Here is a 72,089-nt window from a genome sequence, read left to right as displayed (position 1 = left end):
AGGTTGGAGCTCCTCCCCCGTGTCCAGTCCTGGGAGCACGAAGTTGAAACCAATAGCTGCCCCAGGGAACTATCTGCTGGTATTTTGACAGGTCACGCAATCTTCATGGGCGCCGTGCCACTGCTGTCCTCGGGATGGGGGGGGGGCGGTGCTCAACCGGTCTCTCCTCCCTGGGCGGGCGTGGGGTGAGGGGGTGAGCAGCGAATGAGAGCATGCGGGGGCGGCGGGGACGCGGCAGAGGTGAGGCCAGGCCGTGGGGGAAGGGAGGAGAGCAGGCAAGAGGCGGACAGGGGCTGCGGGACTAGACGAGGCCTCCCACACGCCCAGCCAAGCCCCACTTGGTTGGCTGCCCTGGGCGGGCTGCGGGTGGGCTCCATCGCCCTGTACCGCCCCGACCTTGTCAGGGTCTCTCTAGGGCCGAGGACCAAGGGCAGGCCTCGGTGGTGCAGCGGCCAAGCCCGAATTCCCATGAACCTCTTTAGATGATGGTCTCCCTGGACAACCGTGGCGCGGCCATTCTCGGCACCCACGCGCCACCTAGAGGCCAGTCCTGGTCCACGGCAAGGTGGAAGATTAATTCTAAAAACTTGCCTTCAGGTGGGAAATAGGAAAAGAAATGGCTTTGAATAAAAAAAGATAAAATGGTAAAAAAAAAAAAAAAAAAAAGGCGAGACCCTTATTTTTTAAAGTGTTTATTTATTTGAAAAGCAGTTACACAGACAGGTGGAAAGATACAGATCGTCCATCCTCTTGGTTCACTCCCCAAATGGTCCCAACAGCTGGAGCTGGGCTAGTCTGAAGCCAGAAGCCAGGAGCTGGGAGCTTCATCTGAGTGTACCACGTAGATACAGGGGCCCAAGTAATTGGACCATCCTTCCCCGCTTTCCCAGGTGATCTAACAGAAGGCTGGATCGGAAGTGAAAACCGCACCCACACGGGATGCTGGAGGCTAGCCAGCTAGCCAGCTGAGCCACGGGCAGACACCATCATTCTCTTTCCCAGCCCTCCCGTGGTTTACTGATGAGATATCCAGGGGCTGAATGTCTCAGTTTCCCAGCGGCATGGATCCTCTGTGACTTGGGACCAGTGTGCTCATATATTCTAAGAAAGATCTAGATTTGGGGCTGGCAGTGTTCCTGGCTTCAGCCTGACCCAGCCCCAACTATCATTACCATTTAGGAATTAAACCAGCAGATGGAAGCTCTCCCCCTACCTCTCTGTCACTCTTTCAAATAAAATGAACTTTAAAAGACAAAGAAATTTCTCAATTTGGAGAGCAAAGACGCCAAGGGAAGCCCTGCATTCATTCCTCTCCCACCCAGGAATTGAGACACCTTCCCCCACCCTCCAGTAGCAGAGGGTGCGGCGAGGAGGGGGTAGGGAAGGTTTCTTCTTAGCAGTCTGTGGATTCTGCTAGCACTGGACTTGCCTGCTTGGCCCTGGGCCTGGATGCACATGTATCCTGGGCCATGTGTTGGCAAGTGGCTGCATGAGCCTACCAAGGCATCAAAGATAAACTGATGGTTGGAAAGGAGCTCCTAATTACGTTAGCCTGCAGAAAATCCCAGTGGCATCAGCATGGCCCCAGCCTCTCCAGGGTCCTGGCTCGAGGAGTGAGCAGGAACAGCAGCCGAGTGTCTAGAACAGTAAGCCAGGCTCTGGAGCAAGCATGCAGTTTGGTTTAGAAACCCCTTCTGCACCTGTTTCCAGTTTTTCTGTATATTCCATTGCCAGCCTGGCAGTACAGCTGCCTGCCACTCAGTTCACTGCATTCATAAATATAATGAAAAAGAAATAAGATGTGTGACATGCTCAGACTCTTGCCTAGCAAAATCCTGCTTCGAACTGGCTCAGCTCCAGCTATTGCAGCCATTTGGGGAGTGAACCAGCAGATGGAAGATCTTTCTGGTAGTCTTTCCTTCTCTCTGTCAATCTGCTTTTCCAATAAAAATAAATCTTTAAAAGAAGAAAAACTCTGTAATCAAAAATTGCTAAGATCAAAGTCTATGAATTATAGCTGGTTACTCGCAGTCCAACAGACTCTTAGCTGAATGAATTTCTTTCCTCAGAATTTCTCTACCTTCTTTCTATGCAGAATGCAGCTCAGAGTCCAACTCTGTAGGGTCATCTCTCGGGTTATCACTGGGGAGCTGCAGCCAGTCTGCGTTCTTCATCTTGAGCTGTGGCAGGTAGGAGAGGGGAGGGAGTGCACCACGTAGGAGTACCCCAGACAACAGCTAAGAGAGGCTGGCACTCAGGAGCCTGCCAGCAAACGTGCAAGGTGGGCATCTCCATTTCACCCTCACAGTCCGAAGAACAAGGCCCATGGCACCTAAGAAGTTAGTGGAGGGTAGAGCTCACTGCTTACCCTCATAAACCATGTGCTAAAGGCAGCTACAGCAACTCCAGCCTGGCCGAGGAGAAGTCCTCATGTACCTAACACAGCTGCCCCTGCAAAGCCCAGGGATTCCCACTACAGATGACAAACTAGCCCAAGTTTAGTTCCTTCCAGCTTTAACCCAAACGCTTATCTTGGGGGTTGGAGAACAGGTAGGAAGAGCAGCAGAGGATGGCTCAAGACTTTGGGCCACTGTGCCAATGTGGGAAACCAGGACAAGGCTCCTGGCTCCTGAATCAGACTTGCTTAGCTCCAGCTGCTGCAGCCACTGGGGAGTGAACCATCAGTGGATGGAAGACTGTCTCTTGTTCTGTCTCTCTTTCTAGAGAAAGGAAGAGAGGGAGAGAGAGAGAGAGAGGGAAAGAAAAAGAGAGAAACAAAAAATCTAGAATAGATAAACAGAACAAGGAAAGCCTAGAATCAGACAGGAAACAGTCAGCATGGATTCACTTATACCTTACTAGGTGGGACACAAAGATTAGTTACTCCTCACTAGGGCATTGAAGATTTCTCTGCACACCCCTCCTAAAATTCTTCTGCACCTAAACTGTTGACATATGTCTTGTTAGAGTTATAAGCCAGTCTAGACTACCCAAAAAACAGCCAGGTTCAGGTTCAGCAAAATTATGCTTCAACGTTATAAAATGCTAAATACTGAAATGAAAATAGACACAAGACAGCTGAACAGTAATCTATAGCCATTTTAAGGTGTATAGAACCCGGTTGTATATAAACTAAAGTTGAAATGTCAATGAAGAAGTCACAGGATGTGGTTAAGGACTTGCATTTTTTTTAACATATTGGTTACTCAATACCATGTCAATTAATTCCGTAACGTTATAAATTGTTGCTGATGTTATGTTGGGGCTTTTAATTGATCAGGATGATACTCTGTCTGCTCTACCTTCAGACCAGAGATGGTCTCCCCAAGAAGCCGTTGAACTTATCTGGACAATAATATGCTGGACTCTATGCGTGGTATATGCTTGCAATGAAAGAATCTCAATTGAATTTGAACTGTGGTAATGCAACAAAGTGGAGGAATCCACCATGGAGGGTTTGGGGAGGGGTGGGGGAATCCCAGTGCCTATAAAACTATGTCACATAATGCAATGTAATTAATTTAAAAAGAGAGAGAGAGGCAGGGAGGGAAGAAGGAATCCTTTCCCAGGACCAAGGAAGACATGTGTACAGCCAGGCCAGCTCCTCGGCCCTCTCTCCAGACCACCCAAAGTAGGCAGTATCACAGTGCTAAACATGGGCAGAGGCCATGTTCAGACCTCTTGTCTCCCTGGCCAGTTAAATCTTCTACACTCAAGAGAACTTCAGGAAATGGCACACACACATCTGGCAGATGACTCAGGTCTGGAAAGGGGTGCAGAGAAAACAGAAAACTGCTCCCCGTGTGTGGGTGGGACCATAAGGCAGCACTCCTGCCAACAGGGTGCACTGTTGTCCTCCCCTTACCCCCAAGACCTGCAACTGGTTGTGAATCTGAGCTGCTGCCCATATCAGATATGCTTGGCATCGCACACATGACTTCCCCAGAGGCTGCTTTGCAGGAACAGTATCTGTGTAGTCCCTGAGCCGTGTAGGTTACCTGCATAAAGGACAAAGTCATGGACCACAATGGTCTTGCTTTTCTGCACTAGCTGTTGCTGGCATGCAATGTGCCCCAGTGAATATATAGCTCAAGCTAGTCTCTATGCCTGCCAACCTCAACTGCACACCTATTGTGTGCAAGACAAAGGCATTCAATGGGCAGCATTTAGAAAAGAGACAAAATGAAAAGATTCAAGAGCAGCCAGACCTTCCACATAGGGGATTCTACAGTCAAGATTCAAAAACCGCATTTCTCCTTGGAGGGGAAGTCTAGGACAGGGGTTCCCAAGGTCTTTCTCTTGAATGCTTCGACTGAGTTTAGTTTCTTTGTGCCCAGATGTGCTCATTCATGTCAGAAATGCGGCTGGGCCTGGCTCTCCAGCAAGCTCCACTCAGCGCTGCAAAAGCCTTTTGTCGGAATCTCTGTAAGGCTGGGGACGTGCCGGCAGGGCTGCTAGAAACAGTAACTGATTTGATTTCCAGTCCCCACCCCAGGTCTGCAGCCACAAACCTCCAGAAGGCATTTTCTTGTACAAAGAACCAGCTGGGGCCAGGGCCCAAGGCAGCTCAGGAGACAGAGCAGGTGGAGCGTGTGACCTTGGGAACATCACATAACCCTGAGTTAATTTTTCAAATTTGCAAAATTCAATACCATGTCAGTTAATTTCATGATGTTGTTAAAGAAAAAAAAAACAAATTTGCAAAATTCACATAAAATTCTACCCACCTGTCTGGGTTGTTGGAAGACTGCCAGGACTATCATCACAACATTCTAGAAGGGTAGCTTACAACGAACTCTTATCTTGCGGTTCCAGAAGCTAGTTAAGTAGTTCAAAGGCAACGTGCCAGTCAGCAGGTTTGCTAGCTTCAGAGGCTGTGTGTGGCTGGCAGCTGCTCACCTGCTCTAGGATACCATACCCGGTCTTGGGCCTCTCCTCTGGACTTCCCATGTCACAGTCAGAATTAAAAACCAGTAAGACCTTGGAAAGATCCTAGCTCCACACTAACTCACATTGTCACATTCTGGGGGATAGGCCATGTGGATTTCTGTGTGGGGGCGAGAACACCATTTAGGTAAAGCAATTAGAAAAACACTAAATGATAAAGAGGGGCTTGATGAAAGCTCCACTTTCTTCCTTTCAGGAAATGAACTCATGCTACAACATCGCAGAGGCATAATCTCAGCTCCTGGCTCTGCTGCTTGCTGACAATGTGAGTTCAGACAGGTCCTAATCTGTTTCATCATTAGGAATCCTCCGCTGTCCTGCAGAGCGACTGTTGTGACAATGCAGTGCTAAGCTGTTGAAGCACCTAGCAATATACGCAAGGGATAGGCTGGATGTGTCTGCTACTAATTGCATCATTTCTTCCCACAAGGAATGGTGATTAACGCTCCCTATTTTGCTTCTCATTAAAGTACTTTGCCACCTAGCTTTGGTGATGGTCTGGGGACTCAGTGAACAGTGAGCAATCTCTTCAGTCTTCACAGGCTGAGCAAGGCGGCAAGGGTGGCAGATGAACACAGGACCAGATCATGGATCACCTCCCAGTAGGATGGCCGGTGCACCTGCTCCTCCCACAACCTTACGATAGGATTTCCCTTGTAAGTCACAAGCAGCCCCCTGCACGGAGCACTGGCCAGGAAAACAACAGGACTGGAAAGTCACAAAAGCCCTCACCAGCAAGTACAGCAACTGTGGTTTCCAGTCAGGAGGGGCACTGGACAGCACAGTCCTACATCAACCATTCATCACCAGATTAAAAGGACACTTGAGGAGTGGCCAAGATGTCTGTGTCCCATGTCAGAATTTGGGTTTGATTCCTGGTTTCCAGCCAGTGCAGACCCTAGCAGGCAGCAGTGATGGCTGAACTAATTCAACTCCTGCCACCCATGTGGAGTCATGGATTGTGTTCCTGGCCGTTGTGGACATTTGGGGGAGTAAATCAACAAATGGGAGTTCTTGCAACTAAATAATGGGAAAGGATTCTTTTTAAAGAGAGCCCTCAGAAACAAGTAAACGCAAACTCCATCATGTGACTGCGTGATTACAAGGTTGGAGCACAACTCCAAAAGTGGCTGGCAAACCTAGGCTTATCCAACCATGTGCTACTAGGCCACATGAAGTACAGTAGCAGGCATTTAGACATTTTAACAAGTCTGCCAGAACAACTTTGTTCAATCTGTGAAAATGTGAGGCCTGTATTTTCTATTCTTTGCTTTCTAGAAATTCATGACTGTATTTTTACAAAGGTATTGGTGTGTAGGCACCAGTCCTGCAGCACAGATAGCATACGCACCAGGCTATGAGCCTGCAAACAGCTGAGTGCGAACAAGCACCTTCGGGACTCAGCAGGGTACTACTATTTAGGCTCTGGAATCTTCCCCCCACACCCAATACAAACAGTAAAACTATTTTTTTTTCTTTTGCACGTCACAAAAAAATTTTTTTTCTAGCAGAAATTTGGTTAAGAATCAGCAGCTGCCAAGGAACATTCTAGTCCCAACTTGCACCCTGCAAGTGACTCATGTCTGAAGGTTTGGCTTATGTTTTTACAGGCTACTCTGCTCACAACTGCAGTTACCACAGCACGGTAAAAGCTGACATCTGAGTTGGAAAAATCTGGATTCAAATCCTGGCTTGTCACTGGGCACACATAATCCCACCAAGCCCATGTCCTTAACTACAAAGTGTAGAGATTGAAGTCATCTGCCCAACGCACTTGGTCAGAGTATTGGGTGACCTCAGTGAGACAATGCCTGTGCAGAGGGTCTCAGGGAGCCCAGCCTCAAAGGAAAGGGCCCCCAAGACACTGTAATCAAAGCTGGTGTATAAAGAAAGCTTTACCTGGGCCCGGCGGCGTGGCCTAGCGGCTAAAGTCCTCACTTTGAATGCGTTCAGATCCCATATGCGCACCGGCTCTAATCCCGGCAGCTCCACTTCCCATCCAGCTCCCTGCTTGTGGCCTGGGAAAGCAGTCGAGGACGGCCCAAAGCCTTGGGACTCTGCACCCATGTGGGAGACCCGGAAGAGGTTCCTGGATCCTGGCTCCGGACCGGCATAGCATCGGCCATTGCACTCACAAGGGGAGTGAATCATCAGACGGAAGATCTTTCTCACTGTCTCTCCTCCTCTCTTTATATCTGACTTTCCAATAAAAATAAATAAATAAATAAATAAATAAATAAAAAAGAAAGCTTTACCAAATGCTGCCCTGAACTACTTGCTAATGGACTATGAATTGTCTCTTTCCACACCTGCTAGGCATCCAGCACTGGGGTAGGTGTGGTGGGGTAAGGGAGCGGAAGTGGGAGGGCGCAGCTCCTGACAGCAGGGTGTGGCCCGTGGCAGGCTCACAAAGCGTCATGGCAACAATTAAAGAAGGGCACCTCTATCTCGTTTTAAGTCATTCCCTGATTTGAAATCCCCCTCGGATGGACAGACTCCAAAATGCACCATTTCACTCCTGGGCTTCAGGAAGAGAAGACCAGAAAAATCACTCACGTATTTTAGCTTTATTGAAGACACAGCACAAGTAGACAAACACATAGACGAACACATGCTCTATAAAATATACATTCTTATGGGGGAGAAAACAGATAGCAGGGGGAAGGGCCGCGCTGGACAACAACTTGGACAGTTCTCTGACAGCGGGGTTGTTCTGCCCGGTGTTCTCTGGCAGAGGGGACAAGGGGAAGGCAGAGGACAGAAGCCCGTCTCACTGTGGCTCAGAGGCCAAGGTAAGAAGCCAGAAGCATCTGACCACCTCAGCAACTTCTCCTGAAGGACAGCGACAGCCAAACAGCCTCAGGTGAGTCTGTTTCAGTTTCCCTCCACGCTTTGGTGGACTGACACTCAACACACAACCTCGAGGGAAGGTCAAACCTGAACTCTTGAAACACTCACTCACACACTTAACTGGACCTTACGACCACTAAACCTCCAGATGATTCTTGGTTTTTCACGTTTTGTTTAGTTAAAAGCAGCTTGCAATAATCTTACTTCATTTGGAGTATTAACTTTCGTCAACAAAGCAGGAAGTTGTCTAAAGAAACAGATTAAGGCTACCTGATTAGGCTGTCCTCCAAACAAAAAACGCTGAGGGTAGGAAAAAGTAACGGGAAAAACCTGTCAAACCAAACTGGGAAAGACTATGAAATAGAAAAATGAAAAGTTGTTTGCAGGTTGCATAAATAAATAAATAAATAAAACCCCCAAACAAAAAACCTTCAACGTCCAAAGTCCAACTGTTTTCACAACCTGCATTTCCTAAGTGAGAAACGGATGACGGTACAGAAAATGCTCGTGTTTCTGTGGATACTAAAATTTACCCAACTTAACACTTGGGTAAAATACTGGGCATACAACTGGACACCACAAATCCCAAGTCTATTTCAACTGGAGTCCCACAGAAAAGAAAAACTAAAGAGTAAAAGGGACAGTAATTGGGCCCGGCGGTGTGGCCTAGTGGCTGGGATCCCATATGGGCGCCGGTTCTAGTCCCGGCAGCTCCACTTCCCATCCAGCTCCCTGCTTGTGGCCTGGGAAAGCAGTCGAGGACAGCCCAAAGCTTTAGGACCCTGCACCCGTATGGGAGACCTGGAAGAGGTTCCTGGTTCCCGGCTTCGGATTGGCGCGCATTGGCCCGTTGCGGCTCACTTGGGGAGTGAAACATTGGATGGAAGATCTTCCTCTCTGTCTCTCCTCCTCTCTGTATATCTGACTTTGTAATAAAATAAATAAATCTTTGAAAAAAAAAGGGACAGTAATCACATATTACAGGTTGCAATTTTTATATTACAGTAATGCCAATTTTACTACAGTAAAGCCAATTCTATTAGTATGCATACATTTCCTCAGAATATGTTCTGGGGACCAGCAATGTGGTCCAGTGAGTTAAGCTACTGCCTGCAAAGTGGGGCAGCCCTTACAATTTGAGCCCCAGCTACTCTACTCCTGATCTGGCTCTCTGCTAATGCACCCAGGAAGGCAGCAGAAGATGGCCCACGCACTTGGGCTTCCAGCAAACATGTAGGAAACCTGGCTGGAATTCTGGCTGGCTCAGGCTAGTCCAGCGCTGGGCAGTAGGGGAGTGAACCACTGATGGAAGATGTCTCTCCACCTCTCTCTTTCTCCCTGTTACTTTGTCTTTCAAATAAATATTTAAAAAATAAGTTCTGAATTTCATGCTTTCAGGCATGAAACAGGCTAAATCCAAGTCTACGATTTTTCAGTTTAAAAAAATTTCTCACGTGTTCTATGCCAAGCATGGAGGATTGTGAAGGACAAAGCTTTAAGGCCATCGAGCTGTTTCTGGGGGTTTCCTTAGCAGTCCCCTTGACTGTACCCCACTGCAGCAAGGGCCTTTCTGCAGCACTATGCACAGAGGATGGACCTTCCTTGAAAGCCTACTTGTGCCAACTGTCTGATAAGTATGTTAGCTGATGGAAGGTTACTGCCAAGATCATTCTGTCCCACCCTGGGACCCCCATCCTCTGGAATAAATTCCTTATTCCACATGATAACCTTTTTAAGTAGTTCTACCCCAACTCCCTTCCCCAGGAAAATGGATAATGAGGCCTAAATGTCGCGCATCTGAGTGCTCCTTATACAGCCTTCGGGATGGGCAATGTGAAGGCAACTGTTTTTAAACTTGAACACTACAGAAACACCCAGACTTGAGGCAGCCTGATGGCGCCTTAGCGGCACTTGGGTCTTGGCTAGATTTCCAACAGTGCCTATTCTGGAGCACAGGCAGTACTATAGAAGCTGTCAGTACAGAAAGCCAATGGCAGGGGGTAGATCCTATGCCAGTTACCAACTTGAGAGTTGGGACAAATCTGCTGTTTCTTCTTCTAGGTAAACTGGGAGATCAAGCCTAGGAGGGGCACAAAGACGTGTCCCCATGGAGATGGGGTGCTGCCCAAGGCGTGGCATAGTTTCACATGTCAGCCTGCCCTGTTCTGCCACACCCCATGGAGTTACCGCTAGCAGCCACACGCCACCAGGTAGAAACACTGAGGACTCACTAAGCCTATTTATGTTGAGGGGGAAGCAATCACCACAGGCACTCCTTTCCTAGGACCAGAATGTGAAGACCACAGCTACTTCACATCTAACCAGATCCCAGACTAGGTAGATATTTAGGCAAAGTAGGAGTACTTGGGAAGATGGCTCAACCATGTGAGTTAACATAACAATCAGACAAAGGGGTTATGGCCTTCAGCACTGGCTCATGGCCTCTCCTGGCCCTCTCCCCAGTGACAGCTCATAACCCTGGCTCTCCAGGGCAGCCCAGCCCCAACTCCACCTTTTCCACTTAAGAAAGCTGTGAGAGCCCGGTGTGGTAGCTTAGTGGCTAAAGTCCTCGCCTCGCATGCACTAGGATCCCATATGGGCATCGGTTTGTGTCCCCATTGCTTCACTTCCCAACCAGCTCTCTCCTTATGGCATGGAAAGCAACAGAAGATGGGCCAAAGACTTGGGACCCTACACCCCACAAATGGGAAACCTGGAGGAAGCTCCTGGCTTCATCAGATCAGTTCAGCTCCAACCAGCCATTGAGGCCACTTGGGGAATGAACCAGTGGATGGAAGACCTTTCTCTGTCTCTCCTCTGTAAATCTGACTTTCCGTAATAAATAAATAAATCTTAAAAAAAGAAAAAAAGAAAGCCTGCGAGAATCTGAGTGTGTATCTTACAGGGACAACCTGAATTCATGGGAAAGATAAAAACCGGCAGGCCCAGGGCTGATGTGACCTGGGCTGGCTGCCGATCTGCTGCTCCGCAGGGTCAGATTCACTGACATGGTCAAGACGCAGGGTCGTTTCCTTCCTCACACATAGTACTGAGATCATGACTCAAGTCAGTCAGCAGCATCACGCTTGTCCTACTCTAACAAACGGTTCATGAGAGCAGCTTTCTATTAACATCGTATAATCCTCTTTGGCTCCCAGAGGGAATTACAGATTCACAGAGTGTGACAGCTGGAAAGGGCTTTGGGGCATCTTGTCAATGCCCTCGTTTCTCGAATGAGGGCTGGGACCCAGAAAAGAAAAGGGACTCGATCCATGACTACACTGCTTTTGGGGGAGCTGCCTTAGTTTGGAGCTGGCCCAGGACGAACGGCACCATAACCTGGCAAGCAGAGGGAGTACAGACAGAAGGGATGAGAAGGCTGTGATATTCAAGTGGTTTGAAGTAAAAATAAACTGAGGGTAATAGCACAGAGAGGAAAACAGGCAGCCAAGGCAGTCCTTTTAAAAGTGCTGCTGCCATGTGAGAATAATTCTGGGTAAAAACAAGCATGAAAGTCAGCCAAACTCTGACAAAAAGCTGAGCAGTTTCGAGCTGAGAATCCTGATTTACAACACAATGACCTAGAGATGTATGTTTGATTACAGTCATCCAGTAAGGAAGTGATTAATAGATTTAATAGGATTCATAGGAGAGAATGGGACAGCCTGGGTAAGGAAAGCTGAAAGCAAAACGAAAGAATTCTGTTCCATTGCAGGAGAGTGCTCTTTGCTTACAAGAGCTCTTTGATATGAGAAATCCAAGAAAACCTTTGGTTTACATAATCATTGTACAGACCAAGGACCATGCCATAGCTTTACAGTACAGGAATGCCCACCTGTTCTCCCAAGAGTCTACTTCGGCTCTGAAGGTATACTGTGTGCACTGGCCAGACAGAGATGAAAGCGAACAGGAAAGAAGCAGTCTTTGGTTTCCTGTCAACGAAGTCCTATGCTGCAGGAACACGCTGGCTCCAGACCCCCGCTCCATGTGTGCGCAGCTAAAACGGCAGCACCCGGCTCCGCTGGAGTAAGCTGCTCACACCAGCAGGGGAGGAACACCTGGCACTTGTAAACAGATGGCAAACGATTACACACACGCATCTCTAGGCAGGGAGAGAGTGGGTAATTACACTCAGACTGTGTGTGTGTATAGTCATTAGGTACCCCGCCTCTTAAACATGTTTCTGAACAAATACATTGTGAGATCTTGTTTAAAACAGCTTTTAGGTCTCACTAAACCCAAAATACAACCATGATCTGAGAGGCCACTGTCAATATTATAACTGAATATTATTTATAATTTTGGCATATAAAAATATTTACATTGCAGCCAACATGTATGATCAATGAATAGAAAATTATTTATCAATATACATATATTTACAATGAAATCCCTGGGCATTAGGGACAAAAATAAACTCACAATAGAAAACCTTTTGAGCTGGTACCAGCTGATCAAGCCTGAGACACTTTGTAAAGACTTTGAATATCAAAGCCCTCATCTCCACGAGCTGCTTCAAATCCCCCAAGAATCTCAGACACGTTTGGAGGGTCCCCATGCTGTTCCTGTTCCTTGGAAGGAAAAGCAGACCATCGGAATCGTGATGCTTCCTCAGGCTCACTCTGGTGGTGGGACCATCTAGGACGCTCAGCAGCAGGGAGGCCTCCTGGCAGGCGGGGCTTGCTGGGCACATCCCGGGGCAGCGGGCAGGAGGCACTTTCGCCCCGCGTCTTCCTCTGCCAGTGCTGCGTATTTCTGACCCCGTGCTCGCATGTCCGTCAGCTGCTACCCTTGCTTCAACAGGCAGAGGACCAGACAAATGCCTGGCCCACCCCAGCGTGGGCAGGTGCAATCATAAACAAAGAGTAAAATAAAGGCTGACTTTGGGGTTGCTTCTGAACGCTGAGGTAGTAAATACAAAATCAATTACTTTCAGTCTAGGCCTGTGTTTGATCCCGCAGTGAGTTTCATGTGCCCTCAGGACAATTTTGAATGTCCCGAGTCCTACTGAAATCAAGAGTGTGGTCGTGTAACCTGTGGCAGGTCACGGAGGAGGACGAACAGTCTGGATCCCTCTCGGCCAGGCCTTCCTTCTGATGGAGCCGTGGTGTCTCGAAGACTGGTTGCTGGGAACAGGGAGGATGGGGCAGGCCCAGCTCTCTGTTCATGTTCCACAGAGGGTGCTGCAGTGCTTCTGAGAACAAACAACAAACATCAATGGTGCCTGGAGGACTTACTGTCCTTTCAGCCAAGTCCTCAAAGCAACAAACATGGCCAGCCTTTCTGAACAAGGACACTGAGATGATATGTATGCTTGCCATTTCTCGGCCACAAGCGAAAAAACAAAGCAAAGACTGGAACCACTGTCCGTCAAACGCCCTTCTACTCAACAAAATCAACCAACTGATTTCTGGGGGCATGCCCTTTAAGGGCTCTTCAAAAGTTCGCAGACACGTATATCATGTATATCAATGTATTCCATGTATATCATGAAAAAACAATGTCTAGATTGCAAAACTTTTTGTAACAAAATAAGCTTTTAATTTCATTTGCCACAAATTATGCAAAGTATCCTTATCTGTCATGAACTTTTTCACCTACTACATCAGTGGTTCTGAGATACAGATGCAAGGGAAAGCGGTAGAAGCGGCTTTGTGCTATCATTACTGTAATGAGAGTTTCACGACATGCACAAATATCATCAATTCACTGCAGCCATTACATCTTTAAACACGCTCAGAACAAACAACCTTCCCCTTCCAGCTTCCAGCACATGAGCTAACAATCCAAAGAAGCTCTATTTAATCAGTCATCTGCACTCTGGTTGCCAAGATGTGCACTTCCCATTCCCACGATGAGCTCTTTCCCAGAGTCCTTACTGCAAGTACCATGAACTCCACCAGATACTTTTGGGAAAAACCCAGCCAAATATTCTGAAAATACACATTCAGAAATAAAACAGGAATCCATGTGAAATGTAAGCTACAGCGGGGTTTCTCAAGCTTTCTCAAGCCACTGGAGAACCTGGGGATCCTGTTAAGCACAAACTGGCTCATTGGGTGTGGGCCGGGCTCAGGCCTCTGCATTTCTTACACGCTCCTGGGCAGCCAGTACCAATGGTCTGCCCCTGGCACCTGGAGGAGCAAGACGTTAAAGCACCCACAACGCAGACTTGACAATAAGCCCAAGCACTCACCGGCCAGATTAAAAATTAAGACAGCCCCAAGATTAGAAAACAGGTGCATTGCATTTTTGGTTCTTAAACCCTTTTTCTGGCAACTCTACTAGGACATGGAAAAATGGATTTAGTGTTGGTACATTTCTCTCATGGACCCTGCCCGTAAAGCTAAGAGACTGACTTCAGTAAGTTCCGTCTGACCCGTACCCTCTTGGGAAATCTTCACAGTCTAAGAACGGCAGAGCATGTGTGAAGCCTCACACTGTATCATTTACCCCTGCCCAAGTACCAGTGTGCCCTGTGCCTTGTTCTGTACAACTGCAGGCCAACCTCAGGACTCTTCCATCTCACGCTATCAGGAGGGTGACAGCTTGGACGGACAGGCAAACGTGCTTACATCTGCCCTCTCTGGTATAACAAGAGCTCTCTCCATCTTACCTACCAAGCCGTTATCAAATACCGAATGTGCACAACATGCACTTCTCCCGCGCCACACGGAATGAAGGACACTATCTCAAAACTGCTGCCTACCCATACCCTGACCAGACCCAATGCAGCAAGCAAGCACCTAGCAGGCAATGCTGACATGCAACATTTCCCTGAGCAAATAGCAACCAAACATTTCAAAATCATTTCACTAAAACGCTAAATTATATTCTTAGCATTTCAAATCGCCATTATTTAAGATGGAAGAAAAAAATGAATCTCGATATAAAACTGCTCTTAAGGCTTTCATCTTTTTATCCTCCACAGAAAGTTGCATTCTGCAGATGCACACTGCTTCATAAGTCCACGTATAACAATCTTTGGCTCTAGTTCCTACCACTTAGCAGTGGCCAATCACTAAAGTACATCAGTTTGTTTGTTTCCTGGCACGTGGCAATGCTACCTATATGACAAAAGGAAAAAAAAAATTAGAAGCAAATGAAAACAAAACACAAAAAAACTGCAACCCTTACCACTGTTTGCCTTCGTGGAGGGTAGTTTCTTCTCACTTGTCCTCTCATGGTTGGTGGGAAAGGCTGACAGCTCTCTGTCTGCTGACGCTACCAGGCCGTCCAGGACTGTAGCGTCTTGGGGAGGATGTGTCAAGTAAGGCTCTTTGGGCATCTGACCCACAAGGCTGGACAGTGTCTGATCTAGAACATCCTCCTCAGCGACATAGGTGTACGGACAGTAGTCCCGGCTCCTGGAGTACATGTTGGCATTCTCACAGCAATCTGAACACATCACCCGGGGACCAGCGCCACCTAGTGACAACATGGGAAAGAACCCAAACACCCTTCAGTTAGGAATGCACTTGTGACAATCATCACCTTCCCTTAAAGGTTGTCCTCATTTGCCAGCACTTGCTTTACAAACCAGGTGAAGTTTCAAGGCCTTTCTACAAATGGACTCTTTTATTCCCTCAAATCCCCAGGAAAGACAGGATAAACATGGCACAAACTTAAGTAACCTGACCAAAGTAATAAACAGTGCCAGAGTAAGAGACCAAAATTTGAAGCCACACACTCTGGCTCCAGAGCCCACGGCCTTGAAATACATTACACCACCAGAAAGTGGTGTTACTTCTCACGGATCTCAGAGTAGAGAGCTTTAGGTGTTCTTTAAAAAATCAGAAATCTTCACACTATTTTCCATGGGGCTGAATGTTTACACTGAGCATCTGACTCCAAAATATTTGCTTTAGATTAATGAGGAATTTACACACCAAAAACCGGACAGGAGAGAATGAAACTGCTAATCCAGTAACGAAGTGTGGTTACCCTCAGTGCCTTTGTGGATGTAGCCGTTGCCAGGAGGCATGAGCTGCTGATGACTGCCTGCCTCCGAGTTGCTGTAGCCTTCCTGCGGCTCCGACAACGTTCCCTGGGATGACAAGTAACTGGGAATGTCTGCAGGTAAATTGAGCTCCTCTGTAACAGAGACATCTGCAAGTCAGAGAGCTGGGCAGTGCAGGTCAGTGAACTACCCTGCACACAGGCTCCTCTTTGGTATTACTGCCAGGGCCCTGGAACCCCAATGCATTTCCCCAAACCATTTCTCATCGGAATTCTTCCCCAAGCTTCATTTAAAAGTATTACCAAAAGAGGGACTGTCACTGGACCCAGTGCAATGGTCTAGTGGCTAAATCCTCACCTTACAAGCACCAGGATCCCATGTGTTCATATCCTGGCTGCTCCACTTCCCATCCAGCTGCCTGCCTGCTGCCTGGGAAAGCAGTAGAGGATGGCCCAAAGCCTAGGGACCCTGTATCCACTTGGGAGATCCAGAAGATGCTCCTGGCTTTAGACCAGCTCAGCTCTGGCAGTTACGACTACATGGAGAGTGAACCAGTGGACAGAAAATCTTTCTCTTTATCAATCTGCCTTTCCAAAAAAAATTAATAAATCTTTTTAAAAAGAAAAAATAAGAGGGACTGGCACTGTGGCAAAGTGTGTAAAGCCACTACCTGTAGCAACAGCATCCCTTATGGCAACCGGTTTGAGTCCTGGTTGCCCCACTTCTGGACCCAGCCCACTGTTAATGCTCCTGGGAAAGAAGCAGAGGATGGCCCAAGCTCTCGGGTGCCTACATGCAAGCAGGAGACCTGGATGAAGCTCCCGGCTTCAGCCTGGCCCTGCTCCAGTATTTTGGCAATGTGGGAGTGAACCAATAAAGAGTAATCTCTCTCTTTCTCTCTGTCCGTCTTTATTTTTGTAACTCTGCCTTTCAGATGAACAAATAAGACATTTTTAAACAAAGTATTACCAAAAGAAGCACACCTCCCTTGTCCACAGCCACACTTTTCAAATCTATCTGGCTGGATCTCCTCTCTCGCAGGATTTCAGGGCAGGGTGATGAGTAATGAACCTTGGACATGAGGACTTCTTCCTCAGCCTTGGCATTAAAGAAGGAAGATGCACCTTCATGTGCTTGGTAGACTATTGCACAGATTCTCAAAACATTACTTCTCAATGAGATTCTGTCGTATCAAGGAATTCGGCTGTTTTAACAGAAAACTTGCTTCTAATCCCCATGGTGTGATGTACCAGCGCTCCTCCTCTCTCCTGAGCACTACTCTTGGCCTGCAGTCTACAGTACAAGCCACTGATGTCATCTGGCCCCCACTCACCTGTGTTGGTGATGCTATAGTCTTCGCTTTTCCTTCTCATGTGGTAAATGACAATGACCCAGATCAAGGAAGTGCCCACAACACAGCAGACCACAACGATGATGACAATGCCAACTGTGGTCCAGGCATCATCTTCATGCCCAAGGCCACCCTGAGAAGAGTCGCAATTGGGGGATGAAATGACATTTAGGTAAATGTGGCCGCGTTCTGTTCCAAGGGTGTTGGACATAATGCAGGTGTACTTTCCAGCATCTTCCAGCCCAGCGTCTACAATGATGAGCAGCTGGTTGGCAGCAGCAAAGAAGTGTCGTTCTGTCACCAGCAGTGGGCCATCATCTTTGGTCCAGTTCAGGCGAGGGGCAGGACTGCCTCCAGCTATGCACTGCAGCACAGCTGTTTCGCCTCGGGTTATTGTCTTGTCCTCCAGGGGTCTAACAAAGGAGGGTGTCTCTATCGAGAGAGAGTGTAAGAAAATCAAGTTAGCCAATTTTATTCCCTAAGTAAATTACTAAACTATACAATGAGGTTGTAATATAAAGAGTACTTTCATAAACTCATGTGGAGATTAGAACTTACTATTTCAGAAAATCAAGTCTCAAAAAATATGAGTCTTTTTTTTTTTTTAGAGATTTATTTACTTTATTACGAAGTCAGATATACAGAGAGGAGGAGAGACAGAGAGGAAGATCCTCCGTCCGATGATTCACTCCCCAAGTGAGCCGCAACGGCCGGTGCGCGCCGATCCGAAGCCAGGAACCAGGAACCCCTTCCGGATCTCCCACGCGGGTGCAGGGTCCCAAAGCTTCGGGCCATCCTCGACTGCCTTCCCAGGCCACAAGCAGGGAGCTGGATGGGAAGTGGAGCTGCCGGGATTAGAACCAGCGCCCATATGGGATCCTGGGGCTTTCAAGGCGAGGACTTTAGCCACTAGGCCACGCCACCGGGCCCAAATATGAGTCTTAATACAGCATTTCCACCTTAGGATAGCAAACTATCCTAAGTAAGGAATTCAAAGGTTAACACACAGATGTTACAAAATTAGTTGTAGTTTTTAAACATTAAGAAAAATATTTTTAAAACCTAGAACAAAAATGATTATGAAAAAAAAATCACAATTTAAAAAAAAAACAGAATTATTTATTAGAAATGCAATGTTACAGAGGGAGAGTGAGAGAGTGAGAGAAAACTATCTGCTGGGTCTTCCCACAGACGCTGCAATGGCCAAGGCTGGGATGGGCTGATTCATGAAACCGGAACACCTTTCAGGTCTCCCACCTGGTTGGCAGGGACCAGGCATTGGCACCGTTTCTCGCTGCTTTCCCAGGGAACTGGATCACAAGTGAGCTTACAGGACTTCAACCTGTTTCCATATAGGACTCTGACGCCACAAGTGGTGGCTCTACCTGCAGTACCACAACACTGCCCACCCCACCATAATGTTTTAAGACGACATTTTTTTTTTAAGGACAGAACACACCTTGTATTATTCAATAGAAAAAAGCGGGTATATTCAACTACATAAAAAAATTAGTTTGTTAAAAAAAATAGTACGGGGTGGGTATCTGGCCTGCTGACAGAGATGCCCACACTGCACACTCAGTCTGGCTTCTGACTCCAATTGCCTGTTCATGCATGTACACTGCTCAGTTTCTGGCTCTGACTCCCAACCTGGGTGGGGGCCATTACAGACTAAATGAATTAGGAAAGTGAATGAGTGGATAGGAGCTCTGTGTCTGATTCTGTCTCTCAAATAAATTAATAAATGGTAACCAAGAAATGAAAACACACACACACACACACACACACACAAATGGCAGGTGTTTGGCCCAGCAGTGAAGATGCCTCCAGGGACACCCACATCTCTCACAGCATCTCAGTTCTAGTTCTAGTTCTGCTTCTGCGTCCACTTCCTCCAAGTAGGAAGTCCAATGCTGGGCTCCGGAGTATGGCCTGGCTCAGCTGTAGCTGCTGCGGACACCCAGGCAATGAATCAGGGCATGGCAAGAGCTCTGCCCCTCTCTGTGCCTTTGCAATAAAGGCAAGCAAATAAATAAAAACCTAAATAGATACACATATACATACACACACAGAAATCCTTTTTTAAAGCACAGACTATGTTAAAATCTTTTAACTATGTTTTGAGTCACTTTCTCTCTTTTCCTGATGTTCTGTTTATCTTACGTTCTTAAAATAACAAACAACTGAGGCTGGTGCAGTGGTGCAGCATGCTGGTCCTGCCCCTGTGGTGCTGGAATCCTGTGTGGGCACCGGTTCGTGTCTCAGCTGCTCTGTTTCTGATCCAGCTCCCTGTCTGTGGACTCGGAAAGCAACAGAGGATGGCTCTATTTCTTGGGTTTCTGCACCCACATGGGAAACCTGGAAGAAGTTCCTGGTTCACCTATGGCCACTGTGGCCATCACTGGAAATAAACCAGCGGATGGAACACTTCTCTCTGTCTCTCCTCTCTTTGTAAAATAAATAAATAAATAAAATAAGTAAAAACACCACAAACTGCTTATTCTTCTGAAGTGAACAACACAAACAAAGAAACAAAAAAAAAAAAAACCCTTTTAAAATAAAAAGCATATCTGGGGAAACAGAGAACTGGAAAGCAGAAGTTGCCTTGGATTTGAGTTCTATGAAGAAAAGCATTCTAGTATGAGAAAGAACAGGCTAGCAGGGAAATTCTTAGGGGAAAATATTCTCCCAGAATACAGGACTGAGAAGGACTGGAGGTAAACAAGAAATCTAACCAGAAAACAAGACATTTTTCTTACACTAAATTTCTTTATTTTTTTTCCCATCCCATCCCCTCCCCCTGCACCCTAACCCCTTGCCCCACTCGTGGACACCTCCTCTGGGGCCCTCCGGCAAGTGTGCACCTGCCCTTGTTTTGTTTTTTAACACTAAATTTAAAAAAAAAAAGCTAGGAGGCAAACCTGTTTGTTTGCTATCAAGCAGCTGAGCTACCTGTAAGAAACAGAATTCTCCATTACAAACTCACTGAGCACTGAAAAAACATGGAAACTTTCAGAGAGAGAGACAAAAAAGATAAGCTGGGACTGGGGTTGGAGCTGGGGCACCGAGGTAGGTTAAGCCACTGCCTGTGAAGCCTGCATCCCACATGAGCACCAGTTCCAATCCTGGCTGTTCTACTTCCAATCCAGTTCTGATCCAGCCCTGCAATGTGCCTGGGAAAATAGTGGAAGTTGGCCCAAGCACTTAGGCCCCTGCCACCCATGTAGGAAACCAGGATGGAGTTCCAGGTTCCCGACTTCGGTCTCACCCAGCCGTGACCATTGTATCTATTTGGGAAGCAAACCAGGGGAAGAAAGATCAACTCCCCTCTCCCTTTCTTTGTAATTAAGCCTTTCAAACAAATAAATGTAAAAAAAAAAAAAAAAGAGGGAGGGAGGGATGGAGGGAGGGATGGAGGGATAGAGGGAGGGAAGGAAGAAGGAAGAAAGGAAGGAAGAAAAAGAGAAGGTAGCTGGCAAACAAATTTGAATTTTAATTCCTGTGACAAAAATCCCTAATGTTGCCCTTAACCATTTACCCAAATTCCAGTTACCTGATCCATTAATTTCCTGGCCTGACCTAACCCTGCAGAGAGAGGCCAAATCTGATGTCAAAAACGCTAAGAATCACAATGGGAACCTGAACACTACTTTTCTTGCCCATTCGGACTAAGGGCAGCCCCAGAGAGGCACCCTTAACAGCAGGGACCTGCGGGGCAGCAGAGCCGCACATACCTAAAACTGTGAGCGAGGCGTTGGCTGAGAGGCCTCCTGCCTCGTTCTGCGCCATGCAGCTGTAGACGCCCATATCTTCTATTTTCACGTTGGCGATGAAGAAGACATCGTCCTCAGGCATGACATGCATGCGCCTCTCTCGAGCTGCAGGAAAGTCAGTACCACCGTCCTTCTGCCAAGAAATCTGAGGTGCGGGGTGCCCCTCTGCAGCACATTCCAATCTGGCCATGGCACCAGTGCGGATGGTCAAGTCCATTGGCGTTTTCAGAAAGGATGGCATCTCTGTTCCAAGAAAGATCATCAAAATAAGGTGGCCGGAGGGAAAACAGACATAATACATACCTATGCTCGTGCATACCAATATACACAAGAGAACTTGATAGGTAAATAAACGAGGGGTTCTATGTCTTCATGAAGAAGACATGCCCTCTGGACTGATGGGGAAGTCAGTGTGAGGTCAGAGGTCATCTTGCGTACTGGCAGCTCACAAACTCTGGGAAACAGTGATGACCCACTCTCTAGGATGCACAGCCCACCTACCTGATCATCCTGATGGCAAAAGGAACAGAAGGCCACAAACCTTTCTGAATTCTGTACTTGAGAACCTGATGCTTACTACAGCTCCTTCATTTCAGAGCTAAACAGTGCTGCTGAAGCTAACATCTACAGGGCTGTCAGTGGAATTACAAGTTACCAAAAGCGTGCTTTCAAAAGTCTCACACAAAGACATGTAGGAAGACACAAGCACCAAGTCTAAAATGTGGTGGCTAGTCAACTTGAAAAGACAGTGGATGAAGCCAGCGCTCCTGGAGAAATGTGTGACAGCCACAGGGAAAAAAGCATTCTTGATAAACAACGTGTGACAACAGGTAGATGAGGGCAATGATCATTGGACCCAGAAGCGTTCTCTCAACACTCCCAAACATCACGGGCCCTGTGAACACATGGGAAGACACAGCATAGTTTTAAGAAGATAATTGTGGTTTTAGAAAGGAAAGTGAGAATTAAAAAAAAAAATGTTTCAAAAGCAAAAATAGCAGTAAAAGCAGTGTATGTCCTAGGATCATGAACTTACAACCAAAGATCTATTAGGGACAGTGAGAGAGAGGGGAGACAGGCTAATCTCCACCCCTTCGCAGATCCCATTAGCAGGTGTCAGGTTTATTCTAATTTCCTTGGCCAAGTGGTTCAAGGAGTGAACATGAAAAGCACCTCTAAACAACAGCAGCAACCATAACAAGCAAGGAGTATAATCCCTTACCATTCACAGTCAGTTTGGCTTTCTGAGAATAATTGGAACCAAAGTGATTTGTAACGATACACTGATATTTCCCTTCATCTGTGAAATTCACATTGATCAGATGTAAGATACTAGTATACTCCAGAGCTTCTCCAGCTTGCTGCCAATAACGCACAAAGTTCTCAATATCCACGTCGTACAGGATCTCGCTGTCTTTGCGCCACACGGTGGACATAGGGGAGTCACTGCTGCTCACGGCACTGCACGTCAGAGTCACGTTCATTCCCCTCAGAGCAACCCTCGTTTCAGGATGTGTCCGTATCTGCGGCTTCAGAAAATCATCTGAAGGGAAATAATGCAGCAGGAACCAACAATCAGTTATTGGTGTCTACTTTTTCGGCTTCAATTTAAGAGAAACGCTGTGAGACTCTGTGTCGTGCCCGCAAGGTGCATGCGAGGCTCCAAGAGACTGCAGAGCGAGAATCTGCTTCCCTGTTCAAAGCTGGGAGAATGAAGCACAGACGAGCCCAACGATCTGCTCAAAAACAATACTGTCCTCCAACTTCCTGCCTGCAGGAGTCCGTTCTCCCTACCCCTTACTATCACTTGTGTGTGCCCAGGAGAAAGAAAAATCCTTGTATTAGATGTCCAAAACAGGTTCTAATCTACTACCCTTCATGTTTACAGAAATGATACAATCTTTCAAAAGATGCATAAGAAATGGAGTTAAAAGTAAATTTATATGGATGCCAAAAAAAAAAGTTGCAATCTGTATATATGAGAGGTCTTCAAAAAGTCTGTGGAAACAGGGCCCACGGTACAGCCCAGTGAATTAAGTTTCTACCTGTGACCAGGGCACATTTGGGAGTACTGGCTAGTCTTGACTGTTCCACTTCTAATCCAGCTTCCTCATTATGAGGAAACAGAATTTTAAAAATTCAGAATAAACATCTAATTTCATTCACAAGAAATCTTTTAAAGTATCCTCTTTAATAAGTGTGAAATACACATTATCTTTTTTTTTTTACAGTTTTTTTTTAAAAAAGAAGAAGATCCATGTTAAGATTCATGTTATTTAGTTGAAAGGCAGAGTGAATATATAAAATGGGGATAGGAACTTAGAATTCACAGTGAATATCCACTAACACAGTGAACTATTTGCAATTACTTGAATATGCATGGTTTTCAACGAAACCATCAAAGACTCCCAACATGTCAAATACATGTCTGAAGTTAACTTAGGAATGGTTAATAAACTACAGATTCACAAAGACAAATGTCACTGGAGTACTTCGGAGAAGCATGTATATGGATTCTTAACCAATATCTTCCCTGGACACTATCGCACTGTGCCATTAAGTGTTGTGTGGCAGGAGAGGCCACACTGCACAATGGGTTAAGCTGCTGCCTCTGATGTCTATATCCCACGTCTGAGTGCCAGCTATCTCACTTCTGATCCAGCTCCCTGCTAATGAGCTGGGAAAGCAATGGATGACGCTTCAAGTGCTTGAATCTCTCTGCCTTTCAAATAAATAAACCTTAAAAAAAAAGCCACAAAACACACAAAATGGCACATTATTATACATGTGCGGCAATGCAGATAATATAAACTAGAGCTAACTTTTCAGAAAATGCTTAGTGACATTTTTCAAGATCTACTAAAAATGTTTGTGCAAATAAAGTCACATTTTTTTCCACTTTGTTTCACAGTTTTTACAATTTAATAATTAATTTATGTGTCAGGTATTTGTAGCAACAAAACAAAACACATTATATTTCATAGGAGTAACTCTTTTCATCAATTCTTAGTAGAATTGCTGGGTTTATCAATTTTTTTACTTCATCTTTTCTAACAGAATACCCAGTACCAAATATGCTGAGTAAAGAAATATTTTCAGTGCATTAAGTGTACGATTATATAGTATTGCGCTTTATTTATTTATTTTATCTAGTTTTATGACACAGTTTCATAGGCTCTGGGATTTCTCCACCCCTCCAGAGAGCCCTCCCCTCATATAAAGTCACATTTTGACTAAGTCTTTCTACTCGATAGCTAAAGAATTGCCCTAAAAGGGAACGGTCCACATTCATGAAAGTGCTCTTAGACTACTAGTGAAAGTGACAGTGGGGCAGGCACTTCCTCAACAGTCAACAAGTCTGCACCCCTATAAGAGCAGCTGGGCTCCTGATCCCAGTTTCCTGTATGCCCTGAAGGCAGCAGGTGACGGCACGAAATGCTAGGTCCCTGACACCCAAGTGGGAGACATGGATGGTGTCTCCTGGCTGCAGTCAGCCCCAGCCCTAACCATTTTAAACATTTAGGGACTGAACCAATGGGTCAGAGCTTTCTTTCTGCACTTCTCAATTAAAACAAAAATTAAAAGGGAAAACAATTGTAGCTCTCAGTCCAAGAGATTTCTACATTTCAAAAAATAGGATCACTAGACACATAGAGAAAAAGCAATCTGTGAAACATACACCATGAAATATTAAAACAAAGAATACAAATCCACCTGAGCTGACCACTTGGGACATCACCATCCTCTGTTTCTCAGGTTCTGCGCTAGCAAGAAGGTGGAACTGGGACCTCAGGTCAAACCCAAGCACTCATATGTGGGATGCAATTTCCCAACCAGTGGCTTAACCGCTACATTAAAAAACCTGCCCCTGATTTATACTTTTAACCCTTTTAAGAAAGTAAGGTACATAACACATAAAATTTTAAGAGAAAAATACAGACCACAGACAAAATCTTTCACATCCACATCCAGGATGCTTTGCCCAGCGAGCCACTCAGGATGCGCACAGCTCACGTTCACGGAATGATGAAAGTTGTTATCAACCAGCCATTTAAGGAACCACTTTAAGTGGCAGTCACAGAGCAAGCTGCTTGTGTTCAGAATCCTGCAGAAGAGGAAAGAAGAGAGGCCTTGGTTTCATTCTACATTTCTTTAGCACTGAAATCTCTGTACACTCTTATTCATTTTTTTCTTGCCAAAAATGTTTACTTGGAATCTTCTTATGTGGAATATATTCAATCTGTCCCCAATTCTTCAAACATATCAACGGCATGAAAGAGACTACAAAAGATGAGAGCAAGAGGAAAGTGAATGAAGATTCACTAACCAAATGAAGTATGTGACCTTTGGAAAAAAGAAACCTAACATCTTCTACTAACACTGGGGAAATCTGAGTGTGCACTGTATTTTCTAATTTTTTACCATATGTGTGTGAGTTAAAAATATATATGTACACATATTTTACAAATATTTATTTAACTGAAAAACAGAAAGACTAGAGTAAAAGATTTCTTCATTCTGCTGGTTTACTCCAAATGGTCACATGAGTCATCTAGGTTAAGACAAAGCAGCCATGAACTCAGTCGGAGTCTCCTACACAGGTGATGGGGGCTCAATTGCTTGGGTTTTCATCTGTAAGCCTCCCCGCTACAGTAGAGAGCTGGTTTGGTAGTAAAATAGCTGGGAATTAAACTGGTTGTCTGATGTGAAATGCCAGTGTTGGCAACCGATGGCCAACACTGTGCCACAATACTAGCCACTGAATAAAGTTTTTAAATTTATATTTAAAGGCTTTATTTTATTTATTTGGAAGGGACAGTGATGGAGAAACGAACACGAAGACATCCTTTATTTGGTTCATTCTCCAAACACTGCAAAAGCTGAGGCTGTGCCAGGCCAAAGCCAGGAGCCAACAACTCCATCCCAGTGTCCCAGGTGGGTGGTAGCAGCTCAAGTACCTGGGGATCTTCCATTGCCTTCCGAGTAGGGAGCTATTTCAGAAGCAGAGCACATGAACTTGAACCAGCACTCTAATATAGGATGCCAGTGTCACAAGCAGCAGCTGAACCCTCTGTACACAACAACAGAACCTAAATTTAGATTTTACCTTTTTTTCCCAAAGATTTTTTTTTATTGGAAAGGCAGATTCACAGAGAAGAGCGACAGAGAGACAGGTCTTCCGTCTGCTAGTTCACTCCCCAAGTGGCCGAAACAGCCAGAGCTGAGCCAACCCAAGCCAGGAGCTTCATATAGGTCTCTCACATGAGTGCAGGGTCCCAAGACTTTAGGCTATCATCTACCGCTTTCCCAGGCCTCAAACACAGAGCTGGATGGGAAGTGGAACAGCTGGGATATGAACCAGAACCCAATGGGATCCCAGCACATGCAAGATGGGGATTTAGCCAGTAGGTAATTGCACCAGGCCCCCAAATTTAGATTATAAACCCTTTCACCTTCCTCCAAATGCCAAACAAAGCACCATGGAGAAATACCAAAAGACATATTGGCCCAAAAAGTATTTCAAGTACAACTCAGGCTCAAATGACCAAAACTAATCAAAACTTCTCAGTTGTGACATGTGTTTAGGGCTGGAAGTTTAGGAATCACTCCCAGTAACCTCTTGTTTAAGAAAAAGTGAACCATATCTCTGCTTTCCTTTGAACAACCTAGGTGCATTGTCTCATTTTGCTGCTCCCATTCACAAGAACCAGGTAAGTCTTGGCTGGGACGTGGTAGTAGAGTACTGCCCACCCACGGTGTGAGCAATCAAGATACTTAGGAGGACTTCTATTTAAAAACAAAACAAAACAAAACAAAAACAATGGTTAACAGAACAAACTGCAGTCAGTTTCTGAGTCCAGAAGGAAGTTCTGGGTTTGTAGATGCTGGGCTTAATCCATTATCAGGTGTAATGAGGACAAGCCAGCATCCTGACTCGCAGTGTGAACTGTTCTGTAATATCATCAAGGTGTTTACAGTGAATATGGTCACAGATGTGAAGGCTGTCCACACGTGACTGACAGAAGTGAGTTCTCTTAACAGTTTATATTAAGTCATCAGCTTCAGTTCACAGGGCTTCAGAAAGCAGCAATTTTACTTACACTAAGTCAGCAGGATGGGAAAATGGGAAACAGTCAATGTGGCTAGATACTGAAGAAAACCACAAGAATGGAAAGTTTTAATTTCCTAAGGATTGGCAAAATGTGCACAGTAGAACCTACAAGGGTGCACTACAGTTTTCCAATGAAGAGAAAAACATGTCCTCACATGCACCAGACCCCTTGCCTTTCATTCATGTTGATGAAGTAAAGCTGTTCTCATTAACTCACTCTTACTATTTATGTAAGTGCAGGAAAATGATAATTGACCACAGAGGTCTTTATGAATGTGCTTTACCGGAATTTTTCAATTTTTTTTTTCTTTTTGAGAGGCACAGACAAACAGTGGGAAGGCTCCTATTTGCTGGTTCACTCCTCAAATGTCCCCAGTCGCCTGCATTGGACTGTTGGAAACACCATTCATGTCTTACTCACTGGGTGGCAAGAATCCCATTACTCAAGCCAACAGCACTGGCTGCTAGAGTGTGCATGAGCAGGAAGCATCAACAGCCAGAGCCAGGCAGGGAACCCAGGTTCTTAAATACGGGATGTGGGCATGTCAAGCCTAACTGCTATGTAACTCTTCCCAGGAAGGTTATTAAGAGTACCTGGGAAGTGCCAATGCTTATAAAGGCCCCTTAGATAAACTAATCTGAGAACCTGCTTATAAGGTGTCCAGCTCCTAGCCCTAGAGTCAAGGAAGGTCACTTCTGGGAACCCCAGAAAATTCACAACACATATTTTTGATCACTGGAGGCACAGGGATAGAGAAAAGTAACAATGTCACAAACTCAGCAAACTAAAGCACTCACCCCTTTACAGGGACTGAAGGTGAAGTCTGGAGTGAGTCCCTGGCTTGCTTTACTGCCTTGGGAGACTGTTCAGAGTCTACTCTGAGGGGTGGGTATTAAGTCAGTTAGGTATTTCACACATCAGTAAAGCGCTCTGACGAGAGCAGGCATTTGGACACTCAACCACCAGATGAGTGCTGTCTGCCTGTATTTCAAATAAACAGTTATTTAAAAAAAATTTTTTTTCACACAATTAGTTATTTTTAAAAACTGGGCAACTGGGCCCAGGGCAATGGCACAGAAGGTTAAATCTCTACACCTTGGCTTGTGATGCCAGCATCCTACATGGGTACCACTTCAAGTCTTAGCTGCTACATATCTCAGTCCAGTTCCCTGCTTACTGTCTAGGAGGCCAGCAGAGGATGGTTCAAGCCCTTGAGCCTATGCACCCATGTGAGACACCCAGAAGAAGCTACTGGGCTGCAGGTTTTAGATAGGTGGGGCTCTGGCTGTTGCACCCAGTTGGGGAGTAAACCAAGAGACAGAAGATCTCTCTGTCTCTCCCTCTCATTCTGTAACACCGACTTTCAACATTAAATAAATAAATTATTAAAAAAAAATGACACTCAAAAGTCCCGGTATTTAAATCAAGATTTTCAATTGTGTCTTGTTACAAGGAGAACATGTTACTATTGAATCCAAGCAAGTAACCACACTGCCATGAAAATAAAAATACTGAGTAAGTAACTGAATTTTGTAGGAAACAGAAAGGATAAAAATTGTTTCATTTTTGTTCACAAATACATACTTAACAAAACTGCTGTAACTTTTAGAGCACTTAAGTGGAAACAAAAAGGGGCTCCTGAAAATCTGAAAACAAAACACTGAAGACCCAGCAATGTTCTAGAAGAAAAACAGTAATCATCCTTCGTCAGTTCGCTCAGTCCCGTGCAATGAACTCTTGTTCTAACTCACCAGGCTTAACAGTCCCATGAACCCACCAATTTCTTCATTAGAGTTCTGGAAATTCTTTGCTGGTCTAATATATGAACTCAAGGTTATGAGAACTCTACACTTGTCAGAGAATCCTCCATGAACCTCTTCAAGGACAAAGCACTTTCAGGTAACTGCTTACAAAAGCTTTCAGAAAAACTTAGTTATTTCAAAGAGACACTTTACTAACACGACTGATAACATTATATACCAACATAACTGACAACACTATGCCAGACAACACTGCATCACCACGAGCAAGAATATTGACAACTGTCCATGAACTTCACACAACTTCTCAAGTACTTACATCCACACAAACATCACTCACAGAAGGCTTAGGATCAGGAGCACTCCTGGGAAATCTCAAAGTTAATTAAAGGTCACAATGATCTTAAGTAGACACTGATTTGGGGTAACTGTCAAAGTGTCAAAAAAGGTTTACACAAATATAGGATCATAGATAATTATAAAACAATATTTATTCAAGGTAGCAATGAAATCGGGCCACCACGCTGGGCCCAACTTTGTCTTTCAAATAAATAAAACATATTTTAAAAATAGCTTGAGGCACAGGAAATTAATTTGATAAAACCAAGTATCAGGACTGGCGTGATAGCAGAGTGGTTAAGGTCCTCGCTTTGCATGCCCAGGATCCCATATGGGTGCCGGTTCTAATCCCAGCATCCCTGCTTCCCATCCAGCTCCCTGCTTGTGGCCTGGGAAAGCAGTCGAGGATGGCCCAAAGCCTTGGGACCTGCACCCACGTGGGAGACTCGGAAGAACCTCCTGGCTCCTGGCTTCGGATCAGCACAGCATTGGCCGTTGCGGCCATGTGGGGAGTGAACCATCAGACGGAAGATCTTCTTCTCTGTCTCTCCTCCTCTCTGTATATCTGACGTTCCAATAAAAATAAATAAATTTGTTTTTATTAAAAGTATGTTTGGTTTCTAGTCAGACTAAGAAAGGCAAAAAAAAAAGGGAGGACCAGTACAGTGGTACAGCAAAATATGCCACTGTTCACAAAACCAGCATCCCATACTGGATTTCTTCTTGGTGTCCTGAGTCCTCCACTATCAACTCAATGTATTCAACTCATAAACAGGAAGCTGGAATTGGGAGTGGAGCCAAGACTCCCATCAGGCATGCTGATAGGGGATCCTGGTATCCCAACCACTAGAACAAAATGCCCATCCCATGTTTCATCCTTATATCCTTCATTCTCCTTTCTCAATCTAACATTAAATGTTCTCCAAATAGGACAAAACAACTCTTCCATATCACACTTTTCTTGCATGCAGATTTGTTATGTTTTCCCCTACTATAAGCAGGTTTCACTTACTTGTGAACACACACACAGATGCAAACCTAGATCTCCCAACTTTCCCTCTAAAATTTTAGCCATGAGACAATAACACAAGTACATAAACCTACTGGATCACATAAAATAGTTACTACTTCTCTCTTCTCTACTTTGTATATTTTTATCCACACTGTGTTTCTGACAAAAGGTTTCCCATTTACCACTACTTGTGGAGAAAACTTTCAAGGTACTTTTTCCCTGACACGTAAGCTCACAGGGGCTGAAGAGATATCTGGAGGCTGTCTGGATACCTCCAAAGTCTGTCCGTACGTAGACAAGGAATTCTGTCTTTTTCAATTATCCCTTTCCCTTTTCTGCCTCAGCTAGTTGCTTTCTGATGTTCCCGAGTCCCCTAAGACTCCCTGTGGAGAGTAGGAGGAACAAATTCAGACAACTGAGCAGCTGCAGTGGACAAAAGGATGAAGGAGGTAAGAATCTGCAGCGGGACTTCTCAAAGAATTTAAGGGACCTGCAAGAAGACAAAAGTCAGCAAGAGGAGGAAGACGGGCAGGGAAGCAGTGTGGAACCAGACATCTTGGAGGACCCAGTTAGGGGATATCTTGAATTTCACAAAATGGCTAATCACATTCCAACAGGAAGGGGGACAGAATCGGTGGAGTATACAGTCAGTACGAGTTTGGGGAAAATGGGTGTTTGTGACAAGGAAATTCTCATGAGAGAAGCAGGAGCCAAGGAAGGAAGACTCCCAGCCCAGGGAGTCAGGGAATAATCCCTACAACGGAAGAAGAGTCAAGAAAAAGGCCCTCTACCCAGGACACATCTTTCAAAATAAGCCTTAGGCCCTAAGAGATTTGCAAAGAACACTTGGAATCCTAAGATCACCACCTTTCTTACCAGCTTTAACGGACACTTGTCAAGAGCAATGGTTTACAGCCTGACTCACCACTGGATCCCCAATCAATCAATCAATCAATCAGAAGCGAAGACAAAAGCTTTAAAGGTACATACTTGGGGTCCTGGTTGAGAGGTCTGGGGGTCCAATGAAAACCTAATCCTATCCAAGTCACAGCACCATAACTATTAAAGAAAAAATTATCCAATGATAGTTGGTAAAGCATGATAAGAGAGGGCCTGGCAGCCCTGGCCTTGAACGCCCCGGGATCCCATATGGGCACTGGTTCTAATCCCGGCAGCTCCACTTCCCATCCAGCTCCCTGCTTGTGGCCTGGGAAAGCAGTCAAGGACGGCCCAAAGCTTTGGGACCCTGCACCCGCGTGGGAAACCCGGAAGAGGTTCCAGGTTCCTGGCTTCGGATCGGCGCGCACCGGCCCGTTGTGGCTCACTTGGGGAGTGAATCATCGGACGGAAGATCTTCCTCTCTGTCTGTCCTCCTCTCTGTATATCTGACTGTAATAAAATGAATAAATCTTTAAAAAAAAAAAGCATGATAAGGGAAACTTTATTCAGGACCACATAACAGGTATAGGCAGCATGGCAATGGAATTTCAAATAGTGCAGAGACTGGGCTCAACTCCAAACACAACCTGGGCAAAAAGGAACTGATAGCAAAGGAATTGGATAGGGAGTGCTGGATGGAAAACTACTGAGTAGCATAAGAAGTTAAGGACTCTGGGCCCGGCGGCGTGGCCTAGCGGCTAAAGTCCTCGCCTTGAACGCCCCGGGATCCCATATGGGTGTCGGTTCTAATCCCGGCAGCTCCACTTCCCATCCAGCTGCCTGCTTGTGGCCTGGGAAAGCAGTCGAGGACGGCTCCATGCATTGGGACCCTGCACCCGCGTGGGAGACCTGGAAGAGGTTCCTGGTTCCCGGCTTCGGATCGGCACAGCACCGGCCCGTTGCGGCTCACTTGGGGAGTGAATCAGTGGACAGAAGATCTTCCTCTCTGTCTCTCCTCTGTATATCTGACTTTGTAATAAAATAAATAAAACTTTAAAAAAAAAAAAAAAGAAGTTAAGGACTCTGGCTGAATTAAGAGGATTCCTGCTGAAGACAGGCCAAGGTGATCAGACATCAACTGGGGGAAGGTGTAGATAAGAAACCTGCTCAGATAAAGAATAAATAAGATACTGATGTGCGTGGGTTGTTGCTCAAACTAAAATATGAGGGCTGGCACTGTAGAGCAGAGAATTAAGCCAAGGCCCGCAGAGCCAGCACTCTATATGGGTGCCAGTTCTCGTCCTGGCTGCTTCACTTCGATTGAGCTCCCAGCTAGTGTTCCCAGGAAAGCAGCAGAAGATAGCCCAGGTCTCTCAGCCCCTGAGCCCTCTTGGGAAGCCCAGAAGCAGCGCCAGCTTCCGGGATTTAGCCGGCCCAGCCCTGGTCACTATGGCCATTTGGAGAGTGAGCCACAAATGGGAGATCTACCCTCTCTCCTTCTTCTTCTCTCCATAATTCTGAATTTCAAATATACAAATCTTCTCAAAAATTCAAAAATAAATTAGTAAACAATTTTACATGAAGTATGCACAAAGGATAGAGGAGGTTCAAAATGAGGCTGAAGTAGGGTCAGGCAAAGAATCTTGGCCACAACTCCCAGTCACTAAACAACTTTCTGAAGATTGAAACGACAACATTTGCTTTTGCTTACTTTCTAAACTGCATGTTAAAGCCACTGCCTTCTGGGATAAACAGGCAAGGTGTATCAGAGTGCCTGGTCCCAGTGCCATCTACCCTGCTTCTTATCCAGTTTCCTGCTAATGTGTCCTCAGAAGCAGCAAACAATGACCCAAGTTCCTGGACTGCTGCCACCTATGTGGGAAATTCAGTTGAAGCTGTGGGCTTCTGCCTCAGTCTGGCCCCAGACAAGGCTGTTATGGGCATCTGAGGAGTGAACCCGGATGGCAAATCTTTCTCTTTCTCTGTCTTTTTAAGTAAATGAAAACAAATACATAAATTTCAAAAAAAAATTTGTTACTGATATGTAGATTATCACTTGCAAAAAACAAGGTAGTACTAATGTGTAGTAAATTGTGCTCCTATAAATTAAACTAAGCCTAGGAGAAATAATTCAAAATATCTCAATAAATCTCTCCTCTACTGAAACCAAACCAAAACAAACAGAAAAGACACTTTAAAAATCTGGCGGAAAATAATCAATGATGATTTTCACAGCATTTTTAATTTTCACTATATGCCAGGTTCTGGGCTGAGAATTTTCTCAAAACCATCCAAATTCTATGACCTGCTAGGCCCCACGTGATAATATCCTGCTTTGCCCTCTGACTCCATTTTACTTGTTTTCCCTCATGACCAGAAAGCCCCTTTCCCAGGATTCACGTGATTTGTCATTTCATTTCATCAAGGTCCCAGTTTAAATGCTATACCTTCACAAGTTACCCCTCACCACTTGATCTAAAACACCTATCTTCAGGGATATAACAACTAAGATGCCTCCTGGAATGCCTGCATCCCATACCATACTACTTGGATTCAAGTCCCAGGTCCGCTTCTGATTCTAGTTTCCTGCTAATCCACATCCCTTAGGAAGCAAGTTATGGTTCAAGTACTTTGGTCCCTGCCACCCACACTGGAGAACAGGACTGAATTCCAGACTCTAGGTTCCAGCCTCACCAAGCCCTGGCTGTTGAGGGCATTTGTGAAATGAACGAGAAAATTGAAGGTATCTATTAATCTCTCTCTGCCTTTTGAATAAATGAGAATAAACACACATAAACAAATTTTAAAGAATAGCAATGCTAGGGTTGGCATTTGGTTAATGATCTCATTGATAAGTAAGAAACTGAAAAGGCATAAGTTACTTACAATTCTTTCAAGTGAGTTTGAGAAAAAGCATTTTCTTGAATAGACATTATAGCATTGTTGTTCAAATCCCTGAAGAGAAATGAAACATTACCAGTCACCATTTCTACAATTAAGTTACATAAACACTTGAAAGATGGTGATGAAGACCTCTGCTAACAGCAAAGATGATGTAGTGAACGAAATATATTTAAGAAATACTTACAGATGCTCAAGAGATTCGAGACCAACAAATGCTTTCTTTGTAATTGATTTAATCTGGTTTCCTTGTAATATTCTGAAATGAAATTGAAATCATTAAAGAAGTTTCTATGCAAGATGAAAATAAGTAAAATATCTCATTTGTGATATTTTCTAACAGGTTCATTGAGGTTTAATCAATTATATACAAAGAACTGTACGCATTTTGATGATAACATACATTTTTTGGAAAGTTATGGATTTGTATTGCTAACCAATGCAAATCACAAGCTGAAGCCTTCCATTAAGCTGTCAGAGCCCCTGAGGTACCTCTGAACAATCACCCTGATCACTGGGCAAACTGGTCATTTGTATACACTAAATTGGACTGTATCCCCCATTTCTCTCTTCATGCCAAAAGATCAGGACAAAGACAAAAGTGTGAATCTTGGGAGAAATTTTTCTCAAGAGCTAAAATCTTGACAGGAGAAAACCCTCCCCTTCTGCTAGGTGAATCATTCACAAATCTCAAACAATGAAACAGATCACCAGTCCAACCATGCTAGCTTAACCATGATTTCCCAGTTCAACCATGCTAGTTCCATGAATAACTTCACTAAGCACCTGCAGCAATGCTTTGTCAACAATACAACAGTCACCTGACAGAGCCGCCCTGTTAACACAGGTCAGCAGTCTCTGTCCAAGCAAACAAACATGGCTCTTCACATTTACAGTAGGGTCCCAAAACACCCTCGGGAGACACACACAAACATAAATACATACAGCTTAGTGAGGCTTGTAAGTCCAGCAAAGGCTTCGCTAGCATCTTCTATGGCCCATGAAATTTCATTGTTTCTTAAATCTCTACAGAAACGACAGGAAAAGACAGGTTACGGTCGCACAACCATCACCCCACCGGGCATCCAGCTACCTCGGCGTGGCGAGGCAAGGTGCACATACTGACCCTGATTCTTATGCAGCAGCTATTTATTACAAGCACCTGATCACGTGTATTTAAAAGCGTATTTGTGACAAATATGGAAGAACTGAGTCTCAGGCCAGGAATAAGCTGGTCTGGCTAAACAAATCTAGACATCTGCTAAAAGTGCTATCTTCTTGGCTAACCATCCAAAAGATTAATATTAACATAAAGCTAGTGGCCCACATGAAAAACACCAACAACACTTGCTGGCGAGGTTGCGGGGAAAAAGGAACCCTACTCCACTGCTGGTGGGGCTGCAGGATGGTACAGCCTCTATGGAAATCAGTATGGAGAATATTCAAACAACTCAAATTCAACATACCATATGACTCAGCTATAGCACTCCTAGGAATATATCCAAAAAACTTGTTTTATGAGAAACCAACATGCACTCCTATGTTCATAGCAGCACAATCAGTAATTGCAAAAACATGGAAGCAGCCAAAATGCTCATCAGCAGAGGATTGGATAAGAAAGCTATGGTTCATCTACTCCATGGAATACTACTCAGCTATTAAAAAAAACAAAATGCAGTTCTTTGTGGCCAAATGGGCCAAACTGGAAACCATAATGCTAAGGGAAATGAACCAATCCCAAAAGGTTAGATACCACATGTTTGCCTTAATTTAAGATGATATGATGTTAAGCATAACATGTTATGTTATGGATATTATGTCATATGTAGTATATAAACTAAAATTGAACTGTGAATGGGGGGTCACAGAAAGTGGTTAAGAAATCGCATTTATTTTTAACATGTTGACTGCTCAATACCATGTCAATTAATTCCATAACGATGTTAATTGTTGCAGATGGTATATTGTGCTTTTATTTGACCGGGATGATACTCTGCTGTCTCTGCCCTCAGACCAGAGAGGGTCTACCCAATAAGTAGTTGGACTTGACTGGACTATAAGATGTTGGACTCTATGCTTGGCATATATTTGCAAAAAGGGAATTTCAACTGAACTTGAACTATGGTTATGCAACAAGGTGGAGGAACTCACCATGGAGGGAGGGTAGGGGGAGAATCCCAGATTCTATGTAATTACAACACAATGTAATTAATGAATAAATTTAATAAAAAAAAAAAACATAAAGCTGCAGGTGCTGTTTTTTCCTGTAGGCCTGACTTGCCTATAGACAAAGAACAAGTGCTGTTTTTGCTCAAGATATGAAATGGGGTGGGTGGAGTGTGTGTTCTCACTGATCCCTAGCTAGTTCCTAGGATAATAAACATACTACCGAATCACACAACGACTCTTGGATAAAAGCCATCTTTGTTCAGGACGGTATGTTGGAAGGGAAAGACTTCGGAATCTCACTTGTGGAGAAGACACTCAGCCTAGGACCTCCCGACAGGACCCTGAAGATGCCAGGCCAGGATTCCCAGCCATGACACATCAGGTATTGCCATCCTTCCCATGATACAGTGATGTTACCTTCTAAACTGTCTATTTCTTTACCTTTCATTGTAAATAAACTCCTGATGATTCTGAGTGTGATGATTCTGTGCTGAGTGCTTTGCTACCCATGGACCTGGCCCTACTAAATTTTGCAGCCCCAACTTAAACAGCGTCCTGCTTTATGGCAGCATGGTAAGTATGATAGACATGGTCCTATGAAGCAGAGGACTGGGGTTAGCATTGCGGCACAGCAAATTAAGCTGCTGTCTGCAATATGGACATCCATATGGATGCCAGTTCAAGTCCCAGCTGCTCCACTTTGGATCCAGCTCCTTGATAATGCATCTGAGAAAGCAGCAGCAAGTGGCCCAATGGCCTGGGCCCCTGCACCCAGATGAAACACCTGGAAGCTACAAAGTCTGTTATTGTTTTCTCTTACTCTGCTCTATTTAAGATTATTGTATTTCTTTAAAATAGTTTCATTCAAAAAACTTCTACTCCCTGATGAGGCTAAAACAGAGCCACAGGTTTTAGGGTTGAGTTTGTCTTTAACAACCATGTAGTTCTATATCCTTCCTTAACTGCAGGAAGAGACAAAATGGTATCCAGGATTTTTGCTATCTGCTGGGATAGAAAACATACATGAATTTCCAAATCAATTCAACCTGGGTTCCAATAATGGCTCATGTTACAAGTTACGTGATTCTGAGCAAGCCACGTAGAGCTCCATGAGCCTCAATGTGCTAAAGAAAAACACAGCAACGTTCCTGGTATTTTAAAATACCCAGCACATACCAGACAGTCAGTGCCAAGTTTCTCCTGTCCAAAGTCATGCAGCAAACAACACCAGCAGTTAGTGGTGCTCCCCAACACGTGCTGAATCCTCTTAAAACAGCAGTTCTGCTACATGTCAAGGCCAAAAGAACAGGAAGATGACTGCATTCTTTTTTTTTTTTTTCATTTTTTTCTTGATGACTGAATTTTTGACACAAGTAATTATGTTTTATTCATAGTAGCTGGCATCATGAGCAAGGCTTTGCTGTTCAGGTAATTAGCTCAGAATTAAAGCAGAAAACCAAAAGTACCCACCAGAGGATTGAAATAAATCTTATTCATGGGGATAGAAACAAGGCAGACTGCCTTGCCTCAAGGCACAGGGCAGAAGAATCACAAGATGTTAGCACACATAAATGTGTAGTTTGATTAGTTGTTTTAATTAATGTTTTATATTGTATTAAAAATTAGCACAGGGAGGGTGGCGGGTGAAGGGAGGGAGAGGGAAATAGATATACTTACAGAGTCTGAAGATTGGAAAGAAATCTAAATACACCATCAGCAATGTGAGTGACTCTGTTGTCCCCCAAATTTAATCTCTCCAGTAAACTCAGACCCACAAAGGCCGATTCATCCAGGCGGGTCAGCTGGTTATAAGACAAATCACTGAAAACAGAAAACATGGAAGGTAGGGAATTCATTATATCTTGGTTAAACGTACAAATTCCTGCATACCTCTAGGAAGGCAAGGTGTTGATATGTCACTACTAGCCAGGGGATTTGTTCCCTCCTACTCTAGGCTTATAGCCTCTAGAGAAATGACGCTCCGCGCACTTACAGTTCAGACAGCCTTTGGCAGAACTCCCATGCATCAGGGCTGATTCTTTCAATGGCATTCTGGCTCACATAGAGCTGCTGTAACATTCGCAAGCCATACAACCATCCCTTGTTCACCCGAGTAAGATTATTGTGTTCCAGTTCTCTGCACAATCAGACCGAAAGGAGAAAACATATTGCAAACCAAGGCACTTCAATGACAAGCAGATTCAAGTCTTCCATTTTTCAGACCGATACCTCTGCTCAACCCAAGTGAGCCAATAAAATCTATTCCATAAATATTTGCATCTGACTTAAGACCTAGTGCTAGAGGATAGTAAAACTAAATTATCAGCTCCCCAAAATCAATATGCCAAGTTGTGTAGGATTCCCTGTTCTGAACAAATTTCCAGAATTTCTATCAGCCAGAACATTAAGGAAATGTAAACATTTTTAGATGAGAAGTTTTGTAACAATCATTAACAAAAATACTAGTTACTAACAAAACTTTAGAAAGCTTGTGTGCACTCATTTCACACCAGAGAACGAAGAAAGAATGAATGCACCCTTGTATAATAATCCCAGCATAAGACCCTGAAACGCCCTGGACTCTTCTAATACTTACAGTTCTTCCATGTTATTGAGGCCAAAGAATGCTCCATCCTTAAGTTTACTAATTCCATTCCGCTGCATTTTCAAAGATCTTAAAGAATCAAGCCCTTGGAATGTAAGACCTTCTACAATTTTAATCCTGTTTCTTTTAAGTTCCCTTTAACAGAAATAGGTTCACGGTCAGGAAAATTTTTTGGAGAAAAACTTAGAAAAAACTCTCCTCTTCATCTGTTTAGTTACTTACAAAAACTGGAGGTGGGGCAGCTTGAAGATCTTTGGTGGGATCATGCTAATTCGGTTCCGGTTTAACTTTACCACTAATAAGGAACTTGACAAGTTATCAAAGCAACCAGCTTCCAAGGTGGTTATCCTGTTATTACTCAAATTCCTAAAGTGAACAGTATGGTAAAGAAAAGCACTTAAAAATCTATCCCTGTAAAGCAGTCCTGTGACCGACTACATACAACTACACAAATCATCTCGCTGTCTCATTTGTTCATCTAAAAATCAGGATGATCTCTACTTCACATAGGTTGCTACAAAATAGTGTGTATGAATATGTTCTGTAAACTAGGAAACACAGGCACACATACTAATTATTAATTAAGCCACTCTTTAGCAACCCACTGTTTGCCTTTAACAAAACTGTTGGTTTAAAAAAACAATCCAGAATTAATTTCTCAAAAATCGTCCTTGGGTACTCATTAGTATTTTCTGAAAGTAACACAGTCTTTCTTTGGGGAAAATAAAAAAAATTTTCTAAAAACTGACCTTATGCCTTTTACATATATATATGTTATATTGAAATCACATTAACTAACAGAAATTCAGGGTATCAATACTGAACATGTTCTTAATCTAATTTGAATCTGAATTTAAATTCCTTTTACTTACAGGTACTTAAGCTGCATTCGAGGAAACGAGGATGTCTTGATTTCGGATATTATGTTTGAGCTGAGGTCTAAACTTTCAAGAGCAGAGTAAAGCTGGAATGCCTCTGCATTGATTTCTGGAATCATATTATGGACTCTATAAAACAAAGATCCTATTACAGCTTTTGCCAGTGATTTGCCACGGGATATGGGGAGGTTAAAATAATTGGGATCAATAATCTAAGTGCTTAAACAACAAAGCAAACTATAAGCTATTCGTAATTTAAGCAAAAGATCTAAAATCTTAATCACTTACAGTGAAAGTAGAGTAATATTGGATGTTGGTTCTCCAAAAGATGGTATTTCTGTTAACTCATTGTAGTTCATTTTCCTAGGGAAGGAAAAACATAAACTTCAGTAAGAAAAGCATTACTTCTTGAATTCTAGTTCCCAGCCAACAAATATTCTTCAGAATAAATGCCAAATTAAAGCCTTACGACTAAAAATGAATTAGGCTGAGATAAAAATGTTTTTATTGACAACTTAAGGCGTTTAATAAGCACTGATTTTCAGTGTTACTTTAATAACAATGCCAAGATTAGAAAAGCTAAGAAATCTACTCGGTCTCAGTAAGTCTTTGAAAACTGCATTTATGACAGCTAATGAGTAGTTACACAAAGAGCCCTCCTCCTACACCCTCCCTCTCCCTTTACATATACACAATGTACTGTTATTTTCTTTTAAAGATCTACTTATTTATTTGAAAGAGTTACAGAGAAGGGGGGGTGGGAGGAAAGGAGAGTAGGAGGTACAGGAAAAGGAAAGGACATATCTTCCATCCGCTTGTTACACCTCAAATGGCCAGGAACTTCTTCTAGATCTCCTTTGTGGTTGCAGGGACCCAAATATTCAGGACAACTACTGCTATTTTTCCAGGCCATTATCAGGAAGCTGGACTGGAAGAGAAGCTGCTGAAACTTGAACCAGTGCCTATGTGGAATGCCAGCATCACAGGTGATGGCTTAACTCACTACACCACATCAGTCCCGTTCATTCTGCTTTTAAAGCTATTCAAATTTGGGGTGGGTATCTGACACAGCAGTTGAGAAGCTGTGGGGGCAGGGGGAGGAGGTGGAAGCAGTGTCATAGCAGGTAAAATAGCCAACAATCCAGTTCTCTGCTGATGGCCTAGGAAAAGCAGCTGATGATGACCCAAGTGTTTGGGTCCCCACCACCCACATGGAAAAATCAGAAAAAGCTCCTAACTCCCAACTCTGGCCTGTCCACTTGTAACTCACCTATCATCTGAGAGGGGACGGTATTGCAAACCACTCCCCTCACAAACCCCTTTAAAAGGCTTGTGAAGCAGGGGCTCGCTCTCTTTCTGGTCAGATGCTTCCATTGCTCTGGCACCTTGACTCTTGGCTGACCCAGGACAGGTCCTGTGTACTGAGCATGGTCCCTGTGTACTGCCTAGATGGGACAATGGATATAGCAATGTTATTTCTGGTTTGTGTACTACCGGGAGTTCCAGGAGAGGTGAAGCTTAGCAGTGATGGAATATGGGCAGAGAAGCCAGGGAAAGGTGAATGTCTGCAGCTTTGTCAGTGTCTCCAGGTTATTTGTTGCATGTCTTAGGATAGCTTATATTGTTGGGGAAGCTGGGACATAGGTCTTCAGCTTAATGGATGGATTTAAGGGTAATGACCATTTGTTCCTCTTGGGATTATGTTTGGATGGATTATGATTGGTTGGATTACCATATGGACTTGTGATTTGCTATTTCTAGAGTGCTCTATTATCACCGAGCTTGGTTAATAAAGACTCATTAATAAACTTTAGACATGTCTGGTTTGTTCTCGATCGCACCCCATAACAGGAGAATGGTCCAAAGCCTTGGAACCCCACAACCACAGGGGAGAACTGGAAGAAGCTCCTGACTCCAGACAGGCTTGCGGTCATTTGGAGAGTGAACCAGCAGATAGAAGTTTCCCTCTCCATTTCTCCTTTCTGTAAATTTGTCTTTCAAATTAAAAAAAAGATAAACCTTAAAAAAAAATGGGAATGAGGGATTTTTGGCCAAATGAAGGAAGATTTACCAGTACAGATATTTCCTTGAAAAAGCACAGGCAAGAGAGTGTCTTAATGAATTTGGAGATGAGGCAAGCCACTCAATGTTTTAAAAATCAAAATCAGGCCAAGTATGATAATGTAGTGGTTAGGGTCCTAGCCTTGCACGCACCGGGATCCCATGTGTCCGCCGGTTCTAGTCCCGGCGGCCCTGCTTCCAATCCAGCTCCCTGCTTGTGGCCTGGGAGGGCAGCTGGGGGTGGCCCAAGGCCTTGGAACCCTGCACCCCTGTGGGAGACCTGGAGGAGCTCCAGGCTCCTGGCTTCAGATTGGCTCAGCTCCAGCCGTTGCGGTCACTGGGCGGGGGGGGTCCATCAGAGGGAGGATCTTCCTCTCTGTCTCTCCTCCTCTCTGTATGTCTGCCTTTCCAAAGAAAATAAAATAAGTCTTTAAAAAAAATCAAAATCAGAAAATTCAAAAGTCAAAATTTTTTGATTGCACAGGCCTGGAGCATCCTCTACCAAGTGTGACAATGCAATTAGCTGTTATCATAGTACAACCAATGGCAAAATATGGGCTGCCCAGCAAGAACAATAAGGACAGAATATAATCTCTATGTTTTTGTTCCAGGTCTGTTAGAAACATGATTATAGAGCAGCAGTTCCTAGTGGTATAAACTCATGCCAGGCACTAGAGCTGCTGACCAAAACATTTATGAATCACAATGTGTGCTGGTCTACCAATCAAGGGGTGAGGCTGATGGCTTGTTTCACTAGCCTCGATCCACTGTGGCACAAAGCTCTAAAATGAATAAGAGTCAGATGTACAATAGCAAGTGTCCTACCCAAGAGCTTATTGACGCCTGTTCCATGACAGTTGTTGGACCTGGTGACTTGAAAACAATTTCATCACCAAAGCTGACTACCAGTGTCTATGCCTTCACAAGTACAAGAGGTGGCTCCCAAAACTGAAAATGCCTAGTAAACCCATGGGTCCAACAGGGGGAACATAAATATCCAGACTGCTACTACAGTCTATCTCACCACTGGCTTGAGAAGGGAGAAACTCTTAGTAGCCAATGGGTGGAACAATAGATGGTATGGCTAGTAGTATTTCATGAACCATGCTGCTGGTTGGCTATGCTGACAACTTGGTAGTGTACCAAGGACTTGCACTGTAGATGGCAAAAAGGAAAGAACAATGATGTAGTCCAGGAAACCCTCTCTAGGGAGCTATGATGTGGCAACAAATATGAGAAAAGCTACATGAACCTAGAGGCACAATTAACTGCATATCATGTATTGACTGGCTCACTGAAGACTTCCACCCCTGGGGACACGAAGGAAGATACCCAAGTAAGGGTCCTAGCTAATCCTGACTCATGCAGCTGGGGTACGCCAACAAGAGTGAACAAACAAGTACTAAGCAGGGAAGAATATAGTTAAAGCATCCAGATTACCCCTAAAATGTAGTGAATCGGTACCATCCACAACCCAATGTCAGGTGCACTGGTACCTGTGGGTCCCGCCGCTTGGCACTCCTATGCGAACAGATATGCTGAGTCCTCCAGCCTGTGCACAACTGGCAAATTCATTATGCTAGACCTTTGCCAAACAGTACGGGACACAAACAGATTTTAACCTATGCAGATACAGCTGCTGGCTTTATGCAAATCTTCCTTTAGCATGAGAACTAACCAAAAAAGGTTTTAAAGTGTGGAAGCAGGTATCTAGCCTGGTGGTTAAGATAGCCATGTCTCATATCAAGGTGTCTCAGTTGGATTTAAGGCTCCTGACTCAAAAGTCAGCATCATGCTAAACTGGGTTAAGCTGCTATCTGTAATCCCAGCATCCCGTATGAGCACCAGCTTGAGTTCCAGTTGCTCCACTTCTGATCTAGCTCCCTGCTAATGTGCCTGGGAAAGAGGATGAAGATGGCCTGAGTGCTTGGGTCCTTGCATCCACATGGGAGACCCAAACAGAGTTCCAGACTCCTGGTTTTGGCCTAACCCAGTTCTGGTCACTGCAGACATTTGGCAGGTAAACCAATGGATGGAGAATCTCTCTAATTCTTTCAAATAAGATTTATTTGTTTTTATTGGAAAGGCAGGTCAGATTTACAGAGAGGACAGAAAGATCTTCCACCCATTGGTTCACTTTGCAAATGGCCAGAGCTGAGCTAACCTAATGCCAGGAGCCTCTTCTGGGTCTCCCATGTCAGTACAGGTCCCAAGGCTTTGAGTCATCCTCTACTGCTTTCCCAGGCCTTACGCAGGGAACTGGATGGGAAGTAGAGCAGCCAGGACACAAACTGGCACCCATATGAGATCCCAGTATATGCAAGGTGAGGATTTAGCCACTGAGCCATTGTGCCGGGCCCCTAAACATATTTAAATGACTCCTACCTCCAGGTTCCCACAAAAGAACCATCTGGAAGGCAGCAGTGATGGATGATTGAAGTAACTCGGTTCTTGGGCCAGAGCTATGCTATAGCTGGTTAAACTGCCATCGGCAATGCCAGCATCCCATCTGGGTACTGCTTCGAGTCTCAGCTGCTCCACTTTCGATCCAATTCCCTGCTAATAGCCTGGGCTATTTTAGCACTTGGGCTATAGCACTTGGCTAGCAGAGGATGGCCCACATGCTTGGCCCTCTGCACCCACGTGGGAGACCTAGATGAACGTCCTGATTCCTAGCCTAAGCCACTGCAGCCATTTGGAAAATGAATTAGCAGATAAATGACCTCTCTTCTCTCCCCTATCTATAACTGTGCCTTTGAAATAAATGAATGAATCTTTAAAATAAATACATGAGTTCCTGTTTCCCTACATGAGAGTCCTGGATTGCATTCTTGGCTCTGGCCTTAGCTCAGGCCCAGCAATTACAGCCATTTGAGAAGTGAAGCCATGGCTGGCAGCAGTAAGTGTGATGTACAGGATATACAAGTTCTCTCTCTGCACCCACAGTGATGCTGTTCAAGACGGGGCTCAAATACATGCTGTGTCATGGAATTTCATCTGCATTATGCCCCTCACAGAGGGATTGTTGTAGAGAGAAAACAGCCTGTTAACACAACAGATAAGAAGCCTATTAGCTAGGCCCAGTCTGATCAGCTGAAGTCCTGGGAGAAGATTACTAAAATGAAGCACCTACATGGCTGGCCACAGCTCTAGAGATGATCAGTTTCAAAGATGCTTATCTTGCTCCCATGTTGCCTAAGTGCCCAAGTTGTTAGTACACAGAATGTTACTGTTTTCAGCTCCACAAATGCTATGCCCAGAGAAGGAGACAATCCAGGAAGGACATTGTGAATCTTTTGCCATGTGGAGCCAGAGCTAGCTACAATTCCTCCAGAAGGCCCCAGCAGCAGTTATATGGAAATTAATAGACAGGAAATTCCCTGGTCCGCAGGTTTAGGTAAAGGAACCTGTTAGACTAAAAGATTGTGTATTAGGGAGCTGTCTCTTGTTGCTGAAATGTAAATGGCTCAAACCCCTCCACCCCTGCAGCCTACATGACAACCTTCTTTTAAAAATCAGACGCTGAAAATAAACCTTGGCTATTTGACCATCACAGTAGTCCACGCTTCGAGTCCCAGCTGCTTCACTTTCAATCCAGTTCCCTGGCTCCACGCACCAAGTCATCGCTGCAGGACAGCGAACACAGTAGCCTTGACATTTCTTGCCATGATTTGGGACATCTTCAGCCCACTTAAACTGGTCCCCATCGATCCCACTGGATGCTACGTCTATCATGATGGCTTATGCAATAAATACGCAAAATGAAATATTTCAGGGCACTAAAGTTGGCCTCTGAGTCTGGCACATCTTTTTCGCCATGAGATAGAGGAATTACTGATAAAACTCATCCTGTTGGCCAAAACATTTGGGCGGTCTCACCAGACCAGCTCCCAGCTGCTACTCTGTCATGTAACAGAGATGACGCTACCACACTCACTCCAAGCAGGAGTGGAATCTTACTTTTAGTCACAAGGAAACAGAATGATATTTTTACACAACTTGCAACTTGAAATCATTAACCCAATACCTACAGAATATGAATATGTGAAAATAAAGCCAAGGACAACAAGATTTTTAAACTTAAAACAATTTTTTTTTATTCTGGCTATCCACAGAACATTCCCAAATTCACAATTTATTAAATACCTTCAGTAAATTCAACATAACTTTAAATAAATAAAAATAACTTACACTTCCTGTAATGTTTGTGATTCCAAGGTGATGTTCCAGTTAGAGAGTCGATTATGACTCAAATCCCTAAAAGAGACAAAATGTCACTCTTAGTGTTGGAAAGCAAAAATGAAACCAATGTAGGAATATTAAGTATTATTAAATGTGAATTTAAGTAAAGAAAACAGAAGTATTTATGAATAAAAACCTACCTACCCTTGAAAAATACCTTTGTTTTTAACTGATTAGGAAATACATTCACCTGATTCAATATCAAAACACATAAGACAGTTTACAATAAAAATCTCCATCCTTGCCACCAGCCATAAATGTACTCATTTCTTGTGCAGCTGTCCACACTTTATGCATGTACCACTAAATGTTCACAAAAATGATACAATTCACATTATTGTGACCTCTGTGTGTGTGTATGTGTGTTTTCCACTTAATAATACATCTTAAGTGAGCACTTGGCTTCCGCAAGTAAGGGTGGGCTCATGGGGACATGGGTGATGGCACCGGGGGTGGTGTGTGGGGACCTGGGGCTGGTGCTCAGTACGCAGAGAGAGCCTGGGGATTTCTGCATGTGCTTCATCTCAGGCAGGGTATGGGGTAAGGGAAGAGCCTTAGATTAGCATGCTGGCATGGTGTGCTGGTAGACCGGGCTTGGGGAACTGTGAATGTCTTGGGTTTTGGGTGGACAGAAGGGTAGGGTCTCAGGCCAGCACATATGCCACAAGATAGGGTCTAGGGACCCGTCTATGAGCTCGGATCCCTGGTGGGTGGGCAAAGTTCCAGGTCAGAACACCACACCACGAGAACACTGGGCTGGGGAAGACCAGGCTGGGGAACACTGAGTTTCTGCGCTCAGAGACTGTGGATTGCTCAGGGAAGCAGGAGTGGGGACGTGTGGAAGGGAGGACTGCTGAGGAAGTATGCTGTAGGTGAGGAATGACTTATGGTAAACTTCCACCAACAAGGCCACTGTAAATTGCAGGTAAACAAGGGTACTGATACAGAGCTGTTTGGAGGGGGAAGCTAAAGGACATTTCTGGGTCAAACCAATGCATTCACCCACATGGGAACCAGATCTGGGGACTAAAATCAACCACTGCCGACCACCACCCACCAGGTCACAATAAAGTTAGGGGGCTGGAAGCCTACCTGGCAGGGCTAGATCACAGTACCCAACAGTGAGTGTTGGAACAAGGTACAGGTAACTTTAGGCTGGGCCATGACACTAACCAGCAGGCGAGAGAACCAGGTCTAGGGGAAGATTTGTGGGAGATGCATGGGTTCATCCCTGTAGGACTGCAAAATCTGCTGGTTTGCTCAAGAGCTAGGGATAGTGACTGGTTGAGATAGGTATGACCATGGAACCCACCAACATTCATTGGTACTGGGGCTGGGAACAGGCCAGGCTGGTCCAGGCTGCAGCACCCATAGGTATATCCAAGAACAGGGTGTGGGGCATGCCAGGCTGCAACACCAACAGCACACAGAGAGACAGAACAGGCAGACTATGTCGGGACAGGGCCTAGCACCCACTGGCACACGTGAGATTTGGGTCTGGGAATGACCCTGGTGGGGGAACTTGGGGAACAAGTGGAGTGGCCCTAGTAAGCTATAGCTCCCACTGGTAAACATGTGATTCAGGCTTGAGTATTGGTAAGGCTAGACAAGACAGCTCTACTTGTGGGCAGGTGTGTGGCTTGGTTCTCAGGGAGCGGGGGCAGATGGGGCAGGGCTGGGCCAAACCTTAGCACACTGGCATGTGCAGCAGCCAGGATGGGACTCAGGCCAGGCTGCAGCATCTGATGGCAAAGGCCAAGACAGGAGACAGGCTGGGCCAAGACAGGAGACAGGCTGGGCTGGGTCAGAGCAACCACTGACACATGCCAAGATCTGTGGCCCAGTCAGGGAGCTAAGAGGATGCCCTGGCTGGGTTGTGGTTCCCACTAGTGAGCATGAGAGCTGGAATGGGGGCAGTGAACCAGGTTGGACATGGCTGCAGCATCCCTCAACATGGGTGTGTACTGCATACAGGCTATGCCAGACTGGGCTAGGCCAGGGTGGGTATAGGACGGGCTGGGCTATGTCTCTACTGAACCATGAGAGAGCTGGGTCTGAAGGTGGACCTGGCATGGCTGAGCTGTAGCACCCAACAGTAAGAGCGAGCATAGGGGTAGGCCAGTCAGGCAGGGCCAAGCCCCCACCAATATACACAAAATCCTCGACTGGGAGGTGACCTGATAGAGGAGCTTGGGGAAAGAATCAAGACTAGCAGCAGCCCAGATCAGGCCAGGTTACAGTATCTGCCAGTATATGTACAGGTCAGGTCTTGGGGCAGGCCAGGCTGGGCCAGTTCATAGCACCCACTGGCAGATGTGAGAACCAGGATGGGGTGCAGGATAAGTCAGGTTGGGCCGTAACACCAGCCAGTTCACATAGGGCCAGGACTGAGAACAGTCCAGGCTGAAGTAGGCTGCAGCACCCACTGATAAATGCTGAGGTGAGGCAGGCCATGTCAGACGGGGCTGCAGTACTCACCAGCACATGTAACATGGTGGGGGTGGTAAACCTGATAAGGGGACAGCAGGAGCTCCTCTGATGGGCCACTGCTCCCACTAGTGAGCATAAGAGCTAGGACTGGGAGCAGACCAGCTAGGCAGGGCTAAAACACCCATTGGCCTGCATGTGAGTTGGGTTGGGGGAGAGCCAGGCTGGGCTAAGCAACTGTATCCACTGATGCATGCATAAGCCACAGTAAGTGCAAGATGGTCGGGCTTTGCCACAGCATCAGCTGGCAAGTGCAAGCAATGAGGACAAATCCTGTCAAGCTAGACTACCGAACCACCTGGAAAGTGCAAGATCTGGAGCTGGGAGTGGGCCTAGTAGGGAAATTGTGGGCACCCTTCAGATGCAGCTCCCACAAGTGAGCATGGGAACCAGGGCTGGGAGTGGGCCTGGTTGGACAGGCAGTAGAATCCATCAGCTTCAGAGTGGGCTGGATAATGGGGTCAGTTGTGCTGAGCAAGACTCCAAAACCCATTGATGTATACTAGAGCCAAAAGGAATGTGGAACAGACCACACTAGTCCACTGCACACTGCCACATGCAGAAACCGGAACTGAAGCGGGCCTGGTGGGGATTACTGGGGGGTGGCTCCAACTGGGCTGCAGCTTCCACTAACGTACATGAGGACCCAGTGTGTGGTGGGCAGGGTTGGGCTGGGTTGGGCTGGGTCACAGCATCCATTGGTTTGCGTAAGAGATGGGGCTGGAGACAGAACTAATCCAGCAACTGCAACCACTAGTGTATGTGTAGGCTGATGTGGGTGATGGACTGAGTCAGACCCCCTACTGGTAAGCACACACAGGAGTCGGTTGTGGGGTCATCTTTGGTGAGGTTTCTTTGGGAACCACATAACTGGACCTCTGGACTCAGAACTCCAACCACGGGGAAAATCGCAGGATCTATGATCTGATGATGGAGCTCATGTGTCAGAACCGAATCTTCTTGGTTGCTAAAGACAGTGCAGTGAAAGGCGTGTCCAGATGCCATTGGGGGATATGGCAGTCCATTGGGGCCCGGAGAAGACATCTAGTACCATAGCAGAGAATGGAGAGCAGAACAAACTGAGCAACTCTCCCTGTCAAGTGTTGACAGCAATTATCTGGGTGAACGGAGACTCTAAGTTGCATTTCCTCATCTTTGGGGCAACGAAGTCAATAACATTTCAGAACTATCAAAAGCACTTGAGCAGTACCCTTGGAGACTGCTCCACATCAGGAACCATGGGATGATTTTGGGTGGCTGTCCCGGGGTACTGATGCAGTTAAGCTGCTGGGTGTGGCTTCTCCCCATCTCTACTTCCTTCCCCCAGATACAGGAAGAAAAATAAAATTGGAAACAATGGTCTCATCCGCCTTCTCCTATCCCTTGACCCTTCCCACCCTTTTCAGCAGACCACATGGGCAATGCACCCTTCTGAATAACATGATCATCATCAAAAATAAAATTAAAAAAAACTTTAATCACTGTGTAATGGTTATGTAAAGAATATATCATCCCTTCTAATGATTCCCATGATGTATTTTAGCTCTAAGAAAATTTGAGGACAGATTTACAAGTCACCATGCTGAGCTTCTGAATCAAAATCAGAGTTGATCAAATCCTTGTTTCTTAACAAAGAAAATCTAGCTAACCATGATGATGATAGTGGCAGCTAGCATAAACTTCCAGGCACTTGTCTATATACTTTACACATACTAACTACATCCACACAACAACCTTAGGAGGCAACTATTTTTTTACAACCTTCACTTTCCCTAATATAGAAAGAGACACAGAGAGATTAATAATTTGTCAATCCAAAGTCATACAGCAAATAATAAGGCATAAATTTGAAATTCTAAAATCTTTCTAGTAAGTGCTTTATTAGATATAGTGAGAGTTCACTGAAAGAAGTCACTGACTATTTAAATAGGCTTTAAAAAAAACCCACCACATTTCCTGGCATCGCTGCAGGCTGAGGCAGAATCCAGCCCACACAAGCTGTCTGCACAAGACATATACTACATGTTACAATATGGCCAGCAACAGGGACTCACTAGAGAAGCATTAAGGAACAATTTATCTCAACTGTGCACCCACAGGAAGCTAAGAGAAACAGGCAGGTTTGAATGATGTCTTTACTATAGCAAAACAAGCAAATCAGTGTGTTCTCAGCTAGGTTCATGCCTGCACATCTGTAACTCCCAACTATTTTCATTTAAGAGCTTAATTTACACCATGCCATCACTTTATTTCAAGAGGCTTAGCAATGGTATCTGCTCAACGACACTCATTAATGGAGGGGTTTTAGATAATGGAAGGGTGTAAGAGACAAAAACATGAATTCACTCCATATAAAAATCTAATATTCAGGGGAAAGTGTGTGGCACAGCACTTAACTTGCTGCCTAGGATACCTGCATCCCACAAGAGTGCGTGGTTCGAGTCTAGCCCGTCTACTTCTCATCCAGCTCCCTGTTCAGGTGTGTTCTGAAAGGCAGCAGTGATGGCTCAAGGTTCTGGCCACTGAGGCAGGAGACCTGGATTGAGTTCTAGGCTCCTGCCTCCAGCATGTTGTAGCCTTTTGGGGAGTGAGCCAGCAGATGAGATACATCTGTGCTTGTCTTTTAAATAAAATGAAAATGAACTCTGCAGGGCACATGCTGTGATATGTTGATCTAGGCCACCCGTTAGGAGCCCACACCCATATCAGAGAGTCACTTTCAGACCTGGCTGACTCTGCTTCTGACCCAGCATCTTGATAATGCATCCTGCGAGCGGTGGATGACTGCTCAAATGCCTGCTCACCTGCCCCTCAGGTGGAAGACTAAACGGAGTTCCAGGCCTTTGCCTGGCCCAGCCCTGGATGCCACATGCATTTGGGGAATGAACCACTCTGTCTTTCAAGTAGATGAAATAAACATAATTTTTTTAATGAAAAATCTTTAAAACTCAAATATTTAGATATTTTTTTTCAACTCAGTGCTAAAGACAAAGAAAATTTTATACAAATTAAGAGGTTTTTCTTGTTGTTTTTTGTTTCTTCTTTTAAGATTTATTTATTTTTGTTGCAAAGTCAAGTCTGTACAGACAGAAGGAGAGACAAAGAGGAAGATCCTCCATCCAATGATTCACTCCCCAAGTAACCGCAACAGCTGGAGCTGAGCCAATACGAAGTCAGGAGCCAGGAGCTCCTCCGGGTCTCCCACACGGGTGCAGGAACCCAAGACCTTAGGAAGTCCTTGACTGCTCTCCCAGACCACAGGCAGGGAGCTGGATGGAAGTGGAGCTGTTGGGATTAGAACCAGCGCCCATATGGGATCCCCGCATGTCTAAGGCGAGGACTTTAGCCACTAGGCCAAAGCACCGGGCCCTTTTCTTGTTGTTTTGAAGCACTTCAACTCAAGCAGAAATTCAGTTGTCCTAATTCAAGTTAAATGTTCTATGTGCTGCCCCAAACTGGCTGGTCTGGCAAATTAAGAGCTACATTATATCTGTAGCAAGGAAATAAAATATGTTCTGCTTCTACATCTCATGACTATCAAAACTTAGCAACCACTCCCTTCCAGGGAACAGGCTTTCATTAAAGCTTACCAGGGCCCATGACACCTTCCAAGCCTGAGTCTGCCAAGCAGTCTAACTGCGGACTGTACTCATCCCTATGGCTCCCCTACAGGTTCTCCTACAGGACACAGATAAATCCCTGGCTGGATTTTCTGACCAGCACATCATTTTTAAAGATAACCACTATTTCAAAAAAAAAAAACCAAAGCAACAAAATCAACCTAATTTATACAAGCATTAAACACTTCTGTGGTCAGTATTAGTGAAAATGTTTCTATTAAGCCTTTTTCTCTGTATCTTTGAAGAACCTAGACTTTCTGATGGAACCCAACAGACACCTGGAGCACTCTGAAGTATCTTTATGGGATACCATCGTTACGCTGTATGCTTTGAAGTAGCCTCATAAGTCAGAATCCCATATAGGACTCTCAGGGCAGGCACCATGGTGTGTAGTAGGTCAGGCCTCCGCCTGCAGTGCTGCCATATCAGCACCAGTTAGAGTCTCAGCTGCTCCACTTCTGATCTAGCTCGCAGCTAATACATCTGGGAAATCAGAGAAAGGTGGCTCAAGCACATGGGATGCTGCACTCACGTGGGAACCCTGGAAGAAGCTCCTGGCTTCAGACCAGCCCAATTCCAGCTGTTGCAGCTCTTTGGGGACTGAACCAGAGGATGGAGGATCTCTCTTTGACTCTCCTTCGCACTTTCTGTAAAGCTGCCTTTCAAATAAAAACAAATAAATCTTAAAAAAAAAAAAAAAAAGAGGTGTTCTGCAATGTTCTTTAAAAATCCACAGTGAGAATTTTTTTTAAAATTTAAAGTAAAATAAAATGCAATCCTAGTAGTGCTAAAATAGAAAGCAAGCAACATATATTAGTCAGCTGTTTATTAATACAGCAGGTATCCAACTGCAACTACACGGACTGATACAATGGTTGGGTAGTAATACAAAAAAATCACTGGTACACATACCAGCACTGTGCAAAGTATAGAAACAATATCAACTTCAGTAACCATTTCTTTCCCCAAAAGCAACATTTACAGTTCTTGGGTGGGGTCATCCAAAAAAGGTACACAGACCTACTCTTGTTCTCCATAAACATACTTTTTCTAAGGTTTATTTATTTATCTATTTATTTATTTGAAAAGCAGAGTTACAAATGGTGGGGAGGGGATCTTCTACCTGCTGGTTCACTCCTCAAATGGCCACTACAGCCAGGGCTGGGCCAGACCAAAACCAGGAGCCTGAAACCCCACCCAGTTCTCCCAAGTAAGAAAGCATCCTTGGCTGCCTTCTCAGGCACGGTAACAGAGAGCTGGTTTGGAAGTAAAACATCAGGGACTCAAAGTGGTGCACACAGGGGATGCCCAATGCCAACGTCTTAACCCACTGTGCCACACACTGGCCCATCTTGCTTATTTTTAAATGTACTCCAAAGAGACTGACAATGAACTCTGAGTATTTCAAATATTGGATATGATTAATATACAGATAATTTTTTCAATGGAAGTCTCTCACTATTCTTACCAAGGTTCAATCATCACTTTCAGTTTACATAAGTTCGTGACAGCCTGTCTTTTCTTTTTAAAGACAGAGCCCTGAAATGTTTTGCTATTTTTCACAGTACTTCGCCTTGAAGTATCCCTAAAATGCACTTAGGATCTTGAAGTAATCTATATTTGGTAAATACTATCTGGCTTTGCAACCGTCATTAGTCTCTCTGTTCTTCTTTTTTCTTTTCTAATACCACTAATATCTGAGCAATTATGGACATGCTGACTGAGGAGTAAAGACTTAAGACAAAGCCTGTCTGTTACAATCTCACCTCCCCACTCATGCTGATCTATAGCCATGGAGCTGTAATAAATGATAAATTATTAAAGTTCCTGATACTGTGTGGAGCCAGAGGTGCCATTAAGGTAATTGTCTAGCGCCATCAAGGGTGTAAATTATTTATAGGATACACAGAGCAATCACAACAGCTTGAGAATCAAGTTCTGCAAGCTAACGGTAAAGTTCCACAGTCCCACCCACACACCACTCAGGCATCAGCAACCTTCCTCTTTGGCAAATCGGCAGCTCTGACTATGCAGAATTATCAACTTCAACAATAATGAAATCTCTCAAAAAAGGGCCCTTTGCAAAAGCTCAGGGCAAGAAAATATTACTGCCTATAATACTGGATATGAAAACACTATTTAGCATAATTATTCCATATTTTGTGAGCCCAAATCTCTGTCTTGTTAGAGTATAGCTGGAAAAATTTACTGATTTTTAAATAGATACATATATTTACTTATTTATTTGAAAGGCAGATTTACAGAGAGGAGAGACAATCTTTCATCCACCGATTCACTCCCTAAATGGCCACAATTGCTAGAAGTGGGCCAGTCCAAAGCCAGGAGCGCTTCTAGGTCTCCCAAGTAGGTGCAGTGACGCCAGGACTTGGGCCATCCTCCACTGCTTTCCCTGGCCACAAGCAGGGAGCTGGACTGGAAGAGGAGAAGCCAGGACAAGAACCAGTGCCCATATAGGGTGCCGATGCTTGCAGGTAGAGGATTAGGCTTTGAAGCCACCATGTTGGACCCATAATTTACTTTACAAGGGGGTGGGTGGAGGCTGGTGCTGAGATGCCGCAGGCTAAGCCATGATCTGAGACACTGGGAGACCCTGGCATTCCATGACTGAGCACCAGTGGAGACCTAGTCACACAGCTGCGAGACCAGCAGATGGAAGAGCATCTTCTCTGTAGCTGTCATTCAAATAAATAAATAAGTCTTTAGAAAATTAAGTAATGCTCAGGTGTAGTAAGCATTGGGCCAGCTGTAAAGATGCCATGTGGGAAACCCATTTCAGATTGCCTGCATTGGAGTCCTGAGCTCCACCCCTGATTCCAGCTTCTGCTAATGAGAACCCTGAGAGGTGGTAGGTGATGGCTCAAGTGACTGGGTGCACCATCCATGTGGGAGACACAGATAGGAGTTCCCCACTCCCGCCAGTTCACTCTGGCCCAGCTCCAGCAGTTACGGTCGCTGTCTCATCAATACAAATAAAAATTTTAAAAACTGGTCATTTGTAATTTATACATTTAAAACACTAGTGTTACTATGGCTTTCTATAATCAAATATCATGCTGTTCTGAATTAACATACTAATGACCCTGAGTATTACTGGGGTAAAGAAAAACACAAGAATTATCAAACAAGTCTTAAAATTCTGTCTTTATAGATTTGCTTTTCCTTTACCACAACAGCTTTACACTAAAAGCTTTCACTCCTTGGAATTGTCAGCTTCCTGTCTGTAATAGGCTACTTTTTTTTTTCTAACTTGCTGCTTCTAATCAACTGTCATAGGCAACCCCAGGTGTCAGTGAGAACTGTCTGAATTAGAAGTAAATGGGATTTGGGCCCGGCAGCGTGGCCTAGCAGCTAAAGTCCTCGCCTTGAACGCCCTGGGATCCCATATGGGCGCTGGTTCTAATCCCGGCAGCTCCACTTCCCATCCAGCTCCCTGCTTGTGGCCTGGGAAAGCAGTCAAGGACAGCCCAAAGCTTTGGGACCCTGCACCCGCGTGGGAGACCTGGAAGAGGTTCTTGGTTCCTGGCATCGGATCGGCGTGCACCGGCCCGTTGCGGCTCACTTGGGGAGTGAAACATCGGACGGAAGATCTTCCTCTCTGTCTCTCCTCCTCTCTGTATATCCGACTTTCCAATAATAATAATAATAACAATAATAATAATAAAAGAAACCTAGGAAGGTAAATTATAAAAAAAACAAAAAAAAGAAGTAAATGGGATTTAAGTGAGGATTTCCTCTGTGACTAAACGCTTCCCGCAAGCATTTCTTATATTAGGTTGCATTGGAGGACTGGATGCACAGGTACAGATAATGTTTACGTAACATTTTTCTATAGCTTAAGGCATAACACTATCCCAAAGTAAATCTTCATTTCAAAAATTCTCATTTATATTCATATACTTAAAAAGCAAAGGGAGGGAGGGAAAGAGAAAAGAGAGGGAAGGGAGAGAGAGAGGGAAGGGAGAGGGAGGGAGGGAAGGGAGAGGGAGAGGGAGGGAGAGGGGAGGGAAGGGAGAGGGAGAGGGAGGGAGGGGAAGGAAGGGAGAGGGAGGGAGGGAGGGAGGGAGAGGGAGGGAGGGAAGGGAGAGGGAGGGAGGGAGGGAGGGAGGGAAGGGAGAGGGAGAAAGAGGGAAGGGAGAGGGAGGGAGGGAAGGGAGAGGGAGGGAGGGAAGGGAGGGAGGGAAGGGAGAGGGAGGGAGGGAGAGGGAGGGAAGGGAGAGGGAGGGAGGGAGGGAAGGGAGAGGGAGGGAGGGAGGGAGGAAGGGAAGGGAGAGGGAAGGGAGGGAGAGGGAGAGAGAAAGAGTGAGAGATCTTCCAGCCACTGGTTGGTTCCCCAAGCGCTCCCAACAGCCAGGGCTGACCCAGGTGAAGCCAGGAGCCCATTCTCCACCCAGGTCTCCCAAATGAATGACAGGAGCCCAAGTACTTGGGCCATCATCGCTACCTTTTCAACTACATTAGCAAGAAACCAGAGAGGGAGCAGAGCAGTTAGGACTCAAACTGGTGTTTCAACATTTGATGTAGGCAGGCCTTAACCTGCAGTGCCACAATGTAGGCCCTTCCCATTTATGTTGTTAATGCCTTTTGTTCTCCATTCAGAATCAACTAACAGTTCAGCTTCAAAAATATACAGAAAACACTGACATTTCCTGTCACTATTACTGATCACTTGGCTATTAACTGAGTTCATGCCTTTGTTTCACATTATTTATATATATGATTATTCCTATAAATATTCTCAAAGTTATTAGATATTAAAACAAGTCATCTTATCCCATACATTATTGATAGAAAAAGTCTAATCAAAGCCAGATAGCAACTGGGTTTCTCATTATTAACAAGATCCATAATTCCCAACTCCCACATAGTTTAACTTGGCACCAACTCTAATGTCTCATCAAATAAGCCTATTTAGGCTACGGGTTGGCTTTGCTTTTACTGCTGTGAATCTAGCTAGTGCTTTTGAAATAGACACATAAAAAGTAAAATATGTTAAGAGAAACTCAAAATTTAAAGGCAGATAGTCACAAATTTATATCCACAATTTAAAAAAATATTTATTTATTTTTATTGTAAAGTCAGCTTTACAAAGAGGAGAGACAGAGAGGAAGATCTTCCATCCATTGATTCACTCCTCAAGTGGCCACAACAGTTGTAGCTGAGCCAATCCAAAGCCAGGAGCCTGGAGCCTCTTCTCCAGGTCTCCCATGTGGCTACAGGGTCCCAAAGCTTTGGGCCGACCTCAACTGCTTTCTCAGGCAACAAGCAGAGAACTGAACAGCAAGCAGGGCTGCCGGAATTAGAACTGCCAGCCATATGGGATCCCGGTGCTTTCAAGGTGAGCACTTCAGCCACTAGGCTACTGCACTGGGCCTATCCACAATTTTTTACTGTTATATTGTTTATGTCCTAACTTTAAAACTACTAATAACCATTACAGATGCTGCCAGCTATTCTGCCACTTGTCTGTTATTGAGAACATAATATCTTTGTGGGCAGGAAAGGTCAAAATAAGGAGAGGAACACACACCTTTTAAAAATTTGGTTCACAGGGCTTGGCACGGTAGCCTAGTGGCCAGGAAAAATGACAACTTTACTGTTAACAGAACTAAACTCTGTCTGTGCAGAGAAAGCAATATTATTTTTCTCAGACCAAATTAGAAAAAAAAATGATGTGACCCAACACCAGAGAAAGTGTGATGAAGACATGTACTCTCACAATGGCAGCAGAAGATTCCACTGGTAAATTATGCTAGGCTCAACGGCTAAATCCTCACCTTGCAAGTGCCAGGATCCCAGAAGGGCACCAATGTGCATTCTGGTTGCTCCAATTCCCACCCAGCTCCCTACTTGTGGCCTTGGAAAGCAGTTGAGAATGGTCCAAAGCCTTGGGACTCTGGACCCACGCGGGAGACCTGGAGGAAGCTCCTGGCTCCTGGCTTCGGATCAGTTTAGCACCAGCTGTTGCAGCCATTTGGGAAATGAACCAGCAGACAGAAGATCTTTGTCTCTCCTTCTGTTTGCAAATTTGATCTGCCATTCCAATAAAAATATATAAATCTTTATTAAAAAAAAAAGCATGCTGGGCTCAATAAAAAATTACAACATAATCTACTGTAACAGCTACCCCAATAGATACGTATAAAATCTAATATAGATTGGATTTCTTTTTTAAAACTCTTTTTTATAAAGTTTATTTAAAAGGTAAAGAAATCACATACATACTTGAGCCATGTTCAGGGACACATTGGGCCAAAAAGGTAAATTTGGGAGAGAGAAAATGCTTTCCTTTCCATTCTGTTAGATTGGATTTCTTCAGGTCCTCTTATTATGAGCTTTCTAATTTGGAACTAATGAAAGTGTCTGAAGACACCACCAGATTTTCTGGGCTCACATCTTCTGTTTACTATTTCCCCAGAAAAAAACAAGATAAAAAAAGAGCATTAAACACCCCCCAAGGCATACTGCATATATTTGAAGTGACTGTTGAAAGTGAGACAGTTCATTAAATAGAATGTAAAGCAGGCCACATTGTAGTATAACCATTGAAGCCACTGCCCGTAGACACCATAATGCCAGATGGGCACTGGTTCGTGTCCTGACTGTTACTCTTCCAATCCAGCTCCCTGTTAAGGCACCTGGGAAAAGCAGTTGAAGATGGCCCAGGTTCGTGGGTTCCTGCAGTCCATTTGCTAGATGTGGATGAAGCTCCTGGTTACTACCTGGCCCAGCACTCAAAGCTGCAAACATCTGGGAAACGAACTTTGGCTTTTAAATAAATACATGAATCTTTAAAAAAAAACAGCACTACATAAATATAAGCCAAAAGCAACATATCCTGAATTCTGGAACCATTACAGCAATTTATCCCACCCACAAATCCAATTTATTTTAGGAGTTTACCAGTAGGTCTCTTTCTCTTAAGAGATTAAAATTGGTATTTTTGCTAAAAGCCTAGAAAGCTACGGTATGCGAGACACCCACAATGCCTCTGAAATATCTAAACTCTGAAAACAGGCGACTAGGGCCTGGATAAATCCTTGTTTTGCACGTGCCAGGATCCATATGGGAGCCGGTTCATATCCCGGCTGCTCCACTTCCCATCCAGCTCCCTGCTTGTGGCCTGGAAAGGCTGTAGAGGATGGCCCAAAGCCTTGCATCACTGCACCCACGTGCAAGACCCAGAAGAGGCTCCTGGCTCCTGGCTGTGGATCAGCTTGGTTACCGCCACTGCTGCCACTTGTGGAGTGAACCAGCAGATGGAAGATCTTTCTTTCTGTCTTTCCTTCTCTGCAGAAATCTATCTTTCCAAAATAAATAAATAAAACTTTACCAAAAAAGAAAAAAGAAAAGAAACGGGCAGCTGATACAAGCATATCAGTTCATCAAGCTTCAAACTTTAACAACTCCTCAAACTACATCTACAAGACCTAATGACACTCTACATGCAATTAGTTACTCATTAGCACTTGATACAGATGCCATCTAACAGATGCTGTGAAGTTCTCTAAAACAAAGGAACAGTGTTGTGGCACAATAGGGGAAGCTACCACTTGTAACACTGGCAGCACACACAGAGTGCTAATCCGAGTGTTGGTTGCTCTCCTTCCGATCCAGCTCCCTGCTAACACGCCTGCAAAGGCAGTGAAGATGGCCCAATATGTGGGCCCCTACAGATGTGGGAGACCAAGAAACAGAAAGACAAAGGCTTTAGGCTCTAGCCTGGCCCAGACTGGGCTGCTGTGGCCATTTGAGAAGTGAGCCACTTGAAAGAAGATCACCGTCTATTTGTCACTCTGCCTTACAAATAAATCTTTTTTTCTAAAGACTTATTTTATTTTTATTGGAAAGGCAGATATACAGAGAGGAGGAGAGACAGAGAGGAAGCTCTTCCCTCGGATGATTCACTCCCCAAAGTGGCCACAACGGCTGGAGCTGAGCCAATCTGAAGCCAAGAGCCAGAAGCTTCTTCCGGGTCTCCCATGTGGGTCCACGGTCCCAAGGCCCCGGGCCGTCCTCGACTGCTTTCCCAGGCCACAAGCAGGGAGCTGGATGGAAAGTGAAGCCACCGGGATTAGAACCGGTGCCCATATGAGATCCCAGCACGTTCAAGGCAAGGACTTTAACCGCTACACTATCACACCAGGCTCTCAAATAAATCTTTAACAAAAAATTATCAAAAGAAACGGCAAGACCTGGTGCGGTAGCTCAGTGGCTAAAGTCCTCGCTTTGCATGCGCCGGGATCCCATATGGGTGCCGGTTCTAATCCCAGCAGCCCTGTTTCCCATCCAGCTTCTGCTTGTTGCCTGGGAAAGCAGTTGAGGTGGGCCCAAAGCCTTGGGACCCTGCATCCACGTGGGAGACCTGGAGAAGAAGCTCCAGGCTCCTGGCTTTGGACTGGCACAGCTTTGGCAGTTGCTGCCACTCAGGGAGTGAATCAGTGGATGGAAGTTTTTCCTCTCTGTCTCTCCTTCTCACTGTATATCTGACTTTGCAATAAAAATAAATATTCTTAAAAAAAAAAAAGGCAGACTGTTTGTGCAGACTGTTTTTCTGGGAAGTGGGTAAGGAGAGAAATTAGAATACAGTTATCATGCGGCCCCACAGCGTAGTAGGATAGCATCCGCCTGCAATGCTAATATCCCTTATGGGAAAATTCAAGTACAAGCTGTTCCACTTCCAATCCAGCTCCCAGCTATTGTGCCTTGGAAAGTGTGGAAGATGGCCCAAGTGCTAGGGACCTTGCAGCCATGTAGGAGACTTACAAGAAGCCTCAGCAGTTGTGCAATTTGTGCAGCAAACCAGGAAATGGAAGATCTCTTTGTCTCTTTTCTCTCTCAAAATCAGCCTTTCAATAACAATAAATAAGTATTTTTTTAAGATTTATTTTTTATTACAGAGTCAGATATACAGAGAGGAGGAGAGACAGAGAGGAAGATCTTCCATCCGATGATTCACTCCCCAAGTGAGCCGCAATGGCCAGTACTGCGCCGATCCGAAGCCAGGAACCTGGAACCTCTTCCGGGTCTCCCATGCGGGTGCAGGGTCCCAAAGCTTTGGGCCGTCCTCGACTGCTTTCCCAGGCCACAAGCAGGGAGCTGGATGGGAAGTGGAGCCGCCGGGATTAGAACCGGCGCCCATATGGGATCCCAGCGCGTACAAGGCGAGGACTTCAGCCGCTAGGCCACGCCGCCAGGCCCAATAAATAAGTATTTAAAAAAATAAATAACAGAGGTTGGCACTGTGGCACAATAGGTTAAGCTGCCACCTCTAACACTGTCATCCCATTTGATTCTTGGCTGCTCTACTTCCAATCCAGCTCCCTGTTAATGTATCTGGGAAAACAGCAGAAACCCCAGATCCTTGGGTCCCTGCCATCATGTGGGAGACCAGGATGGAGTTCCAGGTTCCTGCCTTCAGTCTGGCCCAGCTCCAGTCGTAGTGGCCGTTTGAGGAATGAACCAGCAGATGGTAGATCTCATCTCTCTCACTCTATCTCTCCCTCTCTTCAAGTCTGCCTTTCAAATAAATAAGTAAATCTTAGAAAAAAGAAAGAAAGAAAGAGAGAGAGAGAGAAAGAAAGAAAGCAAGCAAGCAAGTATCTGGTATGGTGTAATATGATACAGTAGTGACAGTCAACAATTGGTATATTTCTAGAGAACAGAGGAATTCAAAAGTTCCCCACACTGGAGTGGGTGTTGTGGTGCAGCTTATTAAGTTGCCATCTGCTGGCTCACTCCCTACATGGCTATAACAGTTGAGGGTTGGCCAGGTAGAGGGCAGGAACCAGGTCTCCCCTCGGGGTAGAATGGACTCAAATACTTGAGCCATCATCTCTCACCTCTTAGGCTCATAAACAGGGAGCTAGATCAGAAGCAGGATTCAAATCCACATTCATACACAGGAAACAGGCATTCCAAGCAGCAGCTTAACCCCACTGTTCCACGATGCCTGCTCCTAGGATTCTCTTTGTTAAAGATGGCTTCGATGGGTGCACAGCTGGCCTGGTGCCTAAGAAGCCAACACCTCTTACAGGAACAGCTGGCATCAAGTTCTGGGTCCAGCTGCCTGATGATACAGTCATGGGAAGCAGCAGATACTGGCAAGTGATTAGCTCTTCGCCAGTCAGCCTTGAACTGTGTGCTGACTGGACTTCAGGCCCAAGTGGGGTCCACTGCAGGAATGTGGGTAGCAAACCAGCAAACAAAGCTGGGAATAACCACATTTGTTCTCTCTTGGCCCATCTCTGTACCCCAACAAACAAACAAATAATGATTTTGAAACTTAAGCAGCTAAAATAATGCTCAATAATGCTCTGATTCATTTACAGTATTTACAATGAGGTATGAGGTACCTCGAAAAGGCACCACAGAATGAGATGTTCAAAAGACTGGAAAAGCTAGCGAGCATGAACTGCTCTGAGAAGTTCCCCTGGTCTCTGAAAGCTATGTATACTGTTGGACAGCAGTTGTGGTGCAGCAAGCTAAGCTGCTGCCTGGGGTGCCCACATTCCACAGCCTGACTTGAGTCCAGGCTTCTATGCTTCTTCCTGATTCCCGGTGATGCACACCCTGGAAGGCAGTAAGTGAAGACTCAAGTGCCTGGGTCCCTGCCTCCCACACAGGAGGCCAAGACAGTTCCAGGCTCCTGGTTTTAGCCTGGTCCGGGCTAGGCTATGGCAGGCCTTCGGTAAGTGAACTACAAAAGATCTCTCTCTTCTCCTTTCCCTCTGCATTTCAATAAAAATAAATTTTTAAAAAGCAATATTTACAGAATAGACTAATAAACAGGGGTTCTTCAAAAATTCTGTGGAAATGCATATTATGAAGAAAACTATGTATGCATTTCAAAAAAATTTTTGCCATCAAAATAAACTGGTCAAATTTCATTTCCCCAGAACTTTCTGAAGTACCCCTAGACTGATGTATGTACAAACAGAACAACATGACACCGGGAGCCGTAAAACTGCTGCCTGCAATGCCAGCCTCCCTAGAAGCCCCAGTTCACACCCCCGCTGTCCCAGTTCCTGGGAAAGCAACGGAAGATGGTCCACATACTCGGGTCCCACTCAGGCTGCAGTTCTGGGCGCCTGGCCGAGCCCTGGCCATTGTAGTCTTCAGCAAAGTGAACTGGTAGAAGGAAGCCATTTCTCTCTTTTCTTCAAATAAGTCATTAAAAATTTCAAAATGACGGGGCAAGAACGTTGGGCACAATGACAGATGCCACTTAGGAAGCCCACAAGGCACGGCAGAGTGCCTGGGCTCCAGTCCCACCTCTGCTTCCAGCCCTAGCTGCTTCCCAACGTGCACCCTGGTCCTCAGGCGCTGTCACCCACCTGAGACCCAGATCAATCCCCAGGCTCCTGGCGGAGGTCTGGTCCAGCCCCAGCTGCTGTAAGCATTTTGAGAAGGAAATCAGAGGACGGAATATCTCTATGTATTTCTCCATGTGTCTGCCTTTCAAATAAACATTTTTTTAAAGATTTATTTTTATTGGAAAGCTGGATATACAGAGAGGAGGAGAGACAGAGAGGAAGATCTTCCATCCGATGTTTCACTCCCCAAGTGAGCCGCAACGGGCCGGTGCTGCGCCGATCCGATGCCGGGAACCAGGAACCTCTTCCGGGTCTCCCACACGGGTGCAGGGTCCCAAAGCTTTGGGCCGTCCTCGACTGCTTTCCCAGGCCACAAGCAGGGAGCTGGATGGGAAGTGGAGCCGCCAGGATTAGAACCGGTGCCCATATGGGATCCCGGGGCGTTCAAGGCGAGGACTTTAAGTCGCAAGGCCACGCCACCGGCCAAGAGTACTTGGTAGTTTTACAGCAAAGTACAATTGGTGATGAATGTCTCATTTCTCAACTTGAAACAGCACAAATGCATCTTTTAATATTCTGAGTGTTCTTCTGCTAATGTAAGAGGTCCATACAATTACATTTCTGCACCAGAACTGCCCTCCAAGGCATTTCACTGCAAATGAAAATGTCAATTTCATTATGGAACATTTAAAATTTCTGAACGTCACTTGGCTTTAGGCAATTTGTCTTGATAACCAAAAAAGAAAAAAAAAACCGCAATCAAACCCTGATATAAAATAAATCTATGACACAGCATTACTTCTGATCAGTTTACCTACCAAGGCAGGAACTTTCAAAATAGGCCACATTCACTTCAGTTACAGTTAAATGAAGTCACGCTGCTCTTAACCCTGGGCCAGATGTTCTGTCATCATCAGGCGGCTGCTCCAAGAATTTCTCAGGAAAGGGCACTGGCTGCGTCACAGAGATGCTGTGCTAGGATTAAATCACACTACGCTGCACAGAGGTAGGGATTTTTAAGCCTGCAGGTGCAGATGTCACTACCATCACCCAACAGAAGCCAACTTACCCTAGTGTGAGTCTGCTTACCAGGTTTGCTTACCCAGGCTAAGCCACTCCGGGAGGTACCTTTGTTTCCCATCTCAATCCATCACCTATTTACAGGTGTATAGTTAACATCTGTAACAGAGGCCTTCTCAGTGCATACTATTCCTGGAAAATCCCAATAGCCTGTCCTATTTTAACCGCACCTGCAGCTACTCTTTTGAAATGGTGACTCTCTCTTCTGAAAGGACTGTATTATAAGGATGTCAATTAATAAACGCGCTCAGGGAAGCGGCTGAGAAATTAACTGTGCGCCGGTGGTTAAGAAGGCCCGCCTGTAACTGCATCATGCAATACCTCCTGCTGTTCCCAACGCCACCAGGCTCTCCAAGGTGCCTCTCTAACACAAGCCTGTCAAGATGCAAGCTGACTGGTTGAAACTCCAGGAAGGATTCATGCAACCACTGTACTTGCTTCTTACATGAACATAACCGACGGATCCAGGGGTCCTGGGACTGAAACAAGCACCAGGTCGCTTTGCAAAAACATGAGTGCCGAATCCTCCTTTGACACGCACTCCTGAATTGCTCCAACATGCTATTTTATACAGCTTTCCGGGGCTGGCACTGAAGTTCCTCACACAGGGTGCAGTTTGCAACCCTGGACCAAACCCACGGTACCAAACGAACCAACACATAAGAGAATCGGCCACGAGACACACGGTCCGTACCTCTTCGGCCATCGTGATTCCAAAACCCACGCGCCTGAGGCCCATACCGGCTCAAGCGCACACAGCAAAGGAAGCAGCCCAGAGGGAGGACTCCCCACGCCCGCCCCGCCCTGCTGGACCTGGGACCGGTATCCCTCACAGTACCTGTCCCCGCCCCAAGCATCTGCACGCTGCTCACCAGGCTAAACCTCCAGAAACCTCCACAGCTGCCACTGCAGACTCCTAGCACCCCCACATGATCCTTGCAAATTAGCCTCCGGTCCCCTGTCCTGCAGTCCCCTCCCGCTTGGTCACCCTTACTCACAAGCTGGCCGTGTCGGGGGGCAGCGGGCCCGACAGCGCCCTCCAGCTCGACGCGGGCAGTTTCCTGCGGCTACAGTCCAGCAGAGGCATGCGGCAAAAGCAGAGCCCGGGGCAGAGACCGGCTGCAGCGGCGGGCAGGAGAACGGCCTGCACGAGGAAGAGGAGCCACCACAGGGGTGCGGACCGACACCCCAGGACGCCTAGGGGAGCCGGCGCCATCTTCCAGTCCCCCCTCCGCACCTGGCCGTGGCCCAGAAGAGCGGCTCGGCTGCGAGGCTGGCGTCCGCGCGGCCACCCGCAGCCCCGCCGGTCGCCTGCACCCGCTCGAGGCAGCTGAGGGGAAGAGACCGCGCGACAGCGGGGGCGGCAGCCCGGGTGACTTCCGACAGAGGCCCCACGGACACCCTGGTATGCCCCGCCCCGCGACGCGACGTCCTCACGCACAGGAGCCAGCCAATCGGCGCCAAAGGCGAGCTTGCGTCGGGGGCGGGACGGAGGCGGGACGGCGGCGGGGGCGAGGTCGGGGCCGGCGAGCTCCTCCGGAGCGGGGTGCTAAGGTGTCCCCTGACTTTGGGGGTGCCCCTCTGGATTCTGTCGGCCTTTCCTCCGCTGGAGCCCGCTGGAGGGCGCGGTGGCTCCGTGAAGAGGGGACCTCGGGGCCAAGTGCTGAATCCAAAGTCCTGAGTAGCGGCAAATCTGCTGTAATGACAGAAAAATATATCTTCTTTGGACTCCGAGAAGGGAATGGCAAGAAGGATTTGCCTTCCGAGCCGCAGGCACGAATGGGCACGGAGCCCTAGCTTTGGCCAGGGCGGCCTCCACAGCTCCTTGCTGCTCAAGTGCAGCACCTGCTGCCCTACCCCAGTAGGATAATTCCCTGTCTCCCAGTGCATAGCTGTTGTTGGAAAGTAGGTTCCTGATGCCCTGGTTTCTAATCCGTGCACCTGCTTCAGCTTCTGTTCTGGCTTGCAGTGCAGGTCCAAGTGCATCTTCTTTTCCCTGCCTTGGGCAACACTGTCCTGCTTACCTAGTCTCAAAAAAGCGCCTGGGAAAGGGTTCTGATAAAAAAAAAGGGGGGGGAGGGGGAGTTGAGCAGCCAACAAAGCAAAAACAGAGTATGAGGAAATATTGTATTTATTCCGAAGCAGAGGCTATGGAAATTTACTGGGAATAGGGAAGTCTACCCACATGGCACACACTGTGCCAGGCATTATATCCAGGGTTAGAAATAAGTCTTTTAGGATAATAGCAATGGCTTATCTTTATGTCGTGCATTTTACTGGTCAAACGGTGTTTGCTGGGGTCAAGGCTTGTGGTGTGGTGGATTAAGCTGCCTGAGAGGTGTGCATTCCATGTCAGAGGGTTGCCTCCAGTCCCAGCACCTCTACTGATGTATCCTGGGAAGCAGGCTCCTGCCACCCCATGTGGAAGACCTGGATGGAGTTCCAGGTTCCTGACATCAGCCCTGGCTGTGGCAGGTATTTAATGAATGAGCCAGTCGTTGGAAGTTGGATGCCGCTGCCTGCTGCTATGCTCTGCCTCTCAAGTAGATGAAAACAAGTCAGTGAACAGTAGAAAATCAACAGGGGCCAGCGTTGTGGTGTCGTGAATTGAGCCTCCACCTGCAGTGCCAGCATCCCCCTGGTGATGCGTGTCCTGACTGCCCCACTTCCCGTCCAGCTTGGCAGCAACAGTGGAATATGGTCCAAGTGTTTGGGGTCAGGCCACTGACATAAGAGATCCAAATGGTGCCTGGCTCCTGGGTTTACCCTGGCCCAGGCCTGGCCATGGAAGCCATTTGGGGCATGAACCAGAGACAGAAGATCTTTCTGTCCCTTTAACTCTCTAATTCTGCCTTTGAAGTTAAAAATAAAGAAATCTTTAAATGCAAACAGAGCATACTCATCTTGCTCCCTTGTTTCATGCTTCAGTGACTGAAGTTGGCAAAAGTTCATGCTGATGAGAAAACAAGCCCAGAGAAGTTAGAAAAAATACCTGCTGGCAGAAACAGGGTTGTCTCTAGTATGGATTTTCTGACTTGAAAATAAAAAACGAGTTGGACAATGGCTCAATTGGCTAATCCTCCTTCTACAAGCACCAGCATCCATATGGCTGCTGGTTCAGGTCCCAGCTGCTCCACTTCCCATCCAGCTCTCTGCTTGTGGCCCAGGAAAGCAGTAGAGGATGCTCGACGCGCTGCACCCACATGAGAAATGTTCTGACCATTTGGGAAGTGAGCCAGCAGACAAAAGACCATTCTTGCTATCTCTCCTTCTCTCTGTAAGTCTGCCTTTCCAATAAAAATAAATAAATCTTAAAATACATAAATAAGTAAATGAAAGGCCCTGGAGGGCCTTTGATTTAAAAAGAAAGCAAAAAACTAAGCTAGCTAAAAAGATGGTAATGTAGGTCAGAGAGCCAACCCCGAAAGTAAGTGAAACCAGTCTTTCCCATGGCAGGTTTGCATGTCAAATTTGGCTTTTCCAAAGCTCCTTTTGCATTGCAAGATGCGGAAAGATTTTGTGGTAGCAAGGCCACAGTCAAAGATGAAACCCAAGGGCCCGGCAGCGTGGCTTAGCGGCTAAAGTCCTTGCCTTGAACACCCCAGGATCCCATATGGGCGCCGGTTCTAATCCTGGCAGCTCCACTTCCCATTCAGCTCCCTGCTTGTGGCCTGGGAAAACAGTCGAGGACGGCCCAATGCATTGGGACACTGCACCCGTGTGGGAGACCCGGAAGAGGTTCCTGGTTCCCGGCATCGGATCGGCGCAGTACCGGCCTGTTGCGGCTCACTTGGGGAGTGAATCATCAGATGCAAGGTCTTCCTCTCTGTCTCTCCTACTCTGTGTATATCTGGCTGTAATAAAATGAATAAATCTTAAAAAAAAAAAAAAAGATGAATCCCAAACCAAACTTTTTTTTTTAAATTTTCACTTGGAAGGTGGATTTGCAAGGAGGAAGAGAAACAGAGAAATCTTCCATCTGCTGATTCAGTTCCCAGATGACTGCAATGACCAGAGCCAAGAGCCAGGAGCTTCTTCCAGGTCTCCCATGTGACTACAGGCATCCAAGGGCTTGAGCCATCCTTCACTTCATTCCCAGGCCCTAAGCAGGGAGCTGGATGGGAAATGGAGTAGCTGGGACACAAACTGGTACCCATATGGGATGCTGGGACCACAAGGCAGAGGATTAGGTTGGTTTCTTTGTTTTGATTTGGATTGCATTGATTTTTTAAATGTTTCCTTTATTTTTATTAGAAAGGCAGATCAGATTTACGGGAAAAAAGAAGAGACAAATATCTTTCACCTGCTAGTTTACCCCCCGCCCCAAGCAGCCACAATGGCCAGGAGCTTCTTCTGAATCCCCCACTGGGGTGCAGGGTCCTAAGGCTTTGGGCCGTCTTCCACTGCCTTTCCAGGCCACAAACAGGGAGCTGGATGGAAAGTGGAGCAGCTGGGACATGAACTGGCATCCACACAGGATCCTGGCGATTGTAAGACGACGACTTAGCCATTGAGTCATTGTGCCAGGACCAGGATTAGCCTATTGAGCTACAGTGCCAATCCCCAGACCAAACTTTTAAATCCTTGATGGCATATTGTGAGTACCTTCTTGCCTCCTTCTCCTGACTGTGGAGCAGGATGAACAGCCTACAGTAAGAATCTTGGCTCAGCTGGGTTCGGGGGCTGCTTCCTTCAGGGTAAGTACACCGAGGAGGGAAGTCTCCATGACTGGGTAGGTCCGGGGCCCACCCACCGCCCTCAATGGGTGGTGAATGGGATTGGGGAGGGGCATGACCGTGGGCCTGGGGATTTAAACTTCCAGCAGCTTCCTGGCTGCTGGTGGGCCTCAGGATGGGGCGTCTTGCTCGGATCCCGACTCCAGCCACCATATGCAAGTGGTGAGCTGTCCCCAGGTGGCCAAGGTGCCATTTGGCACCAGGCTCTGCCTACTGGCTGCTCAGCCAGGGAGCTCTGGGGTTTTGGTTTTTGAATCGCTGCTTAGGTAGCTCCAGGTTGATCCCACTGTGCTTCTGGGATGTGAGTCAATCCTAATGATTCCCAATGACAGTAACTCTTCCTTTGAAGAACTTGTAATCACTGAACAATGCTGAGCTCCAAATACCAGTTCATGCAAAAGCTAAGGCTCGGGGCTTGTCCAGCAGGTTATCCTATTACCTGACATGATGATGGATCAGAAGACTGGTCACGTTAGGCAGGGCCATAACATTAACTAGCACTCAAGAACCATATCCGGGGGTAGATTCTGTGAAAGTTGTGTGGACAAAACCCTGTGGAAATTCTAGCCCCACTGGTTAGCTCAAGAGTTTGGGTGGTGATGGACTAAGCTAGGTGTGACCAAGAAGCCTGCCATCAATCACAGGTAAAAGAACCCACAACAGTCTGGACTGGTCAAGGCAGCAGCACCCGAGTGTGCATCCTGAATAGGGTGTGGGGTGGGCCGGGCTGCAACATTCACCAGCTCATACAAGGCCAAATGGAAGGCCAGCCTGCCCCTGGCACTGGCCTAAACCCATTGGCATGTATGAGAACTGGGTCTGGGAGGGGATCAAGTGGAGGAACTTGGGAAACTCCCCTGGAGAGTCATAGCTCCCACTGGTGAACATGTGGTCCAGACCTAGGAGTCAGACAAGCTGGGCAAATTAGCTCCAACAGTTGGCTAATATGTAAATTGGTAATGGAACAGGATGTACTGGGCAGGACTGAGCAAACCTTAGCCTACAAGCGAAACTAGAAGCCAGGATGGAGCACAGGTCATGCTAAGCTAGGCTCTTGCACCAAGGACACTAAGCCACAATGTCTAAGGCAGAGGCCAGGACAAGTGAGGGACTGAGCCAAGCTGTTCTGAGAACAACCACTGGCATGCGTGTGATCTATGGCTGGGAACAGGACTGGTTGGAGAGCTAAGGGGACACCCCAACTGGGTTGAGGTTCCCACTAAGGGGCGCGTGTGCTGGAATGGGGGCTGAGTTCTAACCAGGAAACAGTTGTAGTCTCCCTTGGCACTAGTGTGGACTGGGATTGGATGCACCAGGCCAGGCCAGACCCCAGCACTGTCTGGTGTCCTGGAGGACCACGGTAGATGTGGGATGGTCTAGGCTAGATCTAAACCCCTACTGAGCCATATGTGAGCCGTATGTGGGTACAGACGAGCCATGGCTGGGCTGAAACATCCAACAGCAAGAACCAGTTTGGGTTGAAGGCCAGCCAAGAAAAGCCACTGTTCCTGCTAGGGCAGGAGGTGAACTGAGTAGGGCTGGCTCAAGGACCCCTGGTATGCGCGAAATCTGGCACTGGGAGGGGTTCTGATGGAGGAGCCTAGGCAACTCCTCTGGCAGGACACAGTTCCTGCAGGTAAGTGCAAGAAACATGATAGGAAACAGCCCAGAATAGGCCATGGAAAGTTTCTCACTGGCATACATTTGGCATGGGTCGGGGGAAGACCAGGCTGAATCAGTTCATGTCATCCACTGGCAAATCCGAACACCAGAACAGAGTGTGGGTCGAGCCAGGTTTGGTCGTTGCAAAAACCAATGCACAATATGGAATGCCAGGGTGAGGTTGCCTATACCAGATGTGACTGTAGCACCCAACCAGCACACGTGAGAACCAGGAAGGGAGGGGGCAGAGCTGGCAGGGGGATTAAGGGGCTGGTCCCCTCGCCAGACAGCTACTCCCACTGGAGAGCGTGAGTTGGGATGGGGACAGACCAGACTAAGCAGGGCTACAATACCTGTGTGCCTCATGTGGACCAGACCAGGGAAAAGCCAGGCTGGGTGGATTATTCCTACTGGTGCAAGCATAAGTTAGAGTGGGTGAGGGTTGTTTGGGCTTAGCCGCAGCATTAGCTGGCAGAAGCTGGCACTGGGGGCTAATTCTGTCAAGTCAAACCACAGAACTACCCGAAGAGTGCATAAACCGGGATTGAGAGAGACCTGGGAGGAAAATAGTGGGCTCCTCCCTCTTTGGTTACCACTCCCGCGGGAGGGCATGAAAACTAGGACAGGGGCTGGGGTGGCTAATCAGAGAGGCACTCAACAACATCCGTGAGGGCTGGATAGTTGAGCTGATTAGATGGAACTAAGCTTTAATACCCATTGACATGTATGAGAGCCAAATGGGATGTGGGACAGACTGGACTACTGCTACACATACTGGCAAACCAGGGTAGGGGGCGGGCCTGGTGGGGGTCATTGTGGGTCGCTCTGACTAGGCTGCAGCTCCCACTGGTTTATGTGAGGGCTGAGCATGAGCTGGGCAGAGCCAGGCTGGACTGCAACACCCATTGGTTCCAGTGGAAGTCGGGACTGAAAACAGAACCAACCCAGCAATTGCAACTACCAGCTGATCGTGGTGATGGACTGTGCCGGGCCCTGTACTTGCTAGAACACACAAGAATCTGGTCTGGGAATACCTCAAAGTTTCTTTGGGGATCTCCCCAATCGAAATGGCAGACTCAGAACCCTAGCCAAGAAAAGACAGAGGACAGAACAAGTCAATCAACCACCTCAGCTATATGTTGGCAGCGAAATACTGGACAAATGGAGACTCTATGATGGACTATGTCAATCAGTGGATTCTTCAACGAGCTACCTCATCGTGCTTGGAGTGGTGAGACTGGCAGCAATTCATAACTGGTGAACTATCAAAACCACTTGAGCAAGTGTCTCAGAACATGCCCCACATCCGGGACTTGGGGTAGGAAACTGGG

The 72,089-nt window shown here is 45.8% G+C and overlaps 1 protein-coding gene across 1 annotated transcript; it reads right to left on the bottom strand.

Annotated features, from left to right (window-relative positions):
• Window positions 1-11,436: 11,436 nt before the first annotated feature.
• LRIG2 (leucine rich repeats and immunoglobulin like domains 2) lies at window positions 11,437-65,774 on the bottom strand. The gene is made up of 18 exons (XM_058660056.1): window positions 65,359-65,774; window positions 45,790-45,855; window positions 39,826-39,900; window positions 39,532-39,666; window positions 38,882-39,025; window positions 38,651-38,794; window positions 38,048-38,191; window positions 37,732-37,875; window positions 34,831-34,911; window positions 34,073-34,144; window positions 33,871-33,939; window positions 24,823-24,986; window positions 22,104-22,424; window positions 20,843-21,124; window positions 17,091-17,540; window positions 15,742-15,891; window positions 14,935-15,225; window positions 11,437-12,991 (listed from the first exon to the last, which is right to left on the bottom strand). Exons 1-18 carry the CDS (start codon window positions 65,574-65,576, stop codon window positions 12,765-12,767), a joined length of 3,177 nt encoding a protein of 1,058 aa, XP_058516039.1. The 5' UTR covers window positions 65,577-65,774; the 3' UTR covers window positions 11,437-12,764.
• Window positions 65,775-72,089: the final 6,315 nt, after the last annotated feature.

The sequence above is a fragment of the Ochotona princeps genome, chromosome 2, assembly GCF_030435755.1.
Source record: "Ochotona princeps isolate mOchPri1 chromosome 2, mOchPri1.hap1, whole genome shotgun sequence".
Taxonomy (NCBI): Eukaryota; Metazoa; Chordata; class Mammalia; order Lagomorpha; family Ochotonidae; genus Ochotona; species Ochotona princeps.
This window is presented reverse-complemented; position numbering and strand designations above follow the sequence as displayed.

What these genes read in the sequence shown, in the direction of transcription:
- LRIG2 (XM_058660056.1), bottom strand. Translation starts at nt 65,576, where the DNA reads ATGGCGCCGGCTCCCCTAGGCGTCCTGGGGTGTCGGTCCGCACCCCTG. An exon ending in CCCCCCGACACGGCCAGCTT is followed by an intron (nt 45,856 to 65,358) that starts GTGAGTAAGGGT and finishes TGTCTCTTTTAG; the next exon opens with GGATTTGAGTCATAATCGAC. An exon ending in CTTTCCAATCTTCAGACTCT is followed by an intron (nt 34,912 to 37,731) that starts GTAAGTATATCT and finishes TCGTTTCTGTAG; the next exon opens with AGATTTAAGAAACAATGAAA.